This window comes from Phodopus roborovskii, unplaced genomic scaffold (genome assembly GCF_943737965.1).
Source record: "Phodopus roborovskii unplaced genomic scaffold, PHOROB, whole genome shotgun sequence".
Taxonomy (NCBI): domain Eukaryota; kingdom Metazoa; phylum Chordata; class Mammalia; order Rodentia; family Cricetidae; genus Phodopus; species Phodopus roborovskii.
The window spans coordinates 19,971,822-20,043,910 of NW_026125281.1; the positions used below are offsets into that span (position 1 = coordinate 19,971,822).

A 72,089-nucleotide genomic window follows, 5' to 3' on the forward strand; every position below is an offset into this window, starting at 1 on the left:
AGATACATGGTTTGCTTTGTTTTGTTTTTTGTTTTTCATGTGGGCTCTGGTAATGAAAGTCTCTCACTTTACTCAGTCCCAAATACTTTTTCTTAATCTCAGAAATTAGAAACAAACAAAAATGGATTATGTGTCAAAAGTCTTCATAATTATAGGACTTAATCCAATCAGAGACTTCGGCCTTAATCAAAATCTAGACTGAAGTGAAGGGGAATAATTGCAGGTATTTTACTAACTGCAGATAATGGTCGCTGCTGTGGACAACTCGGGAGCATGCTTCCAGGGATGCTCCAGGTCTCCTGAAGTAGTACAGAGCAAGATAGAGTGAGACGATGCTCTGCCACCCACTTTCCCCTATCATAAGAAAACGACTTCGCCTCCTGCCCTGAGAAATCTGAACAGCATTCCGCTTTAAAGACGGTTTCCTAAAACTGGAGAACAAACTTTTTTTTTTTCAACTCATTTTTTTTTATGGAGACACAAGGTTCATGCACTCTGATGGTGTGTAATATACTGCGTGCACACGTGTACAGTGTGTAGTGATCAAGTCAGGGTGAGAAGCGTTTCCGTGTCTCCCAACATGGCTCTTTTTTGTGTGTTGCTCATGGAGTGCTGTAACCAAACCCTGTTACAGACTCACGGAATTTTATAGCTCTTATCTAACCCTTGTCCCACCCCTCTAGCCTTTAGTTCTCTAACCACTATTCATCTAGGTTATTCTCTGAGGTCAACTCTTTGTTTCCAAAATATGGTGGGAAGATGTGGTATTTGTTTTTCTGTGTCTGCCTTATTTATCACTTAACATGATAAACGTCCCTGGACTATAAACCATGAGTAGAGTGAATCTTTATTTATTTTTTGGTTTTTACATATCGATCCCAGTTCCCTCGCCCTTCCTCCCTCCCTCCTTCCCTCTTTCCCTCTCCCCCCTCCCCACATGTATCCCGACCACTCTCCCCTCCACATGTAGAATGATGCCATCCAGTTGGGGTCATGTAGATATGACAGGTCATGTGAAGTAGGGACTAGGACTTCTCTCCTGTTAAGGTTAAGGCAGTATCCCTTCATGTGGGATGTGCCCACAAGGTCCTTTTGTGCACCAGGAATACATCCTGGTTCCACTGTCTGAGTTGAGGGAATCTTTATAATGACTTTAGTAAGGGTGGTCTTGGCTCTTCCTTCTCCTCCGAACCTTTTGGTATTCTTAGAGATGGAAATTAAAAAAAAAAATACTTAAAAGTCATCCTAAGATCAATTATAGTTGGTGTTAATATTAACCACAGAAACAACTAGGCTACTTATTCTAGAGTCACGTTCCTTTGCAGGAAGAAAATTTTAAGTCAATTTTGTACTTTAAAAAATTCTTGGGTGTTTTTTCAACCACTATTGCAGATGATCTTGGAAACATTAGCTAAATTAAAAGAATAAAACACAGGAACACGACTCCCTTTAGAATGAAATGTGTATCAGGTAAGGGAGCAGTGTACTGTGGACACATCTTGCTGAGAGAACATTGGATAGCTAACTGGTAACAGTCACAAATAAGCTGTATTTATTATGGCACAGCTTCCAGGACAATGCTCCGTTTAGTCTATACTGGTATCTGGGGAGATAAGCATAATCCAATGAGCTATCATATTAACATAAATTGTAGATGGCAGTTTACCTCACTATTTAACAACCTTCAGTCATTCCGTCTGAACAGAAAGGCTGTCTGAAGGTTTTCAATCAGCAGTGAACACCAGGATTGGCTGATGTTCTTGAAAGCATGTCCACACCTAGGAGCTACTCAGATATTAAAACTAAAGGGCGAGAAGGGCCAGGCGTGGCAAGTGCTTTTGTTTCCCGGATACCTTCAGTGTGGAAGAATCCTAGTCCTAACTCATCCTTTCCCTGCTCCCTGACTGTGCTTTCTTTTCTTGTTTAGTTTGTCCTATAGAAATTGACACTGAAATAGTTAATAGATGCTGTGGAATATTAGTTGAAGATGTGTTACACTTGTTTATGCTGTGCAATACTTGTTTAATGACGCAAAGATGTGTTGCATTCTTCTATGTTGCATTTGTTTAACCCTGTAAAGTTGTGTTACTCTGCCCAATAAAGAGTCCGAGTACCAATAGAGACAGGAGAGGGGTAGGTGGGGCTGCCAGACCAAGAGAATAGGGGACACCTAGAGAGAGGGGGAGAGATAAAAGGAAAAGGCGGACACCAGGGGGCAACCACACAGACACCAGCCATCCACAGAGTAATAAGGAAAGGAAGATATACGGAATAAAGAAAGGAAAAAAGCCCAGAGGCAAAACTTAAAGAGAAATGGGACAATTCAAGTTTTAAAAAGTTGGCTAGAAACAAGCCAAGGTAAGGCCAGGCATTCACAAGTAAGAGAGTACATCTCCGTGTATTTATTTGGGAGCTGGGTGGTGCCCCCCCACAAAGATTAAAACCAAAAAAAAAAAAAAAAACAAAAAAAAAAACTACAAATAGGTGGTATATTAATTGAAAAGACATGTGAAGTCAGAGGAAAGGAAGGCAGGCTTGGGTGTCCATGCCTGTAATCCTAGCTACACAGGAAGCTGAAGCAGGGCCATCTCAAGTATGAGGCCAGTCTGAGGAATTTAGTGAGCCTCTTGTCTCAAAAAGAGAAACTAAGCATCTCAGATGGTGGCGTGCTTGTCTAGGATGGGGGTTTCCCGTCTCAGTACCACATGGAGAAGAAAACAAAACCTTAGAGAAAGGAATTAAGCAAAGCACATCTCTTCGAAAAGCAGTCTCCTTTAACTTCAGGGTTTTTCTGTTATTTCTTCCATTGCCAAAGTTGTTCAGAGACCTCCATTTCCTCACCTCCAAGTCACACAACACACCCTTCAGGCTTCCATGCCTCCTGCTTCCGTGTACTGTCACCAAGATACAACAGTCTTCCTAAGGGTTAAGCTCAGTTAACACATTTAAGTGCTTAATTGTATTTCTCCTTTCTGAAGCAGTCAATGAGCCCTTTCTAGAAGCTTCCATCTCACACTGCCGTTGGCGTTCCTTCTCCCGCTGCATCACCAGGCTTAGAATGTTCTCATTTCCAGTTCTATTCGTGGACACTGGTAGCCTCACTTGGCACCAGACATACATTCTGTGTTGACTCCCAAGCCTCTATCATAAACCTTCTTAAGTTTCAGATTTATGTATTTAGCCTGTATTTGTTCATCGGCAGATGCTAGAAGCATTTCAGCCCCTCCCCTGTTGCTATCTGGCCTTCAACTGCTCTTATTTATGCACATCCACTGCAGCAAGAAGGAGCCACCCCAGTGCCTTCCCCATACTCCAATCTGCATCCTACATTTGCCAAATCATTTTGCTCATCTCCTTCCTGTATTTTTGTTGTGTCTTATTTCTGGTCTTCTCCCCTGATTAAGCTTTAGACTAATGGTTTTGGCATTCTTTAACTTCCTTAAACTATTGTGTACAATTTACAATTCAGACACTCCTGCTACTTCGGTACTATCTTATCCATAAATATAAAACCCCTCATGGCCCCTCATGGAGAGGGAGCTCACCTCCTATTACTCATCACCGTAACCCCAGGCTAAGCGCATCTCTAGCCAATATTCTGTTTTTACTGAGAAAAAAAAAAAGTGACTGGCTGAAATGTAAAGTCCGAGAATTTAAATTTTCTTTTCCGCACTCACAAACTATATGGTCATGACACAAAGGGTAGACTGGCATCATAAACAAGCATGGATGAACTCAGTAGCCCCTGCAAAGAGTGTGAAACTCAACAGCAGTAATAAATTCAAGGAAGTCGACATGATGCACTCACTCGCTTACGCAATTAAAAGCTACTGAAGGAGGCAGCAGTTAAATGGGAAATTAGTACTGACATGGAAACTCACTCATCTGTCACACACACACACACACACACACACACACACACACACAGACAGACACTCCTTCCCCTCTAGGACTGCCACCTTTGTCTCTCAGCTAAGGAATCCTGTGCTTTTACAACATGCAAAAACAATATAAAAGCCCCAACCTCACCAAAGCACTGACTTCTCTAAGCGCTTTCCTTAACGTTTTGTGCCAATGGGTTTTTATTTTTATGCTGTACCAACCATGCAGGGTTTGTTCTTTATGCTGTGCCTGTGTCATCCTGGAGCCATGCGGGAGTTTTAATGCTCATTGCTCTTGCTCATAAATGGCTGGGTCATTTTAGTCTTTTACAGCTATACCCTGGAAGGGTTTCTCTGCTCTGAAGAATGAGGTAGGTTTGGGTATTAACAGCTTACTGTGCTCTTAGTTTTCACTTTCCAGACAGCCTCTTTAACTTTCCCAAATACCATGATGCAGACTATTACAGAGGAACAGAAACATTTTGTTACCTCTTACAAGAAGGAGCATTCAGGACCTGGGATTTGAACACTTGACCTTAATCGGGTACACTCATCGGCAAAGTGCTTTACCTCTCAAGGCTTCAGGCAGAGAATCCGTGATGGGCACATCTGAACTCGAGGATAACTTCTGCCACACTATTTTACTTTCTCATGTGACTCGTCTTCCCTGATCTTCAATCCACCATGGAACACCAACCTCTCCTTCCAGCTGCCAGCTAAGGAAGCCATAGGAAACTGGAGAGTGCCCCTCTGCAGTTTCACGACTATGCTTCATCCTACGGGCAGATGTGGATGCTGCTATCACCCAAAGCAATGGGACTTCAGTGTAAGATGCCTTGTTCTGAGAGATGCAGCATCTTGCCTCTTTCCTAGACTCCCTCTAGCTCCTTGGCAGCCTATATGGGGGCTGCTAACTCTTCTATGTTGGCTGCATTGCTCCCCTGGGTGCTGTGCTCACTGTTTCCAGGTGCCATGGCAACAATGAAGAGATTAAGAAGCTGTCAGGAAGGACAGAGGAGAGATGGGAAGCTGACCTCTGGGAAGGTCCTTGGGAGGAACTTCTCTTCATCTGCTCTTCCACAATTTCCTCCTCTTTACACAGCAGGGGACACTCAGGTCCATCAGCTCCTTTGCTACTTGATGGGTGCCACAGAGGACGGAGCTTTCTGGTAGGAATAACAGTATGTTCCCAGGGTCTCTGGCTCTCATCTTTCCATCCACTGACACTAGCCAAGCCAGTACCGGAGAAACCCCTGCCTGGGTTTTTCCGACAAGATGCCCACCAAAAAGCAAAGCTTCATCTTCACCCAGCAGCCAAGGGCAGAGAAGGAAAAAAAATGTGGGTCTGAGAGTCAGTGCTCCTAGGCCCAGCCACATCCATCTAAGGAAAGGGTGCTCTCCTACAGCCATGGAGACATGGGCTCCACCTGATGCTGTGTAGCTGCATGTTCACAGCAGAAACATGACACTGCAAAACCAGACAGCTAACTTAAATAAACTGAAAAACTGAGTGGATAACTATTTGGTACCCGACCTCCCTTGCCAAGGTAAGCTTTGGACAAGATTGCCACAGATACACAATAGACCTTGCCCCAAGCATTCACATTGGCCATGAACTTATGCATGTTAAATGCTTAAAGTGTTCCACTCTATAAGAATTTCAAGGTGTTTATTTCTGGTTTCATCCATATGCAGCACACTTCTCCTATTCAATTTTCCTGCATATTTTGTGAGTTTCCAAGTTTCCTATCCAGCACATCACCTAGCAGAATTCGGATTCATTTTAAAACAGTAGTATTACCTAGTTATCACTAAATCCGGATAAGCATGTTTGTTTGAACCTGACAGGTTTAACACTACATGAAACACTATGCTTTGATGCTCGATATTTAACTCAACCCAGTAATACCCTATTAATATATACTTTCTCAAGCTTAGGAGTGCTAAGCCTATTCTAATATCAAAAAGGAAAGGGGCCATAGCCTGGTGGTATACGGCCTTGGATAACATGCCAGCAATCTCAGTGTGAGCATGTGATGTAGGTACGCATGCCACACTCCGTCTTAAGCCTCTGCAGTATCTGATTATTCCCTCGTGGCTTCTTTATAGTTATTGATTTTGTTTTGGTTTTGAGACAAGATCATGCCATGTAACCCAGGTGGTCCTTGAATTCACTTGCTCAATCCCCAGCTTTGAGGAGTGCTGGCATTATAGGTATACATCCCTTGTGGATTACTTATTGTATATTCTATAAGGCAGTTTTGACACAAAAGATGAAAAACAGCAATGGATCGCGTAAAAAGAAACCAGGGCAGGCATCATTCTGGATGCTAAGATGATCACTAATTGTAGCTATCGTATGCTTTCCAGGAAACTGTCAGGGGAAACTAGGTCCAAATCAACAGAAAGTTAAATCAGGACAGGTTTTTGATTTTATGAAAAAGCTTCAAGAAACTAATACTACTGTGTTAACAGATGACATTTGATGATACAAGAGCTGAAGAGCAAAGGCCAGCACAAGGACTCTGAATCGCCTGTGTATAGCATTGGTCCTACAATCCTAACACCCAACATGAGGTCATGAGATTGATCACCAGCATGATGTTGCTAGAAGCAGGGTGCTTCCCGCCCTCCCCTCCCCTCCACCATCCTCCCCCCTGAATTGCTCCCTCCCATGAACATGTCTTTACAACCATGGGAAAGAAAGAGAAGAGAGAAGAAAAATAAAATATTTCCTTTTATTTTCTTAGGCACACGAGTGATGTGGGATACCAATTTCCAAGACATTATACTGTTTCACTGTTGGAATTCTCTACTGTGAATCCCAAGCACCTTTGAGAACAGCTTGCAGCAATCCCTCTGATGTTCCGATGTACCAAGTTATAATTCAGTTGCAAAGTCAACAGTGTCTGTTCAATGTGTGAGTTTATTTGAACTCCTGAGTTTTAACTATCCCATGAGAGGAAGTCCTCTCCTCATTTAAATGGCTTTTCAGCATAAAGCAATGACCATTAAAATATATATCCTAAATATCTTGTTATAAGAGAAAGCAGAAAACTCTAATCCGAGAAGCCTGATAGTATTACATGGAGTATCCATTCAGAGCCTGGGAGTAGCCTTCGGCTGAAACAAAATCTCAGCACCAAGGCCATCAACCTAGTTACAATTGTTCTCCAGCTTCACAACAAACCTCCTTCTCTTCCTTTTCTGTGGATGGCACACATTTGCCACCCACTAAGGATTTATTTGCACCAATGTGGGGCACACACACACACCCAGTAGCTTTCAAGAACTGGAAAGATAGTCTCCCGGACAACAAATTTAAATTCTAGCAACTTCCCCAGGGAGAGACCAAACAGCCACCACAGGTAAACACATACGATGCTGGGGGGGGGGGGGAGTGTACAGCTCAACCATTTAGCTTGTTTACAGCGAGGGCAAATAAACACTGGCCTTAACAGCTTCGCAGGGAGAACACTGACAGTCACACGTGTGGGCACGGGGGAAAGCCATAGTGGAGCATTAGCAGTTGCTTATAGTGCATCAAGGGTGAGCATGGCTGACCAAATCAATCCAGTCGTTTCCAAACATAAACTCAAATGAACATGCTAGAGACTTGATGATACGACTTTCATCAAGAATATGGATTTCAAGAATTCACAAATCAGATGGTCAAATAAAAATGACACAAAAAGCACAGTAAGGACAGACATGGTTTTAAAGTAATGCAAATCTGTCAAAGTGGCAAACAGAACAAAACCTTCACCAGATATGAAACTAGGTGGGCCCCAAATGACATAACGCGACTCCAGAAGGTAGCTAACCAGTGTGAGAGCGCCTCAACACTTCATTTCCGTGAACACGCACACAAACATACAGATGGCTGGAGGTGACATACACCCAAGTTAAAGCACTGCCGGCCACCGCTGCTGCTAAGCCTAGGTTGCATGGTTAGAAACAAAGTGAACATGGCGTGGCTACGTTGCACAGATTACAGCAAATATGAATATCAATTGGACCCCAGCCACCAGATGCAACAATGGACTGCTCTTTGCTGGGACTCTGGGACAGTATAGCTAGATTAGTATTTTAGAAATGGTCAATCATACTATTATAAAAGATGATGATTTATTATATAAAATTATGATTGGCAGAATACATATTTATTACAAATATCGGGGGAAGTGTCAATATCTGGAAAACTCATTACAAACTACCAAAAGATACTCATTTGGTGAAGTTGTTCAAGTCACAAATGCATTTCAAAATAAATGAATCGTAAAACAAGTATGAAAGAAAACAGTGACCTTAAATATTAAGATTCATTTAACAAAAAATAACTAATGAGAAACACAAGAAAAATGTTGCCAAGTCATACCAAAAAGAATAAATCAAATATTTCCTTTATTCGGGTAGTTAAACTAAACTAAAATTTAAAACTAATTAGACAATGGGGGCTCAAAGTATAGATAGTTATTTTTCTACCAATAACAAAAAGATCTGGAGGCCAGTCGTGCGCTATAGACTAAGTACTTCTCATCACAGTTACTCTGGTCTTCTACTGCTATTCAAAGGCAAAGAAATTTACCATCAGTAAGCGGAGGAAAACAACCTGAACAGGGCAAAATTCTTATATATGAACATGATCAAATTCATCTCTAGGGTAAGACTAGAACAGTCTGTTTGCAAAGGATTACTATAGGTCAGCAGTAACCAGGGCAAAGGTTTTACTGCAAGGAGAAGGCAGGAGAAAGCCAGGAAGTCGGGAAAGCCAGAAAAAGGAAGTACTTAAAAGAAAATGTTACCGTATCTCTACAATCTCATTTGGAACAAATAAAATCAACTGACCATTAAGTTTGCAATTAAACTATTTTAAAAATAAAGCTGATTAACAAATGCACGCCATATGAATCATGTTGGACTATTATATTCTAGAGTCCTAAGTGCTACAAGAAAAAGAATTAAGACAATTTCACATTTCAGAATTCCTGAGTCTCGTCAGGGAAAAGGAATACCAATGCACACCCCCCCCAAAAAAAAATCAGTAACACAGCAGATAACACAAACATGGGCATTTTGTTAATATTATGTTTATAGTTTTAAAGCTGAAGACTATGGGAACAAATATATAAGTACTTTAATGGAACTATAAACATGATTTTAAAGCTTGTTTCTTTTTAACAAGGCCACCTGAATGACAACTTCAGAGACGGTAAGCCCACCATTTTGTAGGAATAAAATACTTATTCAAAGCCTAATTATTGTTATAAAAAGGGAAAATGGTTTAGTAAGAGTGCTATCAGACAGCCCTTTGATGAGGTCTAAAGGGTAAAACCAATATAATCAAATAAGAATGTGGGTTCCACTAAGTGAGTTCCCTTTCGCTTTGCATATTACACAGTGAAAATAAACAGGAATCTTAAGAGCACTTCAGTCCCACAATGTAGGATTTAAGCTTGTATGAAAAAGGAAGGTGTAAAAGGTCCACCATGACATAATGCTTGATAACATACATTCAACTGAAATACATATATTTTCTTACAAGCAAAGAAAATGAAGCCAAGTTGTCCTACAAACAAGGCAACAGCAACACAAAAACAGAAGAAAAACTAAAACTAAAAAAATACAGTTTACCCCTTCTGGGAAGACTGCCTAAGCAAAGAACATCCAACAACGATAACATTGAGAACTGCATCCTTTTCCTCATCTTTAAAGACAGATGCATAACTATTCATGGCTTTATAAATAAAGATACTAAACAGAAAAAAAAATATTTGGGTTATTTCTCTGTTCATAAGTCCCAGCAATAAAACAATTCAATAATACTAAAGTGCAGACCTATAGGCATTACAGGTATAACAAGGGGCAGCCAAAGCTGCGTCTACGTTTACATTTACAGACCCAGAAAATGATTCTTGCTTTTAGAAAATTGTGCAATTTAAAAACTAGTCAGTTTTGTTTGTGCCATAACACGACAGCACTTGCATCTGCCACTGGGTAAGTGACTGTAGGCCTACAGAGCACACGAGGCTGACAATCACAGTTTGTAAGAATCATACAATATTGATTCCACCTCCAGAAAACGTGAGGGTCCTCTTGCTGTAGAAGGAAGGGCCACTGGGATCTGGCTGACTGCCTTTACCCAGGGAGGCTTTCAGTTCCATCTCACATGCTACGACAGCTGCTTTCAATTCCACTTGAGCTCGATGGACGACATAAAACATGAGGCCTATGCTTATAACGATCTGCGAGTGAATAAAAACACAACACCAGTTACCAGCGTCACCTACAAGTAAAGGCCATGGACTCAATAAATATTCTGCAGAAGAATGCTGCACACTCAGGGTCCTGCAAAGTGGGCGGCAGGAAGTCACTCATTTAATGGCTACTTGCCATTAACTGAGCAGCCACTGTTCAATAATGTGGGCATTAGAAAAGTGGGTTTCTAAATACTGTAATTGTTTTGTTTTTTTTTTTTCTCCTAAAGACGTATATTTTCTGAAAAGTGAAAGCAGACTATAATGGCATGTAAAGAAATGGAGGCAACGTTAGGAGAATCTGTGCTGCAGGCTGTGTAAGATGCTAAATTTGTTTAAGGCACGCTGAATTTGGGGTACCTACTAGACACAGAAGCTACAGGAAGGGGCTGAGCAAAATGTGCAGGGCAGAAGACACATACTTTGCACTGGCTCTCTCCAGCGTGCATTCACTTTCTTCCTTAGTCTTATGAAGTATAAAAGGAAAAAAAAAAAGAAAATAAGAAAGAAAGAAAGAAAGGAAGAAAGAAAGAGTTTCTGGTTTATTTAAATAAAAGGAGGCCAGAGGAACAAGCCTTCTATGGAAACCCAAGTGTCTCTCCCACCATTGGCTGGAAAGAAGGCTGGAGTATGGGCAGAAGATCAAGGAGAAGAGATCTGTTACATAGGATGAGGGAGAGGACAATGAAGCTGTGGCGATGTGGGGGACAGCGGGGACACAGGGGAAAGCCTGAACCCATGAACTGCAATGTCGCCCACCTGCTCCGTGGTACCTTTGACCCATATCACATACAAAGCACATCAAACTTGGACCTATGTGGGACTGGAATTCTGGAAGTGAGAATAGGAACATACAATACAGACATGAGGAAGAGGGTTAGACGCCAACGTCTGCATGAGAACAGATACAGGTAATGCTGCCACTTTCCAATGAGCAGGCTCTCCTTGGCTGCTGGCTGTAAAACCCAGACAGCAAATTATTTGCAGCTCATTTCTAGCACAGAAAGAATCTGGCAAGTGTACTTACTCTATTAACCACACCCTGGGCTTCCCTTTCCCTCGCCAGAGTCACCTGCATGACTACTCTCTACCATTTTACGACACAGTGCATTAAATCCTTTGAGACAAAGCGCTGCAACTAACATCAACAGGCCAAACCAAAAAGTGCTTCCATTTTTTTCTATAAATGTCTGAGCTAAGAATTAGGTGCCTTTTCCTTTCTGTAATGTATTATAAGTTTAAATATGCCAGCTCAAACAAAGGGTTTATTAACAAATTACTGGAAAGGAGATGATTCCATAGTTTTAGGAAGTCCTAATGGTTGCACTTGAGTAATTCACAAAGGTGGTATAAAAAGACAAAGTTTGAATAGTGAAAACACTGTGAGCTAGTGAGCAATTTGACTCAAACACAGTATTTTTAAAAAGATACTTCAGATAGACTTCAAATTTCTAGAAAAGAAAAAATGATACATACTATCTTAAGAAACCTTAGGAATGCATTATATGCCAGAATCTTCATTGTACTTTGAAATGAAGACAAGGTGAATAACACAAAATATACACGCTAAATTTAACATTATGTAATTAGAATGTTTGTCCAAGTAAATAAAGCAAGCAAAACAAAATTTCTAAACTTAGATAAAATCTAACTCCATGAATGTAAACTATTGCAAAATTTTTGAAGGCAAAGCTTTCAAACAAAGTCATGATATAGCATTTGACTTGAGATGATTTAAAAAAATGCCTATGAAAAATCTTAATTTATGATTCTTCTTTCTCATTTTTAAGAGGATATTCAATGCATCTCACCAAATTAAAACTATTAAGACAGCATTAGCTCTAAAATGAAACAATTCTTCAACTGTGGTAAGGAAACATTAGACTTAAATTATCAATACAGAGGGGTAGAGCCAGACAACTCTTGGTCTTACACTCACCTGTAAACAAAAGACAAAATATCCACTAACACTTTGTTCTGCGATGACATCTTCCATTGTCCGCAGAGTGGTACCCAGGTAAGAGTTCAGAAGCTGAGTGGGAAGCAGTCCAACTGAAGATGCCGTGAGATAGTTGGGTAAGGAAAGATCAGCAATCTAGAAAGTAGATAAAGGTAACAATCTGTCATCAAGTACAAAGTCACAACATGGCCTCTGTAAGGCTTACCACTGATTTCTCTTCCAGGTAGAGCACACACTGAGTATGGACGAAGCATCCTAACTTATTAACAATTATCAAGGGAATACCCACACACTACTTAAAATGAAATTAATGTTTAAACAAAACTTTGCCTTCCTATTCTATTGCTATTAGAAGGAAAAATGTAGTAACCACTTTTTCTTACCTGTACATAAAATCCACATGCAGATCTAAGTCCCTCTCGTCTTATTAAATAAGCATCAACATTCTTAAGTGGCAATGGGGTTATTATACACGGAAGCAAAGGAACCCTGGAACAGTATACTGCAGGGTTGAGGACCCAAGGAAATATTGTCTATATCACTCTCATTGCAGAAACGGCAGCATTGTATATTTCTTTGTGTCTATAAGATTATTTTTGCTTTCTTGCTATTAAAAAAAATAAGTCTATGTAGGATATTTGCTTAACTAGACAACGATGTATCATATTTATGTTGCAGAATATTACTTTAACTATGTAAAGGTTTTACTTTTATTTATGCTTCATTTGTTCAACAATGTAAGGATGTGTTATATTTGTTTCACCTTGCCGGCCTAAGGTACCTGATTTCTCTAATAAAGAGCTGAGCAGCCAGTGGCTAGGCAGGAGATCAACAGGAGGGGCTGGCTAGCAGAAAGAGTAAGGAGGAGGGGAAAGCTAGGCAAAAGGAGGGAAGGAGAGAAGAGAGACACACCTGGGGCCAGATGACAGGCAGCCGTCAGCCAACCAGACATGAAAAGCAGGACAATAGAATATACAGAAAGAAAGAAGGGTAAAAGCCCCGAGGTAAAACATATATAAAGAGAAATAGGTATGATGGGGGATGTCCTTCTGTATGCTTTGAATATGTTCCTCTTATTGGTTGATGAATAAAGCTGTTTTGGACAGGCAGGATTTAGCCAGGAAGGATTTATCCAGGCAGGAAATTCAAATAGGGATAGAGAAAGGTAGGACACCTGGGCACTTTCCTATAAGCCAAAACCATGCGGAGATACACAGATTAATAAAAATGGGTTAATAATTAAGAGAAAGAGAGCTATCCAATAAGAAGCCTAAGCCATTGGCCAAATGGTTTATAATTAATATAAGCCTCTGTGTGTTTATTTGGAACTAAATGAATGAGGACCAGACCGGACAGAAACTTCCACCTACAAGATTAAACTAGGAGATGAGACCAAGCATTCAGAACTAATAAGTGTCTGTGTCATGATTTAGGAACTGGTTGGTGTCCTAAAAGAAAGCCTGCTACAGAAGTCCACAGTGAATGCATTTGTATATTAACAAGTGGAAGTAGATATACTCCCAAGAATCTAATTTTCAGTGTTCATGGCCTGGGTATTCCTTTCCTCAAATATGAAACAGACTCTAGAAGACAAAATGAGAAATCACTTCCATGATAAGATTATGAAGAGAGGGTTCCCCCCACCCCAACCACGATCTCCCACCCCAGCACACTAGCTGCTGTATTGCAGAAGCAGCTCTGGAGACCCCTGTGTAAAAAAGAACTGATTTCTATAGCCAGAGCTAGCAAAGGCACAAGAGGCCGAGAGCGAGCCTCAGGTGGGAACCCTAAGTGGGCTCTCAGCCAATCAAGCTTCAAGATGGCTACAGGCCTGGCTCACAGCTAACTGGATCACATGCTCCCAACTGGAGAGATTCCTCCTCCACTGACAACACTACTAAGTTCTGATGTGATCAGATAAACAGTAAGTTATATACATCTCAGTTATTCCAGGATAGATCACTAGGAAAGCAACTACTGAAACAGAAAAACCTTATACTACATGCCAATCAATCACAGTGATTTGCATACTGCATCTAACTCATTAACTTTAATAAATGTCAAACTTGTAGCTTGATAAGATAAAAACAAATCTTACCATAATACCATCTTCACTGTGTTTCATTTATACTGATACTCCTTTTTGACAATTTTTAATTTTCACTTAGTTTTATTTCTTCTTACTTGGCCCTTGTTCTCAGATTTTTTTTCTTATTCATAGTGTACTTTACATGGTGAGTACATGCTTTCATCTATTATTATTGGAAAATGTATTAATCATACATTTTCTTATGGTAGTGTCCCCAGACCCTACATTTTAAGACATGGTCTGTCTCGCTATGTCGTTCAGGTGGGCCTCAAATGCCTGGGTTCCAGCTACGCTCCCATCTCAGGCCTTCCCAAGAGGTGCACCACAGTGGCTGGTTCATGGTCATCTCATAAAAACATAAATATATAACCAAATACCATTGTGAGAAAACTCTTTCTTTTACTTTCATAAAGTCTTTTTATGATTCTTTTAATTTTTTATTTTTTTCTGATTAATTTTCCTTTTTAATATTCACCATTATGGGATTCTGGAATTTATTCCTATTAAAGGTAACGGCATGAATTTATTCCTTTCCATTCCTGGCAGCTACTTTAGCAAGCATTACACACTAGATAATCAATAGCTTCTCTATTTGCTTGTGGTTTTATTGTAAATTTCCCACTCCCTTTGAACCCTATTCATTACTCTTAAGAATTACACATACATTCTCATTGCCTATTATAAATTACCCTGTCATTGAAAGAATGAATTAAAATCCATAATGAATCTGGATACAGATGAAAGATCTACACATTCAGTATCCTTATCCAGATTTTTTTTTTCTATAAGTACTCAAATCTTGAATATGTTTTACTGAAGCTTGGCTAAATATTCCATATGCCATGCACTTATTAGCCAAATTCTAATCTTCTATACTATAAGAGTAACGTCACCATACCCCCATTTAAAAAGTCTTGTTTTATAAGAAAATTACCACTCTATTAAATTTTTGAAAATGACTTTTGAGATCTAGTATTTAGCTACCTACAGACAGCTGCTCTGTTAACTACCACACAATAATTGTGTAAATTATAATTTCATTACACCTGAAATAATCTGTAGTCACAAATAAACAGGAGATGCAGCATTGGGATGGAAAGAATATTACTGCAATGAGTTGCTAATTCATTTCATCTATCACTGGGCCAATAACTGTCCAGCAAGATGCCCTGAAACTTGCTCAAAGAGACACAGAATAAGACACAACAATTATCCTTAAAGAAATCACACAACTACCTCAGACACAGAGAGAAAAGGGGCCTTGAGAAGAACTAAATGCATAACACTAAAGGGTAGAGAGGAATCAAAATTGGTTATGGGAATCTAGGCCCAGGAGCAACTTTGTAGAAAAGGAGGCAAAGAGAATGGACACAAACACCTAAGCTTGGGCTTGGCAAGCAAGCCTGGGTTCCATGAGGAAGCAGGTGTTCTGGAAAAAGCATAAACACAGACAATGTGGGAGGGAAAGTACAGACGCATTAATGAAGTTGGCAGTACATTCTGGATTGTTTAGAGACACATGGGAGGGAATCTTGAGCACTAAAGACATAAGAGACACTAAGATGAAAGCTGTTCGCAGACTTGATAAAAAAAGGATCATGACACTCACATAAAAAGAACCAGGTAGTTTACTCACAGAAGAGAGTCCTTCTTTAGGATAAGTGTGTTAAAAAATATACAAATAAAAAACATGGTAAAAATGAGTGATAATAATCCTGTGTGATGGTTTACATGAAATTTATCAAAATTGTATTTAAAATAAATATTGAGGAGGCTGGAGAGGAGGCCAGCAGTTAAGAATGCTTCCTTGCTCTTCCAAGGGACCCAAGTTTGTTTCCTGCATTGGGGTAGTTCCCAAAAGCCTGTAACTTCAGTAACTCCAGTTCTGGGAATTCGATGCCCTCTCCTGGCCTCCAGGAGCACCCACGTACATGCTTAGCATACAGACACACACACATACATATATAAAAAATAAAAACTAGGGGAGGGTGTGAAGAGACAGTTCAGTGGTCTAGAGTATGTATTGCTCTTGCAGGGGACCTAGACTTGGTTTCCATCACCCACATTGGGCAGCTCAGGAATCCAAAGTTCTCTCTGGTCATCCACAGGTATCTGGACTCATGCAAATATCAGTGCGTGCGCGTGCGCGCGTGCGCACACACACACACACACACACACACACAGAGAGAGAGAGAGAGAAATATCTTAAAAAATACTGATGTTACATTCCAAAATGTTCTAATAGGAACTGTCAGTCCAATCTTAAATGTAATGGAATGTCATTGAACAGAACCCATAATTAATATTCAGACAACATCAAAAATATCCAAATGAGAATGAAAACGCATTCCAGGAATCTGAAGACGCTCGGGTACTGCGCAGCGTTAAGTCAAGTTCATCACAATGCGCAGAATGAAGCCCATGGTGGGTAAAGAGTGGCAGCACTTCCACGCATTGTTTCTACAGTTACCTAAGAGAAACAAACGGCAAACCAGATAATCACTCCTATCAGCTTTGCTAGAGTGAACATAACGCAAGCAGTTTCCGAGTTATTAATAACATAACTGAAGATAAGTTCCAAGCTATTTTAGTGTAGACTTTCCAACAAGCCCGAATTCTAGTCAGAAGCTGTATTTTGACAGAACCAGTCTCTGACAAGCTCCTCCCCCACCAAAGCCTTGGTCCACAGAAGTTTAAGTGTCTGCCACCTGCCTTACTTTTCAAGGATCAAACTCTACCAAGGGCACCATTCTCGAACAGGGTTTTACAGGCTCCAGTTTAAAGCACTAAAACTTCCATCATTTTTACAGAGAATAACCTGGCATAGGATTGCTCAAGAGCATAGAGGCAATGTGTTCAAAGACCTCAAATTTTACCCGTAACCCTGAAGGTCTGACAATGCATCGTCCATGCTTATTGTCAGTTACTATTAAGGTATTACATAAATTCTAACTATAGCATATTCAATCATGAATCTCTACAGAGACAAAAGAAATTGAAGCGAATACAGTTTCTGCTTTTCATGCACATGACACAGTCTGTGCTCTTTCTTCGAACATCCCCCAGATAGTTACTGTCAGTGTTTCAGAAAGCTTAAGTTTGCACTCAGGAAAAGCAAAGGTGTTTCAACTGGCTCAAGGGACTGGGGCTCACTTAGGAGAATGCTCACACAGTATGCATGAAGCAGATATCACCCATGTGGGTCTGCACCTGTAACCCCGGCAGGTGTGACCCCGGCAGGTGTGACCCCGGGCTCTGTGATCTCAGGAGCTCATGGCCATCGTCCACTATATAAAGGATTCAAGACAAATGTCTGATACAGGAGATCCTGTCTCAAAACAAACAAAACAAAACCCACCCCAAACAAACAAACAACCCCCCCAGGTATCATTGTCCCTTCTTCAGGTGCTTCTTCATAGCCTCCTTCGTTCCCAGTCTTGACGGCCCATGTTCACAACGTCAGAGTCAGTCTTACAGTAACATCTGCATTTGTGACTACAACTACAAGTAACTTCTAAATGTTTACCCACCACCTGTTCAGATTCCCCCACTTAGTAAGGACTGAAGCCTACAGAAAGCTCTTTAAAACGCAAATCTAAAGTCAGTTCTGGCCTGTGGCTCTCAAAACAGAGAAGTTCCTCAGTGTCACCTCCCTTTGGGTCTCAGGGCTCCCACCATGTGTCCATGCTCTTAGCTCGTCACACACTCTTTGCTCCTGGAAGGGTACCCAGGCTTCTCCTCACTCCCTGACTAGAGCAACTGTCATTCACTGCACAGTTAAAGATTGCTCTAGGAAATTCTGATACCCAAAGACAACATTTAAGAAGTGCTTCTGGAAAGTGTGATGTCAGTCCTTGTCCTCACACTGGACAGCAACATGAGGTCTCACAATTCATTTGACCCTGGCCCAGACTAAATTTTGTGAGGGAAGAAACCCACCTACTGTTTTCTTTGTGCTCCAAAACCATTATACAAAATATCTAATATATATTATCTGTAAATACATGCTGATTGGAGGCCAATTGTATCAACCTCAAAACTGACTTGTTTACAAATATGGAAACAATAAAGGTTGATATTTACAAACAGCCTGAGATTAAAAACAAAACAACAACAACAGCAAACAACAAAACTCTACTAGTAATGAGCTATCGAGAAAGCCATGCCCTAGCATACTGAAAACATTTACCACCAACAGAATTTATACCATATGCCCAGTCTCCACTGGAATGTCCAAGCCTTAGGACTTCAAGCTTTGACTAGAACAGTGACAGCACACAGTAGTCCACTGCTGGGTGGATCCTGAACGGAAACTAACACAGTAACCTCTGGGTCAAAAATGAGATACTCTGGTTAGGTGACAACCTTGATATTCCTGAGAAAAATCTTGTTAGAAAAAGGACTCTGGGGGACCCCACCCTATCAGATAGAGGGTTTCAGAACAAAGGGGATCTACTGACAGAAATGGCTTGGTCATCTGATACAAAATCCACCTTCACATATACAAACCTGGTCAACTCCACATTTCAAACAGTCTCCAAATTACATACTCTTTGTAACAAATACATTTTGTAAAGAGGAAAAAAACAAAAACCAGTTAAAAGAGCTTTCAGGTTTCTCACTTTGCTATTCCTCTTTAGTCCAGGCAGGGACACTCACACTGCTACGAGCTACAGATAAAGATGTGTAAACTTAAGCCTATACATGACAGAGACACCAGAGAAGCAGATTAGACGACTGCTGAGCATCAAAAGAGAAAAGAGCTTCAAGGAAATCATGAACAGCCAGTTGTCTTCAGTGAAACAGGAAGGTCTGAGGATGTGAGCTAAGATACTATCTATATGCCAATGTGCTCATCCTATCCAGCCCTTCGGAGTTAGACACCAACTTCCCCAAAGTGGACTATCTACTCTATTTCTGTCTGTAATACATGTGCAGCAAATCAGTGTATTTTCAAAGATAAACAAATGATGATGTAAATAAAATACTATCTAAGGACACGTATCACAATCTATTATCTTTATGCTAGTTTGTGACTGTATTCATAGAACAGACCAAGAATGTGAAGTAACCAAGACATTTTTATAAAACGTGATCCCACTACATTCTTCAGAAAAAAAAAAAAAAAAAAAAAAAGAAAATGTTACCCCACTGCTGAAAACACCCGCCTTGAAAAGAGCAAAATCTGAGACCATCTGAAGGAAGACAACTGGAGGCCAGATTCATCGTGACCACACGGTAGGCGACACAGAACAAGAAGTCCCCAGAGTCCGAAGTTATTTATTACATTTATGGCTTTGGACAGACTTGCCAAAACAGTTTTAATAAATTAACTGTAACAAATGAAAATTTAGCTGGGAATAAAAACACTAAAAGAAACTCTTCTCTATTGATGTTTACTAAGGATCAGGACAAACAAATAGGCCGAATAGATGTTTATTCAGGGAGAAATAACTCACAACATAGACAGATGAACACCAGCGGGTTCCTGGTCCCAAGGATGCCTCCCAATGTTCTCCTGTCCCTGTGCTGCAAGCAAGAGCTTTCCGTTCCCAGAGCCCCCTCCTCAGACTTAGTTCCCCCAGGTCACATCTGCCCCTGTCTCCGCCCCAATGGTCAGTGCCACAGGTGGGGACAAAGTGAATATCTCAGTACAATCCCCCTTTTAGTCTAAAGAAAAGATTTAGGTTTGATACAAAACTATACGCAAAACAGTGAGCATAACAAGTATGCTCTAAGAAAAGGGAAATTGAGAACATACAAACTTAAGACCTAACTATCTAGTCCTAGGGTGAAGTCGAAATGGGGTTTACAATAGAGTTGTCCTAAGCTGGAGAGCTTAAGTCTAGTACCTAATATATCTAACTAGGAAGAGAGAATAATAGTTGTGATAGTTTAATCTTTAACCTCATCAAAGACCCGAGAAGGAAAATAGCAATACTAGTGTAGACACGAAGTGTGGACAGGCAACTTTCAAATGGTGCAGCGAGGACAGAAACAGCAGGCTACCTGGACAGTCTCCCAAGGTCTCACAGAAACATTGGTGCAGCCAGTTTTGGCTAAGGCCTAGAGTACCTGACAGACCACAACAACAGTAGGGAGGTAGAAAGGCTGTCTTACCCTGACTTGGCAGGGTTCAGCAGTCTTCTATGTTTGTCTCCTGCAAGCACATAGGACTGCATGTCCAAATCAGTGGTCGAGGTAGGGGTAGTTCTTTGCCCAAGAGGCCATAGCTGAAGCAAGGATGGACTCCAGAAGGAGCAACAACAGTGTCCAACATTTTTCAGGAGAGTGCATGGTGCTGTCAGGAGCAACAGTGTCTCATGTCAACGGAGTACTAATATTAAAACGTTTAAATACCATGTTCTGCAGGTCTATGAAGTCTTTGAAGATTAAGCATCTATGTCCGACTAATCTCATAGGTATAGGAAACATGGGTGAAGTATCAAGGGTAGTTATGTCTGCTTTAAATTATAATAGCATCTTTGGCTGTCAGTATTCCAGTCAGTATAGGCTCCCTAGTCTCTCACTCAGAATAAATCAAATAAACAAGCAAAGACCTTCTTTGACTGCTTCTAGCCTTCTAAGAGTCCATACAAACAACCACAGTGATGAAAGCTGGGTAGTGTCCAGTCCTTTAAGGTATCCCATGGAGACACAGTCCGTTTCCTTATTTTTATTGTTTCCACTTTACACACAACACATACTTCTACTTAAACTGTTTCGCCGAAAGGATGAGACATATCTGAGAACTCACAGGCCTCTTTCCAATGGCACCAGGAGTGGTGGAGGCCTACAAAGCAGCAATGGCTAAATTTTTCCTGTGAAGTATGAAGCAGTAAATGTTTTAGACTGTGCAGGCACAGGGTCTATCTCAACAACTGCACTTTGCTGCCTTTTCTAAAATAAAGCAGGCCAACCTACAAATAACACACATATGATGCGCAGATGCCCAAATCTGAGTTTTATAGAGTGTTCATGCACATGAAATACTATGCACCACCTGCACTGTGGTAGTTTGCTGACCCTTGGTTTGATAGCTGACTCCGCTCTGCAGAGCCCTGAACGACATCTGACAGGCAGTAGGTCCACGATGCTTGATACATAGGGCCCATAAGGGCAGCAGACCTCGGAGGAAGCCAGTGCTTCTTCACGGACACTGAAACAGGCACTAGCTGGGGCAAGTTACGTCACCACTCTGTGCTTCAATGGTCTCAGCCCTAAGATGAAGATTAATGTGAGTATGAAAAAAAGTAATGTGTACAGAAGAGAATGGTGCCCAGTATTTCATATAGACAATGGAGAAATTGCTAAAAGTTTACAAATAAGCTTCATGTCCTAATTTTGGGATGTGGAGAACAGAAAGAAATAGCAAATATTAGCAAACTGTAATGCATCACAGCTTTGTAGCAGATATTATTAAACATGATTTACAGCACAATGTCTCAAAAGAGTAACCATGACTTCTCAGGATGACTAAGTGAATGTTAGAGCCAAGTCTGATTTAAGATTGTGACATTTGTCCTTTATGAAGCACTACCTCTTAAGGTCAACGTGTCTCCTACAACTACCGTGATGGAAACTAAGGGACATGGCGCATGCCAGTCTGCTCTGGATGTGAGAAGTGGTGCACAGCATACAAGGCAATTGTGCACACTACAATTCATGCTCCTTTTAATATTTACGGTGGAAGAAAATAAATTCCCATGTCCATTTGTTTGAGAGAAGGAATCTACAGGAGTTTTTGACTTTGTATTCTTTGTCTTTGACTAAGGCAGAAATGATTTTTTTATAGGAACCCCAATGGCATGGTTTTACATCAGGCCCCTTTGGTTTGGAAATACTATGATGAATTTCATTACTCATACAACGGTCGTGGACACTTGGGGGATCAAGAGCACCTGTTAGTGGAAATATCCTTGAAATGCAGGTCTCCGGGGCCTCACAGAGTGGATTATTGCGAGGACAGTTCACTGTTTATTAACTGAAGGGTGAGAAGTCAGGACAGATTTCTCAAAGCATTTCTTCTAGATTTCCCTCCTTAAGAATGTTATCTCCTATACCTATTAGCAACAGTCCCTCTTTACTGATCCGAGTTCCTTTCAACTGGAAATTGAGGAAAGCGAAACCGGGGGTTTCTAGTAGAGGTAGGACTTCATTCCCTAAATGTACGCAGTGTCTACTTCTAAGGGTGCCAAGGATGAAATAAATGCAGACATCAACTGGTGCATGGCAACTTACTAACTATAAATGGTAAAGAGAGGAATTAGTTCAAGGGTAGGTCGGAAGCATCCTCAGAGAAAAGAAAACTGACTGAGGCATTCACAGATGGAGATAACCAGGTCACATTTGCACTACAGTTATCTTTTACATAAAGATAGGAGAAGCAGGAAGCAAGAATACCTGGTTGAGGCAGAGGTTTTGGAATCAGAGAAGAGGATGAACTGAGGTGTCAGGAGGCAAACCCCACAGGACTTAGACAATGACACCTGAGCGTGTGTAAGGTGTGCCACGTACCAGAGACATTGAGACATCACTAGGTGTCCCACCCCTCTCCTGCCGCCACATCCGTCACTCCTATGAGGTTAGCTATGACCACGCAACTTGTTTAGGCCAGGGAAATGAGCTCCACCGCAATGGACACTTGGACGCCCAGAATTAATTTACTATTCTCAGCCAAGTGCACGGCAATACAACTTGTATTTGGACCTAGTCATTTTTCAAAGTCCTGATACAGCTTTCATAAGGCTAGTTAAAATGTATGCTCATAGCTCACACTGTAAAGGGCTGAGTACCTGGGAATCTCAATGTGAATTCTAGTTTAGAATCAGACTGGGCAAACTCAGTCATCCAGTCCCTTTAAAAGTCAAGCCAAAACTGGGTACAGGGACTCATGCAAGGTGACAGGCAACTTGCTCATGTCTATGACCATGTGACTTGTACAGTCTAGGAAAAAATACAACTACAAGGGACACTTTAAAGTACAAAATGCAGTTTTGTATTCACAGTGACCAAGTGCAAGGTAATGGCTTTGCCAGACCAAACCCCCAAATCACAACAACATAAGGCTGTGGGTCCCTGTCCCCAAAATGAAGTTTGATCTACACCTGTATACAGCACAAGTGAACCTTTGCTTTTAGCCTACTGAGTAATGGTGGTTGTCACTGCAGCCTAATTGAGCTACCATGAACAATCTAGTAAAAGCGTACAGTCATCTCAGATGTGTGTCCAGTCAGGAGCTGTACTTAGCAACAGGCAAGCTGTTAAGTGCAGTGAGACCTGCAGATGTAAGATTCACCAAAGGTTGTGAGGAGGGAGATGTTTCACCTGTTCCCAAGAAAAAATGATGGGAAAAAAAAAAAAGTAAATACAGACTTGAAGAATTGAATTTATATTTCTTTTAGCTTAAGCTAGGATTCTGAATGTCAAATGTTGTGTGTCACTTGCTAATCTCTTTCTAGCACATAAGAATTAAAGAAATATGGTAAATAACTAAAAGCAAAGCCTGGTTTCGTATCCCATATACTCAACTTTTATGACTGGCTTCTGCCTCAAAAATATAACTACCTTGACCACCAACAAAAGTATGAGTCAGGTAAAATAACGCCTCCAAAGCATGGCGTAATAGGTATGCAAGACTCTGTAGCATGTTACAAACGAGGAAGCATGGAGTTCACACAGCGGGAACCAAGCGAAGACTATTTTCAAAACCTGTGATTTGCATGACCTTTATACCTAACTTCCTCTTTGAGCTAAATATTTTATTCATGGTCATCGAGTAAATAAGAGAATAGCTTCAGCTGGAGTGGGGAGGGGTACTTCCTAAGGTTTGATTCATATGGAGAAAAGTAGAAAACAGAGGAAGCATGCCGGGTAGAAATGATGGGTATGAGGCCAAGGGGGTGGAGACGGAATGAAGTTCTAGAAGGCAAAAGGGAAAATGGGGATAAAGCCAACATCACCCTATCCTTTGTATTGCTAAGCAAACACCACCAAAGGCTTCTCCTGCTAGAAACCAGCTTAGAGGATGCAGATTGGCAGACGTTATGTAGTGGCTTCCTGACCCGTCCTGCTTGTTTGTGCTTGAGAATTTTATAGCAGCAGACATCGCAACAGCTGATTGCATTTAAACTGAAGCTCTGTCTCAGGTAGTGACTCTACAAGCTCCAAGATAAGCGAGGCTTTGTTTCCTTCTTTCTTCCTTCCTTTCCTCTTTCCTTCCTTCCTTTCTTTCTAAACCGATAATACCCTCTTCAATAGAAACGTGTCTTCTGTTTCTCCTGATCCAGTAATGCCAAAACTACATATTGAGTAATCTTAAACTATTTCCAATATAAAGTACTTCTTACAAATTTAATATGTAAGAGACATTAGGACAGGAAAAAGTAAAATGTCATCCTCAATATCCATGACTTTATTAGGGACTAAATGTTCCATAGGAAAAACAGAGGCTGAGGCTCTATCTAGGTCATAGTTCAAAGTTTGACTCCACCACTTACTGCCAGGTGACCAGACAGTAGGAGCAGAGAGAGCAAACAGCGGACAAAAATTCAACTTGTGTTTGCAAGGCAGACTCTGCTGCATACATTTATCTTATGGAATCCCAGCCGTCTACCAAACACAGTCCAATACTTGCCTCATTTGCAAACAGAGATGAAGGTGCAGAAAGAATACACAACGCAGCCCAAGTCAGCAGACACGACAGCAGTACTACAGAATACCAGCCCAGTGTTCTCATCTGTTGCAGGCAACAATTGTTGGATGTGTACAGAAACTTCCACCAGCTGAGGAACGGCAGATACCGGAAAGAGCCTAGACTAGCAGTTAGCATGTTCTGTGTGGATAAGGAAGATGCAGGATGTGCTGGAGATAGGACAAACTATCGGAACAAAACTATACAGGATCCTGAGCCCCAGTCACTTTTCAAAGTCTTGGCACCACTGATGTACTCTAAGGCTGATGAAAATTTAGGTTCCTATTTCACAATGTGGAATGGTAGAAGCTGAAAGGCGGAGGCCAAATCACTGCTGGATCTCAGCACTTCCTGCAGTTCCCTATTAGGTGAAGGGCTGAATACCTGGGAATCTCAGGTGTGAACTCAGCTCAGAATCCCCAAACAAACGAACAAACGTGGGAAACTCAGGCATTATGTCCCTTTATGTCAAAGCAAGTCAAAACTGGAGATGGGGATTCCCACTTCTACTCCAGGTATCCTCAACTAAGGGGGTGGAGGCAGGAGACTCACTGCCAGTCTGAGGCCAGCCTGAGCTAGAGTTATACTCAGGACAAAACAAAGTCAGATAGGTTTAATCATATGTTCTAAGCGGCAAAGTTTCCCATCAAGTGGTCCCTACCTCACCAGCAGTGTTTCTACCTTACACCAGGTGTACGGCAGCTACAGGGACCTACACAAAATAAGCAGAACGTATCAGAACGTATCAACACAAGACCATGAGTCTTTACATGGAGGAAGAAAAGTGGATGCTCATTTTGTTTTATTAGACTTCAAAATAGAAATCTAAAGAAAGATAAACAGGATTCTTAGCTTTTGCACAGTATTACAGCAAATTACTTTCAAGAATTACAAATCTAGGAAACTCCAAGAACTGGAGTGTACTGCTGTCTCCTCTACTGCTAAAACAAAAGCGGCCCTCAGCCCCAAGTAACCAGATGCGTGAATCAAAACCCGGATGCATCAATGAAGGGCAGAGAGTAAGCTAGGGAGGTCGAGTGATAAAGCCTCACTGCTTGGTAGCTGCCAAGGCTGTTTCTGACACGCAAAAGCAACAGAACACTTACCTTTGCGCGATCCCCCGACCCAAGTTTAAAGGATACTTCATTTACCAAACTCATACACAAACACACGCGCCCAGAGAAACAGTTCTTTATCGGGTCTTTCAAGGGGCTGTGTTATATGCAATTGTAAGATTACTTTCTCAGGGTACCAAAACAAAACATGACAATGACTCCTCTGCTGGGTAATATGTGATGGGGCGCCTCCCAGGGTGGTCACAAGGCCGCCGCTGGAAGGCAGATGTCGGGAAGATGGGCAGGCCCGAGGGACCCCACTTACCGAAAACACTGCATTCTGAAGCCCAAAAGGTATGGGAGTCAGCCGGGCCAGCGCCACCACCTTCAGGCCGCTTCCCCCCTCCACGACGCGGATAACGGCGCTCAGCTTGTCGCTGCTCTGGATCCTGGCGGCCACCCAGGCGGTGAGCAGCCGCTTGCAGACCACATGAGCGATGAAGGTGCCGATGAGGACGCCCACTACCATGAGCCCCATGCCTAGCACGAAGCCATACAGGTAGCCGGCCGCCACGTTGAGCACGATGTAGCCCCAGCCACAGGGGAAGGAGACCACGATGAAGCCCACGACGAAGAGCAGGACACCGAGCAGCGAGTCGAGGCTCTCCACCCAGAGCAGGAGGTGCTGCAGGTAGCGGCGGGCCAGGGCCAGGGAAGCGAAGCACAGGGCGGCCAGCACGCACACCAGCGCGAGGCTCCGGCACCAACAGGTGCTGCCGAGGCAGCAGCACCGCCAGTTTCTCACCTCGGCCACCCCGACCACCACGCAGCCGCTCCCCGGGCCGCCCGCCAACGCCCCGGCAGGCGCCGGCAAGTCCGAGGCCGCGGGCGGACCGTGGCGCTCCAGATAGGCGCCGAGCAGGGCGCCCGAGGCCGCCGCCGCCGCCGCCGCCGCGCTGGCCCCGCCCCCGCGGGGAAGGCGGTCCTCGGGGCAGTCCCCGCCCGCCGTCCGCTCCGGTGCCCAGCGGCCCGGCTGCTCCGCGCCGCCCAGCCGATCGGAGTGCTGCAAGGCCCGGGGCAGCGTGTGGAGCAGGCTCCCGCCGGGACTCCGCATGCCTGGGCCTCAGCCGGCCAGCGTCTCCGCTCCCGCCGCGTCCGCCCGCCAGCCGCCTTCCATGGCACCGCGCACGCCCGGCCTCAGCTGCCTGCGGTCCCCGCTCGCGGCGAGGGAACGGCCGGGGAAGGGCGGCGAGTGGCGGAGGCGAAGCGGTCCCGCCGGGAGTCGGGCGACTCTGGACCCCCCGCCCGCAGGGCCCGCCCCTTTGGGTCCGAGGGGCGGGGCGCGCGCAGAGGGGCGGAGCCGTAGCTGGACGGTCGGCCACGCCTCCGTGACGCCTGTCCCGGGCCGCGATGAGGGAGTGGCGCGGTGTCCGGGTCTCTGGGGCGACGGAGGCCTCGGCTGCCCGGGCGAATGACTCGGGCCGAGGGAGGCCGCGGGAAGCGGAAAGGGGACCCCGGGCTGCGCGCTCCCCGCGCCCACGAGCGCGCGCGTGCCTGCGTGTCAAAGACCCTTGGCCGCAGCTGCTGGCACCTCTGGCCTGCCCAGTGCCTTCTTAGCGGTTTCCGAAGTGGCCCCTCCTGCGAGCTGGCAGCGCTGAGGCTCACGACCGAGGCTGTCTGGCTGCTTTAGGGGAGGAGTCAGTTCAGTTCAGTTCAGAGGGTAGACGTGCCTTCCCAGATAGCAAGGTCTCCCAATGTGTTCTAGGCAACTTGACCGTTTGGGAGCCCAGGGAATTGATTGTGGAGTGCTACTCTCCAGAGAATGCCTCTCTCAGTCCCCAGTCCTTTACTGAGTGCCTAGCACTGTGCGGGGGACAGTGGAAAAGACCCCCGGAAGACCTTTGTTAAGGGTTCCTTTCCACTGCCTATAGACTGATGGCTGATGCAATGCTAGAACAAGGTAAGGAAGGAGTCAAGGATGCAGAGGATCCTGTCTGGAGTTCTTATTTGAGGTGGTATGTAGATAGGGATCCACAGATTAAAGGAAAATATTACAACTGAAAAAAAAAAAAAAAACACTAAGGTTGATTCATGAGAGTTGAGCTGCCCAAAATGCCATCCAAATGTGGCATTCCAGTAGATGGTTGAAAATGTGAATACGGAATTGACAAGAGTTATCACTCCTAGAAATGCTGACATTGGTATAGAGGCAGCAATCAAAATCATGGTTATGGGTAAGTGACTATCCCATTTTCTTCTCGGTAGGCTGGCTTGTCTGTCCAGACCTTATGTTTGGGTCAATCTTGACATATTTTTGCCAGTGACTTGGGACTAGCTTCTAGATGCTGATAAAAACCTTCCAAAATCCTTTCAGTCTGTGCCATGCCAATTACAGTTTTCTAGACTGAGCTCTGTGAGTCTTCATCTTGGGAAGGAAGATGAAGAATAAATATCCCAATTCGTGATGCAAATGTAGAGTGAGGAGAAAAAACCACTGACACGTGAGAGTTTTATTTCAAGGGCTAGTCTTTTTCACTTCTGAGTGGTGTCAATGAGAACAGGTCTAAGAAACGAAACCACGAAACATTGTTATGCTTCTTAGACCCTTGTGAAGAGACTCTGGAAGACCGCCTCAATATTATTTAATAATAATAGTAATGATAGTAACTGTCATCATTATTATTAAGAACCCCTATTTCCTGCTCTCATCCCTGCCTTACTCCCATACCAACTCCATAAGTAAGTGTTGAGTTCGTCTCCAGTTCACATTGTGGACAACTGTAATACAGACACGAGTTCTGAGCCAGCTCATGGTCTACCAGCCGGCCTGGATGGGCCAAACTTGGATCATGAGTCCTTCCCTGCCTACACAGTGCTGAGCCTATCCGAGATATTATCTGCCTCCAGGACCCATAGTGCTTTGGCCATCACAGTGTAAACTGCAATGGAGCATTTCCACTCTTCCCCCACTGGGATTTATTTTTCGTAGAATTGTGAAAATTATATGTTACAACTGGAAATGAAGCATGCGTTAGTCCACACAAGATCAGCCTAACTCCAATATGGAAATATAGCAAATCTTTCCCTGACCTACAAAGGTGTTTATGACGTCACCTGCTGCCACTCCTACCTTCCTACCTCATCACCCCTTGCCCTTTCACACACTAGCACCTGGCCTCCTCTCTACTCTCTTGTGCGGGCAAGTTTCCTACTTCAGATTGTTCACATTCTATTCCTCTTGGGTGAACAATCTTCCCTTGTCTCTTAGTAAGCCCAGTCCCTCCCCCGCCTTTTTTCCCCCCTACTAATATTAAGCTCTACCGGCTTCTACTCAGAGATGACATCTGTGATGACTTTTATTTGAAGGACAAGTCTGCCTCCCAAAGAGTCGGGTACTTCCTACTTTCCTCCTAGCACAACCCCTACCTGGCACTGTCTTGTGTGCTGAATTGTTCACATCAGTCTTCCCCAAGTGAAGGCACTGTGAACGTTGCCATTGTTACTGTCTTGTGATTCCCAATAACCCAGCTTTTAAGAATACAAGAGAGAATCTGTATCTTTAATAAGTTAATTTATTTTGTTTGTTTATTGTCATTAAGTTAACATCCAAGGAATGTGTTTCATTATGGAATTTTAATAATGTGTTTTTATTTGCCACCTTCTATTGTCTTCTGCCCCATAACCTACTCTTAATAGTCCCCTTCCCTGTGACGCCTTAATAATTCTCCCTTGCATTCATGTAACAATTCATATATTCTATAAGCATCTCTCTTTCACCCCTCCCTGATTCCCTCATACTTCTCACTCTCAAGTTTCAACACACACACACACACACACACACACACACACACACACACACACACACGTTTTGCATAGTCAGTACATGCAGTATTAGTCTTTAAGTCTGGCTTATTTTGCTTTATACAATGTGCTCCATCTTTCCTCTTTCTACAGTGTCATAGCTTCAGCTTTCGTTAGAACTGAATAAAATTCCCTTATGTATATCTATTACATATGTGTCCCATTTCCTTTACCCATTAATTTGCTGGTAGGTGTCCAGGGTGGTTCCATTTCTTAGCAACCATTAATGTGAATATGTAAGTACAGTAAGGACCTTTAAGTGTGTACACCCAGGATTTTTTTGTTTGTTTGTTTCTAGTATAAAGATTATTTGGTTGGTTGTGTTTTTTGTTTGGGTTTTTTTTGTTGTTGTTGTTGTTATTTGCCATTGATTTTTCTTTATTTTTGAAGAACCCTCCATTCTGATTTCCAAATTGGCTGGCAGCTCTCTAGTAGCTCACCCACCAGCAGTGAGTAAGGATTCCATAAGGGTCCCTCTTCCTACATCCTCACCAGCAATTGTTCTCCATTTCCTTGATGAGCACCATTCTACTGCAGTGAGAGAACTCTCAGAATGATTCTAATATACATTTCACGAATGGCAAAGGAAGTTAATGGCCACTTGCGCTTCTTCCTTGGACAACTGTCCATTCAAATCATTAATTCATTTGTTGATCAGAAGATTTGCGAATGTTTAATTTTTCAGTTCTTTATATGTTCTAGAGAGTAACCTTTGTTAATGAAATTTAGCAATGAAGTTTTCCCCCTATTCTGTAGGACTCTGTAGGATTTCTTTTCTGTGTGGATACTTTTTACCTTTTGCATAACTCCACTGTCAGTCCCTAGAGTTACTTCCTTTTCAGAGAGTTCTTGCCTATGGTATATCCAGATGTTCTCTATTTTAAACTGATTTTTCTTCTGGGTAAGAAATGTGGATATAACTTCACATTCAGTTCTCTTGACACCATTTATTGAAGAAGTTGTCATTTTTCCAGTGTATGTTCTTGACGCTTTTATTAACAACTAGGTGGCTATAGCTGTGTATGTGTGTGCTTGCCTATAGGCCGTCTATCCTGGGTTTTTTTTTTGTTTGTTTGTTTGTTTGTTTTTATTTGATTCTGTATTTGGTGTGTTTTAATTGCCGCATGGCTGCATCATAATTTGCTGTATTACTAGTTAGTTAAATATTGTGACACTCTCACTGCCAAATGGAACACATCTCCACACCACAATAGCAACTGTCTAAGACGTTCTTTATGAAAACCTGTACCTGTGTAAAACATGGATTGATGGTTCAATAAAGAAACAAATTTCAAGGCAACCAAAATATGAAGCAAAAGTGGCATTATTAAGACTAGAAAGGTTCTCCCAGATAGAAAGAGTAAGCACATCCAATAGGACAAGTATGGCTTCTCTAAGAAAAAGTCACAATTAGGTTTTAATACAATGGATATATGTTCCAGGATATTTGATTGCACTGTGAAACCCAAGACTGTGCTAATAAAATCAGCATTGGATCAGGTGGAAGAGCTAACAACTGAAAGACCCCAAGAGTTCGGAGCCTGTCAGGGGGAAGGCCCTTGCCCCCAAGAGACGAGACCAGACCCCTGGATGCAAGCACAAGAGGCTGTTTATTGCTTACACAGGTACCTGTGGATGCTTCAGTCTTTGGGGGACTGAGCATGCCGAGGTTAAAACTCAGGCAGTTTATATAGGGTTGGGGTGGCAAGAAGCAGGCTTACAGAAGCAGAAGCACCGTTACAGGGATTTCATTGGTCCATTCAATTAAGGCAATTGGGGTTAACCAAGGACAGAGTTGCTTATTCGGGTTGGGCACAAGGAATACAAAGAATTCAGTTATGACTATCTCAGCACTCTGGTGGTCTCGATAGAATGCTCCCAGGACCTTCTGTTCCCAGATATTGTCCTGCTGACCTTGCTTTGGTTCAAGCTGCAGACCACAGATATCTGGTTGGCGTTGGATAAGAGCAGCACCTGGTTCCCTCCTGTACTTTTCCAATAACTTGACCTTGGCAAATTGGCAAGAGCAGTTCAAACAGGCAATAAGCATAGTGGGGGTCTTTCACAACTAGATGACAGGAATTAGCCATAGAGAGTATGGAGGAGCCAGGAAGATGGATAGAGAGACATACCGGAAGGAGTTGAGAGGGACTTAAGAGTTTCATGGGCTTTTGGGCTTGGGATGGCTGAAGAGACACTCTTCATAATGAATAAAAAGATGAACTTATTTATTCATTTACTCATCCATAAGAATAGAGTCCTATTTTTGTTCTGACTCCCCTCCTCTACCTGGCCACACAGAGACAACTTCTGATCTGCCATTTATGAAGAAGTGACATAGTAACTATTTTACATGCAGCAAGGATAAGTGGACGGTGCGCTTGTATGCCCCCCCCCCTCTGCTGATCCTCCCCAAGGCAGCCAGTCCTAGTTTGAAGTCAGTTTCCATACAGGTCTGAGTAGTGATCAGCACCAGCACAGGATAGAATACGAGTAGTGAAAGGCAATCCGGATAAACATGTCTTCCTAACAAGTTTTCTCTGTGATTTTTGGCATTGGCTGTGTGCCTACCTGGACAGAACTCCTATTTCCCAAGTCTCCAGGTTTCCCCAAACTCTGGTCATGGTTTTCTGTTGTTTTACTATTTCCATATGATACTTCTGGCTTGGCTTGTTGTATTTGTCATGAGTCTCCAGAAGAACAGAACCAGTAAAATATACAGTTATGGAAATATCATCTTAGTGTATGTAATTATGTAATCAGAGGCTAACTAATCCTTGCCTATCCCGGGGAAGACTGGAGAGTAAAGGACAGTGCTAGGTGCTCAGTCCAGGGATGCCTCCAAACAAGGTGGAATAAATGATACAGATCCAATCCAAGGGTTCTCGAATCTCATGTCCTCATGGCAAAGCAGCATCAAGGATAAACCAAGTCAAAACAACATCAAAAATTCACCAAGAGCAGACTATGAACCAGCATGAGTCCCTCCTTCTTTCTACCAGAGTGGTACTTTCTAAATTCAGTATGAATTTTCTTCATTTCTACCCCTAACTTGCCAGTGTTCTACCCTTGAATTAATTGGATCAAGAGACCACTTCCTGAAAATAACACCAGTAGCATAGACACATCTCAGGACAATTAATAAATGGGACCTCCTGAAACTGAGAAGCTTCTATAAGGCAAAGGACGCAGTCAATAAGACGAAGCTGCAGTCCACAGAATGAGAAAAGATATTCACCAACCCCACATCTGACAGAGGGCTGATCTCAAAATATACAAAGAACTCAAGAAGCTAGTCACCAAAACACCAAATAATCCAATTAAAAAGTGGGGTACAGAACTAAGTAGAGAATTATCAATACAGGAATCTAAAATGGCAGAAAGATACTTAAGGAAAGCGCTCAGCATCCTTAGCCATCAGGGAAATGCAAATCAAAACAACTCTGAGATACCATCTTACTCCTGCCAGAATGGCTAAAATTAAAAATACTAAAGACAGTTTATGCTGGAGAGGGTATGGAGAAAGGGAAACACTCCTCCACTGCTGGTAGGAGTGCAAACTCATACAGCCGCATTGGAAATCAGTAAGGTGGTTCTTCAGGAAAGTGGGAATCAGTCTACCACAAGATCCAGCAATTCCACTCCTAAGCATATACCCAAAGGATGCCCTTTCATACAGCAAGGGCATCTGTTCAACTATGTTCATAGCAGCATTGTTTGTAGTAGCCAGAACCTGGTAGCAACCTAGATCCCCTTCAACGGAAGAATGGATGGAGAAAAAAAATGTGGTACATTTGCACAATGGAGTACTACTCAGCAGAAAAATACAATGGAATCTTAAAATTTACAAGCAAATGGATGGAACTAGAAGAAATCATACTGAGTGAGGTAACCCAGTCATAAAAAGACAAACATGGAATGTACTCATTCATATATGGATTTTAGACATAGAGCAAAGGATCACCAGCCTATAATTCACACTGCCAGAGAAGCTAGGAAACAAGGAGGACCCTAAGAGAGACATAGATGGTCCCCCAGAGAAGAAGAAATGGACAAGATCTTCTGAACAAAATGGGAGCATGGTGGGAGGGGGGAGGGAGTTAGGAGAAAGAAAAGTGGAGAAGAGGAGGGGAGAGGAGGACATGAGGGAGCAGGAAGATTGAGTCAGGGGAATAATAGAGGAGAGCAAGAAAAGCGATATCATAATAGAGGGAGCCATTATTTATAGGTTTAAAGAGAAATATGGCACTAGGAAAATATCCAGAGATCTACCATGATGACCCCAACTAACAATCTAAGCAATAGTGGAGAGGCTACCTTAAACACCCTTCCCTGATAATGAGATTGATGGCTAACTTGTATGCCAACCTAGAGCCTTCATCCAATAGCTGATGGAAACAGAAGCAGACACCCTCAGCTAAACACTGAGCAGAGCATCTAGAGTCCAGTTGCAGAGAGGGAGGAGTGATGAGCAAATGGGTCAAGACCAGGTTGGAGAAACCCACAGAAACAGCTGACCTGAACAAAGGGGAGCTGATTGATCCCAGACTGATAGCTAGCATAAAACCAGCATAAGACCAACCCAGACCCCCTGAATGTGGATGCACTGAACAATCTATGGGGCCTCTGGTAGTGGGTCAGTATTTATCCCTAGTATACAAATGGATTTTTGGAGACCATTCTACATGGAGGGATAGGCTCTTGGCCCAGACACAAGGAGGAGGGCCTAGGCCCTGCTCCAAATGATATTACAGACTTTGAAAATCCCCCATGGAAGGCCTCACACTTCCTGGGGAACAGGAAGAGGATGGGATAAGGGATTGGTGGAGGGAAGAGGAGGGCGTTGGGAGAGGGAACTGGGACTGACATGTAAAACAAGCTTGCTTCTAATTTAAATTAAAAAAAGAAAAAGGAAAAAAATGCCAGTCGTCTCTGTAAACACCTTTATAGACATACCCAAAAATGTGCTTTACTAATTTTCTAGAGGTCATCCATCCCGTCACGCTGGCAAAATAAAGCTGTAAAGCTATACTGTCGGTTCTGTTCCAGGCTGAAAGCCTGAGTGGCACAGAGGAGGACAGTCTGCACTTGTTTTTCATGTAACCTATCCAAGGCCACATGGGCAAAGTGGTAGAGTCAGGTTTCACAGTATAAATGAATTCAAGGGTTAAGAGGAATCAAGAGAACGTTTGTATACCAGAAACACAGGGAAAAGAGTTGACAAAGAAGGAAGGGAAGGTCACCATTGCCCAAGGTAGCAAAAGACCAAGGTGAGAAAAGGACCGGTGAGCAGCTCTTAAAAGTCTGAGTGTAAGCGGCAGGTATGAAGAAATAAAGTTCGATAACTTTTCATAGTCTTTAGAGAAGGAAAGAAAGGGAAGGAAGCTAGACTTGGATGCAGAGCAAGAATTAGATGGATGGATATTAAGCTACTCCAGTGTCTATAAATTTAGGTTATGGCTCAGAAGAGAGGACGTGAGGGCTGAGTCAGTTGAGATGGAAGAGGGTAGGCATGAGATATGGGGGGAGATTACAGGAGACGAGGCCTCTCCCGTGAGAGTCACTGGAGAGCTGTTTCTCCTATTTCCATCCTGTATAACAGAGATGGACTCTGTCATTTGAGGGTTCATTTGACTGTGCTTGGGAGATTGCAGATAGTTTTGTCTCTGATGGGCTGGGGCAGTTTTCATAAATTTTCTTGAACATTAAGGAGGGCTGATTTATGCTCCCAGCCTTTTCCCGTGTCAGCCATACCACAGGCAAAGCTGTCCAAGTTCCTTGTAATGTAGATGGAAGAACACTGTTAACTAATTTTGTTTAAATGCCAAATGGAAGGTGCTATTGAAAACAAATTGAATGGCAAGTTACTCTCTACACTCCAGAGTATCTATAACTATGGTTTCCTATATGATGTATGTTCTATATACTTGCATAAACATAAGTAAATCCATAATAATTTTGATAAGTGTATATTGAAACTTTTGATATCAGTTCACTGTGGTTTGGTGTTCCTCAGCAAATCATCTCTCAAGTGGAATTCAGTGTCCCTTTGCTTTGGCATGATGCTCTGAGGTTTATTTGCCTTCCTCTGCTGCCCTTTAAAATATTGGATTTGAGATTTTAGGATTCTGAACTCAAATTAGGACTTGGTTTATTGAATTCTTTTGCTCACTTTTTTTTTTATCAAGTAAACATATATACCAGACAAGACAGCAGCCAGGTGAATATAAAGCTCTCCATCAATTGGTAGCTTTGTGGACTGGAGACATGGCTTATTTGACAGAAGCCTAGCATACACAAAGCACTGCCTTGATGCCTAGCAGCTCATAAACCAGAGCTGGCAAGGCATGTATGTAATCCAAGCAGTTGGGAGATTAGAGGCAGAAGTTCAAGGTCTTTCTTGGCTATACAGCAAGCATAAAACCAGCATGGGATACATGAGACACCAGAGACACCACACACACACACACATACACACACACACACACACACACACACACACACACACACCACAAAGAAAGGTGGACTTGGGGTGACAGTGTTATTCTTCAGTGGCTCTAGTGAGGAAAAGAAAATAGTTTGGAAGGATTTTATAGGAGACAAGTACCTTTCTTTTCAGGCTTACTGAAGCTATATTAATTTAAATAAGTACAAACATACCTGGATCCTGCATAAAATTGCCTTTTTTGCGTTACCCACTAATTCTTTCTAAATGATGGATTTTCAGCTCATTTGTTCAACAGGAGTATATTGAGGATATATGCTGTGGCAGATTCCTCTAAGAGCAGAAGGGTGGATTAAAGGCACTTCTACCATTGGGGAATGCAATCCAGTTATAAGAAAGAGAACAATAACTACATTGCAAAGCCTGTGTGGCAGGAGCATCAGAGTACCACTTAAGGGCTTAGGATGCAGGCATATGGAGGATTGCTGATAGGGTGCCTGTTTCAAATGGAGTTCTTACTTCTGTTCTTTGGACATTCTTAACCAGGCACTTCAAACTGAAGCCTTTCTTCAGCACTTGAGCTGTTTGGGAAAGCAGCCAACCTCAACTGCTCCTCCTCCTGTAGCCAAAAGTTCTGCAGTTTCATCCAGTGTTGATCTGGCACGATCATTTGCATGTCTGCCCATACTTGACTAAGCACATACCTTTCCAAGCGTCTCCGACCTCTCTCACCTCACCTATTACACCTCCCTACATATTTGTTTGACCCTGAAGAAGGAGAATGTGATGGAGGGAGCAGATTCACATCTACCAAGTAAATGTTTACCTAATTGTTATTCACAGTGTGAGAATGAAAACATTCAGGTTTGACTCTATGTACGTAACTTCTAGTCTAGAGTGGTCATATGACTTGATGTTTGTGGATGCTATACTCTAAGCTCTGAGGGAAAGGAATTCCAGGATTCCAAAGCTGTTGATCACTTATAATTAGTGGAAATGGCAATCTTCTATTTTATTTCTGTTATTGTACAAGATCATGTTTACACACGGTGCTATCTAGCTATCACATTAATGCTACTTATCACATTAAGAAGAAAAATTAACAGATAATGCTTTTAAATTCTTGTTTAAAGATAAACAAAAAGGAAAACTCAGAATATCCTATTACCAATGAGACTTTGTTTCCTAGTATAGAAAAGACTGGTGTATAAAACTTCCATAAGACAACTAGATTCCTTCTTAAATAAAAATCTCTTTACTTTCAATTAGGATTTATTATTATTATTATTATTATTATTATTATTATTATTATTACTATATGTGCATGGTGTGTGTGCCAGCACATGCATGCTATGGCAGTGTGGAAATTGGTGAACTATCTGGAATTCATTTTCTCCTTCCACTTTTACATGGGTTCCAGGAATGGAATCAGTCCATCGGTCTTGGAGGCAAGTGCCTTACCTCACTGAGTCATCTCAGCAGAACACACCTACAGAAAGAGAATTATACGTTTTCTAACGTTTTAAAAAGATATAATCTACTGTTTTGGTTTTCAAGACAGGGTTTCTCTGTGAAAACAGTCTTAGCTGTCCTAGAACTCATTCTGTAGATCAGGCTGGTCTCAAACTCACAGAGATCTGCCTGTCTCTGCCTCCCAAGTGCACTACCACTGCCTGGCTAAAAACTCTTCTATAAAGTAACAGATAAAATCTAAGAGTAAAAAGTTTAAGAATTGGAACTTGAATTTAGGTTTACTTTAAACTTATCAGTTTATTAGATGTGAACTTGGGACTTAATACTGTTGCCCTTTAGGTGTAATGACTAACAGTCAAACGATGCCCTCAGTTGAAGAAGAGGAATTTTCGCTGGAAGATGATTTATCTCAGTGGGAAAAAAAGGTGGGAAGAGAGAGAAAATAAGCAAAAATAACGAAGTACCTAGTAAAATCCCAGAGCACGCCTCAGGCGTTCATCTCCCATTGTGCTATATACTACGTAAGGATTTAAGACTGCCTATGGGATCTGATCACACCATTGAAGAGTAGAGTAAAATTTCAGGCATAGAAAGTACCAGGCCATGTATGCACAAAAGGGCAAGACAGGCTTGAGATGTGATGGGATGTTTTGAGAGTATATGTGGAGTACTTCTGCAAGCTTAGAGGACAGGAGCAGCCCCAATGCACATTTGCCTTGCCATAGTTTTCAAACTTGAGCGTATCATAGTTCCAGGTGCTTCTAAAAGCACACTTCACTGAACCTCATCCCCAGGAGCCTTGAGTTTGCAGGTCTGTGGCTGGGGGAAAGTGGGGAAGAATTTGCATTTCTCACAAACTCCCAAGGGGTGCAGGTGCAGCTGCTACTTGAAGTACATTTTAAGAAATGCTCCTCAGGTTTTGGATTTTATCCTACAGTAGTAGGATAATGCACATTTTGCAATTTGAGAAATGAATAAATAGATTTTAATTTAGATAATTTACTGGACAGTAATGAGAAGCACCAGGGAAGGAAATCGCCTAGTGGATTATTCCACATGTTCAAAAGGAAGAATAAATGGATCTGAGCCATTTTAGGACAAATAAAACTAGACTTGTCTTTGCTCAATGGACTGAGATTCAGGATGTGTAAGTCAAATGAATCCCTTTCTCCCACATTTGTTTTTCTCCATGATGTTTCATCACTGTAGTATTAAGCCTGACTAAGACAGTACAGAAAAAGAGCAACTTTTAAGGTAGTGAATATCAAACGAAACACTCAATTTTAAAAATCAAGAGTATGTCTTTTAGACTGTGAAGATGAGCAGTGCTGCAAACAAAATGTGCAATTGCTCCTTCTCCTGCCTAAGCTGCATTTAATCTTCAAAAGCTATTAAAGGAGAGCTCAAGCTTTAGGAAGCTATCATCTACTGTTATTTCTCCTCTAATCTAATCTTCCTTCTGCATACTGGCAGCATTTGGGGCTGTGTTTACCTAGCTAGAGATTCTACTGCCCAGGTTCACTCAGAGCTAAGGAAGATTGGCAAATGTGTTCTCACCAATATACTGATGCTGTTGAAGCGATGTGTGCAACTCCAATCCACTGTGTTGAAAAAGAAAACCACATTTTCTTTGCCAACTTTCTCATTATGAAGCCAGGATACTGATGTGGCAGAGTTTTCTTGATATCTAGTTCTTTGGGTGTTTTATATATGTTTGCTAGTAGCCCTCTATCAGCTGTGTGGTGACTAAAAATCTTTTTCCATTCTGTGTACTGAGATTTTGTCTGAATGATGGTGACCTTTGCAGAATCATTTCCTTACTTATGAGGCTCCCAACCTCTGTGGTTATTAGGATTGTAGCACACATATCAAAAGCTTCAAAGCTAACATCTGCATATAAAGCACGCTCTGTTTGTCTGGGTTACCTCACTTGGGATGGTTGTTTCTAGCTCTATCCATTTATCTGCAAACTTTATAATTTTAGTTTTATTAACAGCTTATTCGTATTCCACATGTAAATGTATCACGTTTTCATCATCCATTTCTCAACTGAGGGACATTTAGGCTGTTTCCAATTCCTGGCTATTATGACTAGAGTGGTAATGAACATGGATGAGCAAGTATCTCTCTAGTAGGTACATGGTACATGGCCAAGTAATATAGCTGAATCTTGAGTTAGCTCTATCCCCAGATTTTCAGTTTCATGAGGTCCCACTTATTAATTGTTGATGTTAGTGCCCATGCTAATGATGTTCTCTTCAGAATGTTGTCTCCTGTGTCAGTGCATTCAGGCTAGTCCCCACTTTCTCGTCTATCAGGTTCCATGTATCTAGTTTTGTTGTTGAGGCCTTTGATCCACTTGCACTTGAATTCTATTCAGGATGGTAGTATGAATCTATTTCCATTCCTCTACATGCAGGCCCATCCAGTTTGACCAGCACTACTTGTTGAAGATCTTGTTGAAGATGCTGTCTTTCCCTAGTGTATATTTTCAGGTTTTTTTTTTTTTTTGTCAAAAATTAGGTATTCATCAGCATGGGGACTAGGTCTAGGTCTTTAAGTTGATTCTGTTGATAAACACATTTGCTTGTATGTCAACACTATGATGTTTTTACTACTATAGCTCTGAAGTTTGTCTTGAAGGCTGGGATGGTGACAACTTTTTCTAGCAGTTCTACTTATTATTCAGAATTGTTTTGGGTATCTTGGGTTTTTTGTGATTGCATATAAAGCTGAAGATTGGTTTTTCAATTTCTGTGAAATTTTGATGGAGATTGCATTGAATCTGTAGGTTGTTTGGTAGGATGGCCGTTCCCATCATATTAATCCTACTGATCCACGAGCATGGGAGAGCTTTCCATGTCTGTCTTCTTCAACTTCTTATAGTTTTTGTTATCTAACTACTTCAATTGCTTGATAAAATTATCCCATGATATTTTCCTTTTTTGAGGCTACTGTGAGACAAACTATTTCCCTAATTGCTTCCTCAGTATGTCATTTGTAGGGAGGAGGGCTATTGCATTTTGCATGTTAGTTCTGTCTCTTGCTACCTTGCTGAAGGGTTTTTTTGTTGTTGTTGTTGTTTTGTTTTGTTTATATCAGATGTAGAAGTCTTATGGTTGAGTTTTGGAAATATTTTATGTATAAAACCATATCATTTGTAAATAAAGATACTTTGACTTCTCATCTTCCAATTTGTATCCCTTGTTCCCCATCAGTTTTCTTGATGCTCTAGCTAGGTTAGACTTCAAGTACTCTATTGAAAGGATATAGCAAAAGTGCACAACCTTGTATTGTTCCTGATTTAGCGGGGTTTCTTTGAATTTCTATTTAAACTGTTGTTGGCCATGGGATTGCAGTAAACTGCCTTTCTTATGTTGAAGTAGGTCCCTTGTGTCCCTAACTTCTCTGTCACTTTTACCATGAAGGAGATTGGATTGGGTTTGCTTGGTTTTTGGTTTCTTTTTGTAACAGCCCTAGCTATCCTGAAACTCACTTTTTAGACCATGCTGGCCTCTGACTCACAGAGATCTGCCTGCCTCTGCCTCCCAAGTGCTGGGATTAAAGGCGTGTGCCACCACCACTACCCAGCAGGGTATTGGATCTTTATCAAAGGCCTTTGCTGTTTGTAATGATCATATGGTGTTTGTCTTATGGTTTATTTATCTGTGGTAGATTACATTTGACTTACATATGTTGGACCATACCTGCATTTCTGGGATAAAGCCAACTTGATCATGGTGGATGATCTTTTTTGATGTGATCTTGAATTCAGTTAGCAAGTATCAATTGACAATTTTTAGTTCATAAGGAATATTGGTCTCCAATTTTATTTTCTGTTTGGTCTTTTTGTGGTTTGGGTATCAGAGTAATAACAACCCCATAAAAAGATTTAGGAAATGCCTTCTTAGCTTCTACTTTGAACAATAATTGGAGGAGTTGGCATTACTTCTTTGAAGGTCTGGTGTAGAATTATGCACTGAATGCATCTGGCCCTGGGCTGTTTTTAGCTACATGATTTTTAATAACAGCTTCTGGGGTTATGGGTCTATTTATATTGCTTATTTAATCTTGATTTAACCTTGGCAGGTGGTGCCTATCCTTGATGGTACGGCTTTTTTTTTTTTTTTTTTTTTTTTTTTTTTTTTTTTGATACACCAGAAAACTAAATATTGTTTTCTAATTCAGTCTATTAGTCTGTGCCTTTTTATTGGGGAATTGGCACCATTACTAATTGTTGATTCCTATTGTTTTGTTTCTGTGTTATGTGTATTTCCCCCATCTTTTGATTTACTTTTTTTCAGTTATTTATTTCTTATGTTCTCTGGGGTGGTTAACATCTTAAGTTCTAGTGTCTCTGCTAGGGCTGGATTTGTAGACAGATACTGGTCATATTATGTAGTATCTTTCTTTCTTACTCTGTTGACAGTAATTCATAGTTTTCCTGTATACAGTAGTCTGACTTGGCATGTGTGGTCTCTCTGAATTTGTACAACATCCATCTAGGACCTGCCTTTCAGAGTCTCCAATGAAAATTCAGGCTGTATTTTAATGGGCCTACCTTTATAGTGACTTGGTATTTCTTTTACAGACTTCAATCTCCTTTCTTTTTTTCTGTACATTTGGTGTTTTGATTATTATGTGTTACAGAGAATTTCTTTTCTGGTCTATATGCCTCTTGTATCATGATAGGCATCTCCTTCTTTAGGTTGGGTAAATTTTTTTTTTTAATGTTTTCTGTGTTTTGACTTTGACTTCTGTGTCTTGACTGATTTTCTTTTCATTCCTCTCTAGTTCTATTATTTATACATTTATTTGTTTGTTGTTTGCTTTTTCAATGTCCAAGATTTCCTAGATGTTTTGTGCCTATATGTTTTATTAACATCTAACATTTTCTCTGACTGAGTTACCCACTGTTTTCTACTTTATCTTCAAGGCCTGAGGTTCACTCTTTTATGTCTCAATACTCTATTGGCAAGACTTACCTCTGAGGTTTTTGTTTGACTCCTTAAAGCTTTCACTTCCCGTTTTATTTCAGGTTGGGGTTTTCTTTGGGAATTCTATTTCTTTAATTCTACTTTCTTGATATGACCTGTTTTCATTATTTTATTCTACTTTTTGTTTGTGTTTTCATAGACTTCATTAAGGAATGTATTCATGTCCTCTCCAAGGACTTTGGACATAGACATAGCTATTTTGAAGTCCTTTTCTTATGCTTCAGCTCAATTACTTTTCTTGGGGCCCTTTGCTGGCTTCTTGAAGAGGCATACTGGCATGTTTGTGTTTTTGTGATGGGATGTAAGAAGCTGGAGTTATGAAGTTTGGATTGTTTCTTGGAGTAGATACCTGACTTCATCTTTGTTGGCTGGCAATTCTGTTCTTTGATTGCTGTTGCCCACTGTGGATTGTAGACAAGAATGGGGGTGTGGGTCTTTGCCTTTCAACCCAGTGTGACCACTAGGGGGGTTGGGTGTCCCTAGTAGAATGTGTTCCTTTGGATTGGGGGCTGACACAAAGGAAGTCAGATGGGCTAGTAGGGAAGGCTGAGAAGGGTCCCTGGGAAAGTGTTGGGCAACCCTAAGTCTGAACCAAGAGGTTTGTTCTCAGGAAATGGAGGTGGATTGGAGGGAAGAATTCTTACAGACTGCAGCCTGTGTGCAGCAGGACTAAGTGCAAGTCTGGAGAGAACAGAATTCTTGTCTTATTTTAAATGGAAATTCCTGTTTCTATGTTCGACTTATCTTCTGACTTTAAGTTTTTGAGATTCAATTTTGTAAAAATCTGGCTGATTGCTATTTCTGTTGTCAAATTATCAAGTAATGTTTGTTCTTACAAGGCTGCCTTGCAAATTTACAGAGGAGCAGATCCCCAGATAAACCCAGGTCCTGTTTGGCCAGTGTAGACATTTCAACTGTGAAAGGGCTTTATCTGTCATAGGTCACCCAACTTGTACCTTGTGCCTGTCTGCTGGGATCATACCAGTGGTTTGCCTATTTGACAGACTTTGGGCCGATGTTAAAGAACAAAGAAAATTGGGAATTAAAACAAAATGTGTTAGCATTGCACAGATACAGAAAACTGTGTCATAGAGAGTAAAAGGAAACGGTCGTAACACCAGACTTGAGGGTGGCCACCTGCTTTTGGTCCCTGCAGAGCTGCTTGCCTTCCTTCTAGCCTGTCCCTCTATAGATGGGGCTGAAGAAACTCCCTGCTGTATCAGCCCCATTCATGGTGCACAAGGCAAGTTGAGCTGGGGTAGTTTTCAAGGAGTCACTAAGCAAGCAAACATAGCAGTCAGAAGATGGGAGAGAAGTTCAGCCTAGAGGTGGAATTAATGACTTATTAACCCACTGGGAGTAGATGAGATTTGCTGCAGAGCAAGAACACAAGCGGAGCGTGCAGCTTAGTGTACTTGCCTACTATACAAGGCATGGGGTCCTCAGTGTAATCCCTGCTACCAGGAGAGCAAACGGGAGTGCAGCATCTTTTCCAGCTCTCTAGAAGCAGCGCTCCTGTGAACAAATGCAAGACTCTCTCCTCCCCATCACTATGGAAAAATTTAACCTCAACATCTTCATTGCCGCATACCCCCTTCTGTATTTCTCTCTTCCTTTTCTCCATCCCCCCTCCACTCTGTCCCAAGGTGCTTCTGTCAGCACTTGTCTGCATAATACTCCATGACTCGCCTGCATCTCTGATTCTGAACATAAAATATATAAACTTACCTTGCACATGCCCTCAGGCCATACACCACCAACAAATACTGACTGGAACCCATCTTAGATGTAAGACTGTTGCACATTAAGACAGGGTTTTACCTGTACATACAGAGTTTTTGTAGTTTTAGAGAAACAGTGCTTTAGTTATGGAAAAAAATAATATTTTTATACTACTATCCCTTGGCATATATTATGTATCTTTGCATTGTATCATGTTTAGAATATTTTATTTAAAGTTTGCTGATTGAGTTGCTGAATTGGGCATCAGAAAAAAGTATTAAATTATTGTTGTTTAGAATGAAGATAATTTCTGAAGTGTTCCCAAACATGACTGTGATATTTTGCAAAGCAAATTTATGCAAGACGATATTCTTACACTGATGATGACAACACAAAAAACATTGATCAACTCTGAGAAATGTTGAAAAAGATCAATTTCCTGCAGTATCGAATATTCTGACAAGATTAAATTGTTTATGAAAAATAAAAAGAACATTTTTATCAGCATGCAAGTATATTTTATTGCTAACAATTATTAAATTATACATATATCAAAGAGTTGCTTTAAAATAAAGTTCTCTGTGGTTTTTAATGAGTAAATGTTTGATTTATGCACGTTGTTTATGTATGTTTATCCCCATGGTTCTATAAATGTTTCTTAGATAAAAGGAGTCACCATGAAAGAAATGTAAGAAACCCTGGTCCAAAATTAAAAACCAAAAATATTCATGTGCAGCGTGATGGTTTGCCAGTGGTAGACTACCCAGGCAACAGTGGGTTAGGGTTAGGGTTATAATCCCAAGATTATAATGAAGCAGACACATTCTATGTTGAGCAACTGACGATTCATGTGTCTGTGGCGATGCTTGAGTCAACACAGCTGCTGCATGGGCAGTTACATAAGTAGACACACACAATTATATACAGTACACAACACTTGGTGATAATAAGTAACAATGTTCCCCGCGGGTGTACTTACTGTACTGTACTGTTGAATAATCAGCTTAGCATGTGTTCCTTCTGCTAGGAAGAGTTTTCTGTGAATCAGTATGAAGCAGCCTCATCTCCAGTTTTCTGTTTTGCCAAGTCCTTGCACAGCATGAGTCCTGGAACCCTGACTCAAGGTGAGTGAAGAAAGCACAGACAGACACACAGAACAGTTTTAATGTGTACTGACCTCTCTGATGGAGAAGCTGCAGCACCCTAGGAGCTCTGTGTGTTTCTTTTAGACAGTTGAACATGGAGGTGAGGTTATTACAGGTAACAAGGAAGCCGGGTTATTGAATACAGCTGATCAAGGACTTAGCCAGTCTCGCCTAGAGCAGGATCTGCATGGAGCAGTCTTTAGGCTGTAAACATCTGAGAGGGAAAAAAGCAATGGTGAACATTATCTTTTCATACTGTCGACAGTTCACACCGGGCCCTGATGGAGGTTTAGTCATCCCTTTGAGCCTCAACTGGCTAAGGTTGCCATCCCCATGGGGCTGAGGCCCTGGGGTCCCTGACATGGCTGTGTTCATGTCAACAATACACATCCACTCAAGACTTCACTCACTCCTTACAGTGTGTCTCCTGAGCATGTCAAGAGGTCACACTGAGTGTTATACCATACCTGTACATCACTTTGTTTTGTGCAAGGACACTATGTTGGAGACAGACTGACTTGTCTAATACTGCAGTGTAACCCAGATGTTAAGCAACATGAGGCTGTACTCAACTTTAATTTATGCATGCAAAACCTCTAATGAATAATAATAAAAAAACATCTGGTGAACATGGGAACTCTATGAAGGGAAGAGCCACTGCTGGTCTACCCACCTTACAGGTTGGTTCAGACCGTCAAACAAAGCTATATAGGTGGAGATCCATGAGACTCAGAAAATCAGAATTTATATGATACTCTCACTAGAAATAATACTTTTAAGTATGTGCAATGGGAAGCCTTTATGTTTATTAAAATCTGGCATATTGCCATTCACAGCACAATTTGAGTGACTCATGGCAAAATATAATGCTCCTGTGGTGGTTTGAAAGACAATGCCCCCAAAGGGAGTGGCACTGTTAGGAGGTGTGGCCTTGTTAGAGGAAGTGTGTCGCTGTGGGGGTGGGCTTTGAGGTCTTTTTCTCAAGATTCACTCAGTGCAACACTCAGTCAACTTCCTGCTGCCTTCTGGACAAGATGTAGCCAGCACCACGTCTGCCTGCACACTGCCATGCTCCCTATCATGGAGCTGAACCTCTGAAACTGTAAGCCATTGCCTCAATTAAATGCTTTCTTTGTAAGAATTGCCATGGTCATGGTGTTTCTTCACAGCAATAAGTATAGTGAAGACCAGGACTTTCCTTGATGCCTCTATTAGTGAAATAGATTCACTAATAGGATCAGCGTTGTTGCTTGAAACACGTGTGTGTGTGTGTGTGTGTGTGTGTGTGTGTGTGTGTGTGTGTGTGTGTAGGTCAGGACAACCTTGGGTGTTGTTTCTCAGTGGCTACCTTTGTCCTTGAGACAAGGTCCCTCACCAAGTAGGCCAGGCTGACTGGTCAGCCCTAGATACTTGTCTGCCTCTGTTCCTTCAGGGCTAGGATTCCAAATGAAAGCCACCATGTCCAGCTTTTTCACATGTCCCCAGGGCCCCAAACTCAGAACCGTGTGCTTGCAAAGCACACACTCTACCAACAGAATCACACCCTCAACCCTTCCTTAATTCTTTAGTTCTAAGTTTTCATGCTTCTTTTCCATAAATTTGTAAAGACTAAAATACTAGTTTTTTCTCTTTTTCTTTGTTATTCTCTTATACAATACCTTACCAGCCTCAGCCTCCCCTCTGCCCCAGGGCTCCTCCGTTTCCCTTCAGATAAGAGCTGCCCACCCATGGGATATCAACTGAGCACAGCATAGCAAGATGCAGTGAGACTAGGCATAGACTCCAACCCAGTAGGAGGAAAAGTGTCCAAAAAAGCAGGCAAAGGAGTCAGAGACAGCCTCTGCTCCTACTGCAAGGAGTCTCACAAAACAACCCAAGCTAAAGAACTATAGTATGCATGCAGAGGGCCGAGGGCTCTGTGGTTGCTGCTTCAGTCTCTGTGAGCTCCTATGAGCCTTGCTGTGGCTGTGTTCTCCTGGTGTTCTAGACCCCTGTGGCTCCTAAAATCCTTCCTCCCTGTCTTCTGCAGGGCTTCCCTGAGCTCTGCCCACAGTTTGGCTGTGGGTCTCTGCATCTGTTCCCAACAGTTGTTGGATGAAGCCCCTCTGGATGATTGAGTAGGCATTGATCCATGAGTACAGCAGACTATCATTAGGAATCATTTCATTGGATTTTTGTTTTTGTCATGTTTGGTTCTTCCTTGGGTCTCTGAGACACCCAGCTTCTGGGTTCTGGCCATCCAGGCAGTGCTGGGCATGGGTTCTCTATTGTGTCATGGGCCTCAAGTTAGATGAATCATTGTTTGGCCCCTCCCACAAACTCTGAGCTACCATTGCTCCAGTTCATCTTGCAGGCAGGGATAGGTTTGGGCCATTGGGTTTGTGGCTGGCTTGGTGTCCCAGACCTACCACTGGGAGTCTTGCCTGGATATAGAAGACCACATCAGATTTAATCAAAAATATTATTGAAGAGCGTTTCCCCCATGAGTATTAATATCTCTTTACTTTCCAAAAGTGTCTATTTCCTCCCTTAATGCCTCTAACAAAGCAACTGAGCAGGGAAGGAAATAACAACAGTAAAAACTGTATTAGCTGCGAATTGGCTTCTAGCCACAGCGCAGAGCTCTAGTTAAAATGGCTGATCATATGAAAGGCCGTTTTTAAGGTTGAGTCTATTGGCCTCAGGCTAAAGGGCTATCTTTTAGGATCCCTCTGTCATCCTTTATTTAATTTTCCTCTGTGACTTCAACAAGACTCTTGACTAATGAAACGTCTGCAATGGGAACCCTCTTCAGTTTGCCTGTGCTTGAATGAAGAGGCTAAGGTTGTGCTCCAAACTGAGCAAGGGGGTGGGAAGGGACGAACCTCCGCATTTGGCCCCAAACTCTGCCCCCATGCCATCCTACCAGTTGGTTGCTGGGAAACAGGGAAGCAAGCAAGCCTGTGGTGACCTGTGCTTTGACCCAGATAAAGCTTTGACCCTAGCAAAGGTAACCCAATTAACCCCTGAGATAGTGTGACCACGTGATTCCAGAAACAGATATGAAGGCAGTATATCTTTCCATAATGACAGAATTTATTGACTAACAACAAATTTATAAGTTTAGAGCTTTGCTCTAAAATCTGCATACCTTGGGACCTTGTCCAAAGCAAATACAAATTCTTTATTTTCAACTCTATTTACTAATACCACACTCCACTTAGCACACAGTATATAGCTAGCTATATACAGCTATCTATACATGGGTTACCGAATGAATGCAAGTAGGCTGAGAAAGAGTTTGTATAGCTAAGGCGCTGAGCCAAACCTCCTCTGGGAGGGGCCTGCTGTTATTACTGGAGGAGATGTTGGAGTCAGGTTTGAGAGCAAAGATGCAGGATTCAGCTGTGTCGTAAATAGGCTGGGATCAGTTCAGAGCAAGACATGGGACAGGTACAGGCAAGTGAACAGGTAGACAGATCGGCAGTTGTGGGCTATATCAGAAGCAGCGGACCCAGCCTGAGCCCAGGCTACTCACCCCTTGCTGTACCAGCTACCTTTCAGATGATAGGTTGGTGAGGGGCTATGCCATGGCTGTTATTAGGTGTTCATCATTTTGGCATCCACGAAAGGGCACTACCTTCCCTTGGTCTGGGTATCTGATAAGTTCTTGGCTCTGGTGTCTCTGATTTTAAATCATGTGCCCCTACAACATCAATTCTCACCAATTGATGTATAAGAAGCCTTCGTATTCTCAGGAGTAAGTCAGTTATCATTGCGTGCTGGACAGATGGTGAACTCTGGAGCTGTAGTCATCCTTCTCTCTGAAAATGAAGTCAAAACTGCTTTGAAAATGGAGCTTATTAAGGCAAGGCACAGCCTGATAAAACGCTGCTTTGCGAAATGTGAACTAACAGAATTGGGCATCGCCTGGCCTTGACTGTGACGCTAAGAGAACACCCAACCACCCTCCCTAGAATGGGGGTGTGTGTGAATGTGGGGATCCACGTCTAAAAGAGCAGCAAAAACACTTCAAATATTCCAGTGCATTCCTGAAGGAAAACGGTATCTGATTTCTTAATAAGTCAGTGGGAAGGAAGCTTTGTTGAGACCTCAGAGTCCTTGAAAAGCAATAAGTCCTTTGATTTCTCGGGACCAGTGCAAAGTTGGCTCGCACACACATTCTTCACGGCAGGACCCTGGCACTAAAGCAGATGCCTCATGAGCTCAGCTGACTCACAGAGTCTCCAAGACTCCTCTCTGTCCTTGGCACAGAGCCCGAATGAAAGTAAAGCAGACCTCTTGACTTCTCCGTAGGCCTGGCTTTTAGGTTTGTGCCTTTAGAATCCCACTGCTTTCATACTGACTGGAATGGAGACGGATCAAGTTTTAAATGGTTTCCATCAAAAGATATGATTAGCAAAACCTCTGTTCTCCTTTAGGCTTAGAATTGACACATGTTACAGTCTTGGAACATTTGACATAAGTTTGTTGTGGACATGGGGAACATTTCAGTACAGAAACCATGATGAGATAAGGTACAGCCAAATCAAGATTCTTGTGAGGCAGTTTCATAGTGCCAAAATCAGCCTTGTTCGCTGTCTGGGTCCCAAGGCCAATGGCTCATCAGCTTAGCTTATTCTTTGTGGCCTTCCTCCTCACTTCAGATTGTCCTCTTAGACATAGATAGCTTTTTGTCACTCTTGAGCAGCTGCCTCTTCCTAGATTGTCAGCTCTGCAAGACCCCAAGCATACCTATGTTTTAGGACTTAACTCGGTAGATTTTTCTTCTTGACTTTTCATCTACCCCAGACTGGAACCTTTGTTCAAAACACCAGTGGGGGAGGCGGTCTTTTAGAGCTTTCAGTTCTCCTAAGGCATAGCGGTTAGGCAGAATTCACCCTAGAAATATTCAGTTTTACTTGCTAGTCTGAGTAGCAGGAATGCTACTGGAAAAATGGAAAGATGATAAAAATTGTGTTAAAATATAACTTAAGTGTCTCTTTTAAAAAGTTGTTTCTTTTCATGTTGTTTAATTAATTATATCAAATAAATAGGTTTGTTAGAAGTCAAAGCAACCCAAATTTGGATTTGTTTTGAGAGAAGTTTATTAATGTAAATAAAGAATTAAACCAGCTTTTCCAATAAGCATCTAACCAGAATTTATTTCCATGGTAGGGCACACTTGCTTGGAGGAGGGGAAATGAGAAATTCAGAGCCAAATGCGTGCATGTTACAAAGAATTAGACACAGAAGGAGAAAACTGAGGTGTGAGTGAAATTGTTACACCATTTTATTCATATGGGCCACAGTGTGACTTTCACAGTGCTAATTAGATGATTAAGATCGTAACACTGATGCAGGAAGCCTTATGAGCTTCCACTTATTGGTTATCCATGAGGCTTGAACTTTCCACACTAGAGACGCAGAGATGACTATTTCCTTCATGGAACACAGAGTCGATTAGAAAAGAGAGATGCTGTGGTCCTTGATGACAAACCATGTTTGAAAAGGAGTTCAATAACTTGCTCCCAGTCCCACCATCAAATGTGAACATGGCATCTCAGACCCCTTTTCAGAGACTGGTGTTGGTGACTGACATGATTTTAATGTGGTTGCCTATGTACTGGGGACTTGGTCCCTAGAGCATGGGAATTGGGGAGGGATCAACAGGGGAAGAATGCATCATGACTCCCATTATAATTAATCACATTGTCACAGGAGTGTGTGCATCCTGACCAGAGCAGGCTGTTCTAAAGACCAGTGGCCCTATCTTGACTCTTCCTGTGTTTTCTTATCCTCTGCCAGTTGTGACATAGGGTGGCACACACCTTTAGTCCCAACACTCAGGAGGCAGAGGCAGGCAGATCTCTGTGAGTTCGAGACCAGCCTGGTCTACAAAAGCTAGTTCCAGGACAGCCTCAAAAGCCACAGAGAAACCCCGCCACAAACAAACAAACAAAAAAACGAAACCTTAGACTTTTCAGCTTCAAGAACTGGATGAATAAGTCTCAATTGTTTTATAAATTGGTCTCAAATATTTTGTTATAACAGCATACAATATAGAACAAGACAATTGTATTTATGATAAAATATGCATTCTATTGCAAAACTGCACAATAAAACAAATTGATTTGCTTGTATTTAATTTAAAAGTCAATGCATAGATTCTCCCAGTGTTAACATTTCATAGTTTTTATGTTAAAGTAAATGTAGAAGGATGGGAAGCCAAGCTGTGAATTTGAAATACAGTTTAGAATATAGAATATAATTCAGTTGTAATTTCCTTGATGTGGCCCCTGACATTTTTAGAGTCTGGGGTCTGGAGAATTGCAGGAAGTACACAAGGAACAGAACAGTACTTCTGAAGATAATTGTAGCACTAAATACTACGTAGGTGCCTCTGTTTGTGTGAATGATCACATGCTATTTTGGATCCAAATTTCTGGATACTTCGAAAGCTTCATATCACTGTCAGATAGTTGGTCTCTCAACTGAGTAAAGAGTCTGTGCAAAGACCACTCCTGGAGATACCACTTCTTATGGCTTCAATTTGGCAGATAATCAGAGGTGAATACCCTGAGATAGACATCCAGAAGAAAAATCACGAAGTGTCTTTTATGTCATATGAAGGAAATCAGATTTTGTAGTGGACACAATGTTCTCTGTACAGTTTATACTCCTTAACCTAGTAGAGACTTGGACATAGATGCCAATGTCTAATTAATTATTTTTATGGTTTGGATATGAAATATACCCCCAGCTCAAGTCTTGGTTTCCAATACAGTGTTCTTTAAAGATAGACCCTCTGGTAGGTATTTGGATCATAGAGTGCCAACTTCATCAACAGACTTATCCATTGATGAATTTAAAATTTAATTGGCTAGTAAAAATTAATACAGACTTTAGGAGTAAGGTTAAGGCTGAGGAAGTAGTCACCAGGTGTTGTGTGTGCCTGGAAGGTTATATTTTGCTGGCCACTTCTTCAAATATACTATGTGCTTCCTGGACAGAACAAATGGGCCAAACGTTCCAGGTGGATTCTGTCAGTGACAGGTGAAGATAGGGAAGGGCCGAGAGTTAGAACTATGGGTGTCTGGCCACACACGGCATGATCCTCCCCAGAGGCCCTCAGCAATTTCAGAGCAGAGCAGGATGTTTTTGAAAAGACTGGCTTTTGATATGATGCTATTCCTGGAAGAGCCAGAAACAAACAGCCAAACAAAGATATTAGGGAGTGGTCGCTGAATGACTTCTCATTGATGCCTAGTAGTCACTGCCTCCAGTTTGTTCAGTGCAGAACAACCATTCTGTCAGTGGCATGAGAAATACTCACCCCTATCAGAGATGAGGGATAACGGAGAAGGGAGCATGCATGAGCTACAGATGGAAGCAATTGATTGAATACAACTTAACGTATAGAATTGAATGAGTGGTTTGAAAAGGTAGATAAAATAAAAGATGGTTTCTAATGACTGGGCATATTAATGTCCTCTTTAAGGTAGAAGACGATAGTTTAGTTATCAGTAGACCTTAAGGGGTACATCTATATGAATATATATACTGAATGTATATCTAGGCAAATATCATGTTCAAATAAACATTTATGTTAGACTGTAATTTGGGAGTCATCATGTATTGGTAATTTAAATGCTTCCTCAAGGAGTGAAGACATTTCTTAAGGACATAAACCAGAGAGGGTTGTCATAGAAACCCCAATCAAAGGAGATTTAAAATATATAGAGAGTAGGGATGAATATTCATCATTGTTGAGGGGTGGGAAAAAAAAGAGTTGCTGAATAATCACCCAATTTTTGAATTAGTAAGGGCACTTTCCATTAATGGAGATGACAGAAGTCAGTTTCAGTGGGCTAAAGAACAGAGCATGAAGACATGAATCCCTATGTCTCCTTTTCGGGTCTGGATTCCCAACAAAGATTATGCTGTAGGGAGTCAGGGTCAAAGGAAGTGGGAGTCTCTTTAAGATGGAAAGAGAGAGCCATGCTTATCTGTGGCAATCAAGACAGGAAAACCTCCCAGAAAAGGAAATAAGGAAAATGAAAGAGACTGAAATTAGTGCGAGAATCAGGCTTTAGAGACTTGCTGGCAACTGCTGCCTGGTTGCAGTCAAACATTTGATCTCCTCATTTTTGCTGTTGTGAAAGAGGATTGCCAGGCAGTCTCCGCAGCTTCACTCACAACACCTCAGGAGAAACAGGACAAATGGTTGCTTTGTAAATTAGATTAGAACATCTGAACAGAGCTGGCCAGGTCTCAGCTATCCTCCTTTTGGGGACATCCTGCCAGCACAGGGCAAGCATTCTCTTTCTCCAAGGGCGAGCCCTGTCCACCCACACAGAAAGGTTTGCTTTGGTCCAATGCTGCTGTGAATTTGATTGTGTCTGTCCTGTTCTGAAACTTGGTATTATTATGCTGTTGAGGCAAACACACACAGCGTCTATCCTAGCTTATATTAGTGATAGAGATGATGTTTCCATTTCTCCCTGTCATTCCTTTGTTTCTCTTCTAGATCCATACAGGATGAGAGAGGGAAATGCCATTGTCAATTAATTATTCAAATACAGAACTGATTCCATAAGCATAGAAAATGAGTAATGAGTCCCCCGGATCTCTACAGACATTGATGCACATGAAAAAGATTATTCATCAGCCCCAATTGAGCCAAGAAAATGACCACAAGGGATGGAGTGAAAATTCCACCTCACTGGCTTCAAAGTAAGTTGCTTTCTCTGTCTCCTGTGTGTGAGATCATAGCTATGGCTGTGGGCTAACTTGGCTATGCAGAGGAGACCAGAGCTCCAGGGCTTCCAGAGCAGAAATATGGATGGAATCTGAATTGTTGAAAGTCCTGATAGAGAAATCAGGGCCCCTTGGCCACCTGTGTGCACATGACAGAGAACTCTTTATTTTACCTAAACCATTGTGCACTTGGGGCTTCTTATTACAGAAATATAGTCTCTATCTGAGAAGCCAAAATCAAATGGACTCGGCCTTAGATGCTCACTATTATAAACCTAACAGGTAGATGGAATTTCACTAACTAAACTTTTCAGCTTAAACACTAGACTTACAGGGTATAGGCAATATATAATTTTTTAGAGAAACAAATGGTGCCATTTGTAATACAAAAATATGGCGACCACAGGCATATTTATTAATTCATTCCAAAGGGGTGAGAGAGGCTTGGGAATGTTAAATAAGTACAGGCTTGCCATATTCTATTATGTGAGCCACACCGTTATCACACACATCAATGAAACTTAACTGAGCAGGTTTTTCAGGCCCTTTGGGAGGAAAGAGCATAATGAACCTACAGTCACAGGGCACTTGGTATATCTGGGCTAAGGAGGGCAGGGTACCTGGTGCACAGTGGGCTAAAGAGCAAGCATGGCAAATTGACTTGGAGAGATGGCAGCGGGTGGGTGACTTGAATCCTTGTGAGTTTTATTCCAGACATGATGGGCAGCCATCACAAATAGGAATAACATGAACAAAGTTGACTTTTTACAGTGTTGTCCCACGCCAAAGTGGAAATCAGGAGACAAGAAGGCAGGGTCACTTAAGATCCATGGCAAAGCAAGCAAACCTCACAGCACTTTTGAACAAGTTGGAGATTTTGAAAACAAGCCCCCTAGTCATCAGCAAAAATAAACATATTAGCTGAAACTAAAGGAACACATTAAAACATCAAAGATTTTTTTTTTTCAATCTGGAACTCGTTAGCCAGAGTATTTCTTCATTCTCAAGCTCTAATACTGCCCCTGGCTGTTCCAGGCATGCCTTTGTTGTTAGAGAGTGGACTTCTTGTTTCAACTCAACCACCCAGAGCAGGAGCAATCAAGATATCTGCTTGCTTTACGGGAGTTAGTTGGCAAAACAAATACCTAGGTTTTCATCAGTCACTCTAAGTACTGGCCAGCAATTTTTGGATTAGTGCTTTCAAAGTTGCTGCACACCACAGCCATTATTCCAAGTTGTAGGGACAGAGACCTGGGCATCTGCTTGGTCTTCACAAGACTTCTGGCGGTGAGGATATAGCCAGCTCCCAGGTGGGAGAGCAATGTGCTGGAAGAAAAGAGATAACAAAATTGACAAGTGATTAGCAAGGAAATAAAGTATGAGGAAACCAGAGTAGATGCCATTCAAGAGTATTCCAAAATGGGTAGTTAATAATTTCCCCCCAATGGATTTAGTCTCCTCTATTTACCCTTTATATATCTCCTGTGAGTTGGTTGTTCCTTTGGTATGTGACCCCTCCCTGCTTGCAGCTGTGTGTGTGTGTGTGTGTGTGTGTGTGTGTGTGTGTGTGTGTGTGTGTGTGTACACGTGCGCTTGGGGGGAGACCACCAAGGAAGTTGGAGATCCTTCCAGTAATTTGAAAAGAATTGCCATCCTACCTTCACCATGCCAAACCAAAAACTTTAAAATGAAGAGCTGTCTTATATTTATGTTTTGACAGTCTCCCAAATAGGAAGGTGCAAATATTAATTAAATTATAATCCGTGTGTGTGTGTGTGTGTGTGTGTGTGTGTGTGTGTGTGTGTGTATACATGCATTCATTTTTGGAAGCAAAGTTAGTCACCAGTTAGAAATGAGGGCAGTCAAGGAGTGTCAGGGTTGTAGAAGAGTATGTTGCAGATGTGTTTCTTTATAGAACTGTGGAGACAACTTATCAAACATGAAAGAATTAGTGAAGGCCTCAAGTGTCCAGATGACGCCAGCAAATACAAGAACACAGTGATACAATCTGTGCTGTTTTTTTTTTTTTTTTTTTTTTTTTTTTTTTTTTTTTTATAAACAGCATCCCGCAGTCTTGCTTAATAAGGGAAGAGAAAGAAGATGTTTGTTTGTTATGGTTTCACCCTGAGAAGTTCCTCACAGGCTGTTTTGAAGCCTTTGTTCCCACTAGTGACATTGCTTTAAGGTTGAAGCTGGATGATGAAAGCGGGTGAGTAGGGTTGGGACTCAGAATGTTGTAGCTCTTTCTGTCTCTTACCGTCTCTGCCACCAGCACTCCCCGCCTCAGATGGAGCCATCCCTGCAATCACAGCTTCCCAAAATAATGAATGGATGCATTGTGGCCTCCCTAGACATGGGGAAAGAATGACCGTGGCATATGTGTGTTCAGAGTTATAGACTAAGCAGCTTAGACAAGGCAGCAGGAAGATGAGATCAGAGAATTACAGGTATCAGTTGGCTTCCTCACTGAGATCATGGCCCCAAAGAGCAGGCCGAGCAAGAGCAACAGGAAGGGTGTTAGGAAGGAAGAGCTGCCCTCACATACCTGCTCATCTCTTCAAGAAGCACTGGCGAAGATTTGATCTGCCTGAAGGCTCTTATCTGTCTGGTTTGTTTAAACATCAGAACATGTCTCCAGTCCTTCACACTAACAAAAACCTGCCACTTAGCAGTTACTGTTTGTACGAGCATTGCCTCATTCGATTTCCCAATAGATGAGATTTTTCCATACCACAGAATCACACATAATCTTGGTGACAGACTGGATAGTTATAACCGGTAACATAATTACAGCCTCTTACTTCCCTAATTAGTACATGAATTATAGTTAGTAAGTGTTTTATTAATCTTTTCTTCTGTTCTAGACTAGAACTATTGACTATTACCATGAAAATTGTGATCTTAAAAATTATTGTGCTGAATTTCAACCACTGTAGCAAAGGGCCTTAGATAAATCAACTTGTCAAGAAGAAAGGTTGGTTTTGGCTCAGGTTTCAAGGTTTTCCATTCATAGTGACTTAGTCTATTCCTTAGGTCTAGGGTCATGGTAGGAAATGTCTATCTTTGAATAAAACTGTTCATCCACGGTACCAAGAAGTAGAGAAAGGAAGGGTCCAGTATACCTTCAATAATTTAACTTATTTCTATTAGGCCCTGCCTCAGTTCCTGTTTTATTGTTCCAAAGAGTCACCATGACCAAGGCAAAGATGACAGGACCAGGCTGAACAGCAAACTCCATCTACAAAATGACACCCACACTTGGAGCAAGAATTTCCATGTAAAACCTGACAAAAGCTTAAAAAGGGATTTTAAAAACAAAAGAACAAAGTCAAGCAAGGCTTCTTGATAGCAGCATTTTTTTGGGGTGGACTCTGCTTGCTAAAGACAAACAGGTACAGCTCCTTTAAGAGAGGCTTCCTGACTCGGCATTAATGGCAAAGATCCCACAGCTATTTTAAGAGGTCCTACTACCTAACAATTAAATGGTGTTTATGAGCAGCCAGGGGCATGCCTCATGAAGATTAAAGACTCATGTGGTCAGAAAACAGTAGAGATATACAGTAAAGACCAATTCAGATGAAGGAAAACCTCAAATGTTTTAGTGTGTTAAAAATTATATGTAATCTTGGGAGAGAAAAGAAAAAAGGTATAAAAAAGAAATAGAGTAGCTGGGTGTGGTGGCACATACCTTGAATCCCAGCACTTGGGAGGTAGAGGCAGGCGGATCTCTCTGAATTCAAGGCCAGCCTGATCTTCAGAATGAGTTCAAAAGAAAGAAAGAAATATAGAAAAAAAAAACCCACATAAAGATGGAAAATACACAGAGAGTCTGGATACTGTGTGTTTGTGTTGTCTTTGAATTGTTTGATTGCCGAGGAAAGAGCAATAACTGCTAAAAGACATTTTATATAAATGCTGCTAGATTCATCCAACATATATTTTAAAAGTGCTTTGACTTCAAATTTTAAGTCTAAGGACATGATTTTGTTTCCACAGAAGAGGAAAAGCTGTGGATTCCTTCCAGACTAATAAGGCTTGATCAAGCAGGACACCCTGAAGCGGTGGCCCAGGTGATCCAACATTCAAAACAGCTGAGACTAGGAAGCTTCAGACTACTACAGCCAGAATTTGGCCAGGTTTCTGGGTTTTCTCAGGATCCTCACGGTAATGACAGCACCCCCAAACATCAGGAAACTGTTTGCAGAGAATGATAGCCTGATTTCCAAATATTGCTTATGTTTGTTTTCATTTAAACAGGGTTGGTTTTAATCCCCTTCTAAAAAAAAGAAAAAAAGAAGGGGGACTATGATAGAGAAATGAATACTTTGTATTGGAATGGATTTTGATTTATTGATACAAATTTAAGGTCAGTTTTGTTATAGGTATATTTCTATTTTTGTTTATATGTTGCATTTATATACCTTATTTAAAAATGTAACATATAATTAAATATAGATTATATATAATCACCTAAAACTTAGTTATGTTAGTTAGCTTTTCTAGCTATACAGAGATATATTTGAGATAGATAGATATTCTTCAAAAAGGTTCAAAGACCTTCAGAACATGCCATTAAAAATAGTTTATTAGGGTTTTTCATGGAAGTGAGACACAACTGCTTCTGGCAACACCAATTTTGTCAGAGAAGAAGATGGCATCGAAGAAACTTGTTATGGAGTTTGCCTTCAACATGGCAGAAGTGACCATTTGGGCAAGAAACTGTTCTTGCCTGTAATGTTTGGCTGTATACTGTATAAGCTGGACATGCAGTATCCACAGGAAAGTGACTACTGAGCTTTCCAAAAAAGATGGGATAGTTCTTTAGGGTTTTTGATTCATGAAAGAGTCTGCCAGACTTTCTGCAGGACACAGAGAAAAATGATTGACAAACTGCCAATACAGGCCAGACATTTTCAAATTGCCTTCTTTGCTGAGAAGTCTGTCAGATACTCTAGGCCTGTAGGCTGAAGACAGATGTCCTATCATTACAGAAGAACTTTGGGTTACTGTCCAGACAGCAAAATGTCTCTGTTAATTCTAGAGTTTATATACTATCCTTCTGAGGTCTTTGATGGAGTTGAAGACAGATAGTCATGGGTTATGGTTTTCCTTAGTTAGGATAAAAGATAAGTTATGTATAAAAACTTTAGATTCACAAAAATAAAATAGATGATAGAATATTTTTTGTCAATTTTTCCAAATGTTAGTGAACTAAATAGAGTTCTATAGAAGAGTTTATTGAGGGCTTACAGCTTCAGAGAATTAGTACATGATCATCATGGGGGGGCAGGGATCATGGCATCAGGAAGGTAGGCATGGCACCAGAGCAGTAGCTGAGAGCTTCATCTGGTCAACAAGTGGCAGAGAGAACTAACTGGGCCTGGCATGGGCACACACCTCAATCAACAAGGCCATATCTGCTATTCCTTCCAAAAGAGTTCCACTAACTGGGAACCAAGCATTCAAACATGATTCTATGGAGGCCAGTCTCCTTCAAGTCACCACAGGGCCTACTGTCTAGAGGTGGTATTCTACCACCACCTAAGAGCACTGTCGGAGAATGACTAATTCTCCTAGTATATGGCCTTTGGTGGCATTTAAGATACAAATCTCATTAATATACACAGCATCCTTCACAGATAACCTTAAACATAGGAATGAGACATGAGTCACAATGATTGTCTTCCCAACAACCTTTTATTACACACATATGACATGTCAGCACAGAACCCCAACTCTTACACACTATAAATTGTGAGTTTGTGTTACTATCATCAAATGATACAGCAAGAATAACATTAAATTAGAAGTTTATGTTACAAAGATATTTAAATAAAACTCAAAATAATGTCCTAGGTTTTGTAAAAAGGAGAAGCCAACAGAAAACTGCATATTAGTTAGTTCATGAAAGTATTCATTAAGACTTGATATTTTTTTAGAACACTTTTGTCCTATTAGCAAATTTACATTACTGGGATTCTTCATATACCCAGATGTTTACAGCCTACGATGGTCAATGTCCCTCACCAGGGGAGTGCATCTGTTACAGTTCACTGACTCGCATGGACAGACAATACCCACTATTCATAGTCTACTGTTATACTTACCCAAGTGTTGTGTGTTACGTGGGCATGTGTGTCATGGCACATATCTGTCATTAAGTGTAATTACTGTCCCCCAAATCGTCTATCTTCCCCTTGCTCCAACTCTGATCTTTTACCCATCCCCTAGTTTTGCCTTATCTAGAATGTCACAGTCAAAATAATTCCTACAGTATGGGGCCTCTTCACTTCAGGTTGAATTTTCTCACTTAGTTACATATGTTTACGTTTTCTTCATGTTCTTTTCATAGGTTGATACTTCATACCATTTTGGCACTCAAAATATTCCACTATCTGTCTGGTAGCTGGGAAACCAGCATAGGACTAACCCAGATCCCCTGAACATGGCTGTCAGTTAGGAGGTCTGGGCAGTCTATGGGGCCTCTGGTATTGATCCTTAGTGTATGAATGGTCTTTGGGAGCCCATTCCACATAGAGGGATACCCCCTCAGCCTAGACACATGGGAGGGCCTGGGCCCTGTTCCAAATGAAGTGACAGACTTTGAAGGTCCCCCATGGAAGCTCCCCCCTGGGGAGCAGGAGTGGGATAGGAGGTTGGTGGGGAGCAGGGGAGGAGAGGAGGGAGAGGAAACTGGGATTGACATGTAAAACAAGATTGTTACTCACTTAATTAAAGAAATATAGAAGGAAAAAAATGTAATACAACATATTGATATCTTCTAGAGTACTCTATTGATTGAAGAAGAAAATGATACTTTCAAGCCTTCTTCAAGATAGAACTTTTAAATAGTATCTCACATTGTCTTAATCATAAAGAAATAAATTAAGTTTAATTTATTTTATAAATCTTAAAATATATTTGCATTCTCAACAATAATAAAAAATCCATTATCTGCATCTATCACCATTTATCCATTCCCCTGTTTTAAATCTTGACAATTGTGAATAAAGTTGCTATATACAGCAGAGTGTGAGTTTTTGTATGAACAGGTTTCAGCATCTTTGGGTAAATACTAAGGAATGCAGTTACTGGATCATATGGCAATAATAATCTCCAAGCAATTTAGGCATCATTAACGCCTACTACAGTGTGTCATAAAAACTCCAGGAGAAAGAGATGAGCATTCACCTCTACTGACCACACCCTGCTTCATAGTGTTGTAACTATGCACCAGTGGAAAACGTGAGAATATATACCCAGTGTTTCTTGCCTATGGAAACTAGGATGCCAGGTGGGGCTATGGGATCTCCTCTATGAATAATTAAGGGAAGACAGAAAAGAGGTGCTTCTTGAGTTACTTTCATGCCTAAGTTTTGGGTCACCACTATTAGGTGAAATCTAAACGTCCTCCTCTCTGGACAAATCTAGGAGATGCTGAGTTTTGTTTCATACAAATGGTACCATGTGGAGGACAGATGAATTTCATGGTAGCATGGTGGCTTAGCACAAACTGTACAGAGGGAAAATTGTTTCAAACAGAAACAAACAGAAACAGAAAAGGCAAGAATGGGTAAATTGGTTTGCTAAATTTAAGATGGGAATTCATGTGGAGATATAAATAGGAACATCCTTATATTGGCTGCTTTGAATGGATATTGGTGAAAGCAGAAAAAAAAATTACAACTCTGTGAAGATAGAAAACAATTCCAGTTTTGTTTTTCTACCTGATTTTGTTGAAAGGGAGGAACAGGGTCTCACTCAAATTAAAGTCAAATTTTAGGAAACCTCTGATGTTTGGGCAGAATGATCTCAACAAATGTGTTTGTGTTTTTATTAGAATATCAAATAATGGTCTTTTGTCACCCAAATAAAGTGGATAAGCTAGAAGGCACTGCACTTAAGAGATTTAAGAGTTACTCTGGTCCTCTCTAGAGAGGGTTGTCTAATAATTTACATCTCTTCATCCTTTGCCAACTTGCTCTTGAGCACGGTGTAAGGTGTCTACAGTCCCACTCTGTGTTTGTCCATAACATCACCAGCTCCCCCTGTGTGATTTCTGGGACTTCTACTTTAGATAATATTGTGCTGTGCTGGAACAAAGGATCACTCCATCGTTTACGAAAACTAGCTTCCCACTGCAGAACATAAACACAAATGAGACCAACCAAAGCAATGAAAGAACACCTCATCATTCCAAATCTTTAAAGAGGAAGGTATTTCGATGGTGTGACTGTCTGTTCACTGTAAGCTCTCACTTTGTGCTCAGAGTCCACCCCTTTCTAGAAAGGACAAAGGATCAGCAGAAGCCTGAAAGGGGGACAATAGGAGCGTGACAAGGACAATCTTTGAAATAGTATCCAAAATGCCATTTGTGCTCATAATGTCTTTATTTAAAAAGACAGAGAGGAAGGAAGGAAGGAAGGAAGGAAGGAAGGAAGGAAGGAAGGAAGAAACAGGTATCCTTGATTTTGCTATCCCCCCCTCCAAAAGGAGATAGGGAGATAGAGGGACATAGTGAGTCAAAGAAATCAACTTAGCTTAAAATTAATGCTCAATAATTTATAAATTGTAGCTCCCAAAGCATGGCGATAGGATTTTATAATATAGAACTTTTCTCTGTCTCTATAAATATGTTACATGAGAGATTTTAAGATGTTATTGATGAAGAATACAAATGTGTGAAAATGAAAATTCTAGTAAACCCAGTTAAAGAGGAAAAAAACCCTCAAGGGCTTCCTTGTAAAATAACTAAATTTTTATTTTATTTCTGTTAAATGCTGGTGACTAAGTTCTCACTTCCAAATATAAAAACAATAAAGAAGAAATATCGTGGGAGAACATGGCTTCAGCCTCTATTGGGGACCAGCTTCTGTTTAAGTGAGGACAGTGAACCTTAATCCAGCAGGGAATAAATGGGCCAAAAGACAGAGGTAATTCTGCAGGCAAATTTCATAGGAGGTGTCTACTGAAGCAAAGACAACTCCTTCTCCCTTAACCCTTCATACTGTAGTTCTCTGTTTTCAAAAGGAAGCCTAGAAGAGGCTGGGGTCGGCAGGGGACAATTCCCAATGTTATGGGAACTGGTCCTGGGTCAACATGTTTAAACTGAGAAGTTTGATGTGGTTTTTGTTTCTCTAAGTTGATAAACTTAGAGTTTTAACACACTTAGCTGTTGTTTATACTACTTACTGTTTCAATGAGCAAGTGAGGAATATGCCTTTCTCTTCTAAGATTCCTATCGTATGTATACCTTTGCCTTTATAAATTTGTGTCTGTTGATTGTATTTTGCTAATTACACTACCCACTATATAATAATGGGTTCCCAACATTCCTACAGTTATGGTTTTTAAAAGACTTCATAATATTTTTATTTGTATGCTATGCTATAATTGATTAAAACCACTATGTAATAGACATTCAAATTCTTTTTTTTTTCCCTCTTGTTTGGTGGGAAAGACAGTCAGAATAGAATTAATTATATAATCCTTTAATCCTATGTAATTATTTCATTTAAGCTTATTCTGCATTGGTTTTGAATGGAGAGGCCAGAGGTAGTTGGTTTGCATCGACTTCCCACATTTAATTAACTGAAATGACAGTTGATAACAACCTTTCTTTTCAATTTGAACAAGAACGTTCTCGTTAGGTAACCACTTAAAAAAAGAGCTAAATTTGATCACCGGTGTGGTTTTGTCTGCTGTTCTGCCCCTCAAACAAATCTTTAATTTTAACTAATATCAGGACTCTATTCTATTCCCTCCTTTTGAGAGTGTCGATTTTAGGTGTTATGACGGCTTGCTTTGTGTAATACATAGCAAAGTGTATGAAATATTAATTTTTACAATTGGCATGGTCATAAATAGACCCTAACTAACCTAGAGGACTTCTTAGTGCAAAGGGGAGGGGCTACCAAATCCCTGCCTCCCTCTACCACAGACTTCCCTAGCAAAAGCATTACGGGGGAAGAGGAACAAGCCAGAATCCCTAGTCTTCTTCTTCCTCTTCTCCTCCTCCTTCTTTCTTCTTCTTGCTCAGTGTAGAACATCATGAAATGTGGACATTCTTTGTTAGGACACAGCAGCTATGCTGCGGGACAATGTTGGCCATCATATGGGACTTCTTAAACACGAGCACTTCAATACACACTTCATGTCTAAAAGGCAGTATTCTATCTGAACACTCAACTTGTCAAGGCAGTTTCTTCACACATGAATCCTCTAGTTGCTTAGAATCCTTTTGGGCATTAGAACCCCTTGTCCTGTCATGATAGCTTTCCCAGACTTAGGCTCCTTCTGTCAGAGTGGACCTGCTTCTGAGAAGCTCATACCTCTACTGTATAAGAACTGTCAGCATATTTCCCATTGGATTCATTACCTTCAAGATACAGAAGGAGAGTAGAGCCCAATTATGGTGCCCTTCCTTTGAAGGATGTACTTGAAGGAACAACATAGAAATTAGAGTAATAGTATGTCTAGTTCATGCCAACCAGTGTGATATTATCTCTCCTTGACAATAAACAGTTGGCATAAGCCAGTGAATAGGCTACAGTACTTTGCACAGATTCTTATTTTTAAATCTTCATAATAAATTAGGGGGTTACTATCTTCATGTCTATGTGACTCACGGGAAAAGTGAGGATAGGAAATTAAGTAACTTACTAGGACCAGTCACACATTTGACAAAGGGCAGAACTAGGATCCAGATCCAAGCCCATAATTTTGATCATTTTCACACTCATGTTTGTTCCTAATTTGGGGCATATAATAAAGATTTTAATAAATGGATGAATGGACAATGAATGAAGTGAAAGAATGAAACATTTCATGGGAGTCAAAACCATGAAAAAGGTCAGGTCTTGCATAAGTTGAAATTGACTAGATTATTTGGGATAAATCTACTGTAGAAACAGAAACACATTTTAAGTACACTTTTTAGTTTTAAATTGAGATTTTAAAAAACTGATTAAAAGGTTGTGAGAGGAAAGGCTTATGCATGTGAATATAAAATTTATAAATATACTGATGGAAATAAGGAAATGAGAAGTCCTAAGCACATGTTTGAACAGAAAGTGCAGAGGCAGACGGACAGGGATTGTGTACCTATTGCTTGAAGAGGCTCATAAGTGTGGTGCAAAAAGTAATAAGGAGTCCGTGGGCAGGGATAGCATTTTTAAAAAACAATAATGAAAGGTTTGTTGAACGTTTTTTATTTTTTTTTAATTTAGTTACAGTTTTTTGCACTGATCAGGATGTAGAGAGGACCGATATCAGGAAGTGAAAATCAAGGAGGTTTCATTAGCCCACAATCTGGGGGAGTGATCAACCACAAAGCAGAGTAGGAGGAAACCACGAAGAGACTATTCCAGGGAAAGAAGGCGGCCTTCTCGTTTAAAAGATGTGTAGGATATGAAAAGAACGGAAGCATAATTAGCTTCTCTTCCTGGCTTTTAGAATTCCCCCTTTTCCTTTTATTTTCCATCTTTTTTATTGCTAGATAAGAATTAGTTATTAATTCTTCTCAAGTAAGTATGAGACAAAGGACATTTTAAATGTGAATATTGTGGAATCTGAGATATTCATGTAACCTAGGAGGAAAAACAGAACATTCAATGTCACAGTTTCTAAACATTAAAAATGTCATTTAGTATATTGGAACACATAAGAGTAAAGGACTCTCTAATTTTGTCTTGCCAAGATTACCAGTGGCACATGCTTATTTTCACAGCGCTCAGAGCAGGTGGCCATGATAGACTGGGGAGTGATTTTAAAATAAAGAGCTTGTAGGGGAGACCAAGAGAAACTTTAAAAATTTTCATTGAATTCAAGAACTGGATGCCTAGCATTTAAGAAATAATTTTTAAAAATCAGAATCCTGCCCTGAATTTTACTTCATGTACAAACATCACTAGATATCCTGATTCCAGAAAATAATGACGCAGTCTGACATTAATTTAAAACTTATAAATAGTGAACTGTTTGCTTAATAATGTTTCTTTACATTTAGGTGACACACCTAAGCTGTGCATTTAGGAAATTGGTTTGGGATGATAAGGTAGTCCAAGATTTTTGGTGTCTTTTATACCAAAGAAAAATAAAGTTGTAATTTGAAGTGGAAGAATGGCATGATTCTCCTTTCGGGAATGCAATTCTCCTGTGGTTTTTTCTCAGCCAGCTATGGCCTTGTATTTACCTTCTCCTTCACACAGTGAGAGCTCTGAAGCAGAAAGAGCCAATCTAGACTGACTTCAGACACACAGCACACAGGAAACTCCATGAGAACTGTCTCAATGTCTCTCTTGCTTTGAGATTCCACTCCTGTGGACGCTATCAAATAACTCTCCTCTTCCAGAAAGCTTCCCTCAGCTGTCTCAAGAAAATTCCTGCCCTCCTCTTCCATAACTTCCTTATATGAAACTCCAAATTTGGCTATATCCCACAATTAGCTAGACAAAATCAAAGCGGCAAATCCGCAGCCATCCACGATCCCTAAAGTGTGAGATGGCAGAGGTCCTATTTGTTATGTATTAGAATATGTAAATAATAAGTAACTAAGGGAAAATGTTCTTTTCTTCCCTTAGGCATAAGGGACAGAGTGAAGTATCTCCCTCTGTTGTCCTTGCCTACTCTGTAATCACTATTCCCTTCCTGCCCATATTCATTTCACTCTTTGTCCTTCATGGCTGCACATAAGGTCACATACCAGGCTACTTGCAACATTGATTTATGTGGAAAATATTAGTCTACAAGCTGTCTGATTGCCCAGGAAGCTAACAGGTGCTATGGAAAATGAGACCTTAGGTTTCTAGGACATAGTTCCAAGAACAAGTTTAACTAGGGGTCAGTGTTTTACAGGTTGGACTCATTATTGAAATGTTTATTCAGCTGATAGTCAGGAGACACTTCAGCCCAGTGGGCTGCTTTGGAACGAGCCTTTGTGTACAGGGATCACAGAAGGAAAGAAAAGGAAGTCATTTAGTTTCATGGTGGTGCCATTATCTGATACACCAAATACCACTAAAATATTGTGTGCGGTGCATAAACGCAGGACGGAGTGTGTGAGGAAGACTGAACCCTTTGGAGTGCTTCCTCCTTGATTTCACAGCAGAATGACTGTATCTTTAGACTCTGAATATCAGAGGTATAACAGAAATGACATGAAGTCAAGTCACATACAAAACAGTTCAATCAAGATTAGTAGCCATGTTCCAGTGTGAAGTTGTTTGTTAATGGCTTTCATGCAAATAAGTAAACCAGGGGAACAATATAATTTCAATCACTTAAAAGTTAAAATGCATTATTTTTCACAACAAAAAACTGTGACTTAGTTAACATTGTTATTTTTGGAAAAGAACTTTCTTGCCCGACTGTTTAAGATTTGATTCTGGGAAGAAAACCAATTCCCACAAGGCTTTAGACACAGAACAAGAATCTATTTGCTGTGTTTAAGACTCTTTCATGCCTGGCATGCAACAGGCTTATAACAAATACTTGTTCAAAAAGTAATGTAGAGCTAATAGAAGGTGTGACCCCTGATCTGAAGGACTCTGCAGATTCATGATGATGATGGTGGTGGTGGTAAGTGGCTACCATTTATCCAATTCCTGCTTTATATTAGAGACTGAACTGTAATTTATAGCACTTACACAACTTTTACATTTCACTTCATCTTAGAGAACATAATTACTAAAAGCTTTTTACAGAGGAAAATTGAGTCAATGAATTCAAATGTAACTCCATCCAGAGTAGTGTGGCGTCAAGGACTTGATTTTATACTGCCCTCATGATAAGCGTGTTTTATATGACAAAGAATAAAGTTGAGAACAGTGGGTTGGGTTGAGAGGAATATGTAAATTTTCTCTTAAAGACAGAGTTAAAGGTAAAAATAAGTGAGTAAGTAAAGCTAGAGAGAATGTGGGAATAGTTTGACAAATAGTTTCTCTAGAAAATCAGTGCCACGGATTCTGGAAAGGGAAGAATGAACTACAGCGATTAGAAGATGCTTCATGGATAAAGAAATCTAAGACTGGACACTGAAATATGAACAAGGTGTGAAGATGAAAGATGGACACGAGCTGGAAAGCAGGGACATGTACCTTGTCCAGGAAATACTGAGGACATTCTGCGGCTGCTGGTCCAGGGGACAGCACTTGTCTGTGACAATCTTTGCTGATACTATCCCTTTAACAGTAAAGTGCTAAGTTAAAAAGTTTAAAACTATCCCATGACAACCACACATTCTTAAACTAGCATTTAACTGAAAATGATCCTTTTGTGTTCCATCTTAAAATCTCTTTTTACCGTGAACATTTTGGTTATCTTCTTACTAGTCTTATTTCTGTGGATAAATTAAATAACTTGAGTTCATTTTTCTGTATATTTGGTATGGACTTTATCAGTGTTAGGACTGATTCCATATCCCAGTGTCAGAGGGACCTGCTTCAGGCTCTGGTTGAGGGCCTGCACAGGTGTGTCAGAGGCCACAGCTTCCCAGCTATCTGTGGCTTGCACTGTGTTTTAATGAAGGCTCCATTATAGGGGTCCCACAAGTGAATTCTAGGACTTGCTCCAAATTTAATAATTTCATTTGTTACATAATTCAATCTCCATTTGTATGATTTGTTTGCAGAGGGTTTTAAAATACAACATCAGCTATGTTCCATTGACTTTCTTCGATTACTTTGTTCATGGGGGTATTTGGATCCCTGCCTGTTTTGTACAAAATAGCAAGCAGGTCCACTTTGGCTTGTCTTCCCTCCAGATAAGTTTAATAATCCGTTTTGGTGTCCCCAGCTCCTACCTCTACCCTTGCATGCACATTCTCACGATTGCATTTTATAAAAACAATAAATTGTTTTGACACATGCATGAAGGTTGGATCTGGGTGGGGAGAACAGCTGTCTAGGGGTGGGGTCCACAAATCTGTGTTCTAGGAAAACTTGCCAGGGTTGGGAGACAGTAATGAGGCTCTCTGTAGTCCAGACATGGAGCAGCTTAGAATGAAAGCAGTCACAGTGACAGAGAACAGGCATCTTCTAAACCATAGTTCTTCACCTGTGGGTCGCAGCCCTTTGGTGGCTGCATATCTGATATTGTGCATGACAGATATTTACATTATGATTAATAACAGTAGCAAAATTGCAGTTACAATGTAGCAATGGTATAATCTTACAGCAGAGGGTCATCACAACGTGAGGGTCACAGCATTAGCAAGGTTGAGAACCACTACTCTAGAGCAAGAACAGGGCTGACAGGATTTGCTTAGGACTTGTTTCTTTTCAACTTGAGTTTGGAGACCTGAGAGGAGCAGCCACTCCAGAGTACAAATATAAAACTGAAGGTCTTTCCTTCCTAAAGAAAACACTTGTAGAAATGTCAGTTGATGCAATGTCAGGATTTACAGTCCAAAGGATCTACAAACATAATAATTTGGCAGAGGAGAGCATCTGGACAACAGGTATACCAAGTTAGAGCAGATGCTCCAAAGTGGCTCTGCAGCCAGCTCTGCCTCTCACAGGCTGTGAAGGTGACCTTGAACAGACGACCCGAGTTCACCCGAGTCTCATTAAATGCTCACAGATGTGCACCGATGCAGTGACAGCCGACAGAGGGAAGGTGCCTTGGAAGCAGGTGGATGCTTCTCCAATGGTGGGGGTGTGCATGAGAATAGAAAACAGTAGAATAAATCCCCAGGTAGCTAATGCCTTTAAAAGACAGTAGAAAGAAGGGTAGCATGGGAACTGGAAATAGTACCACTCTAGACTCACTATTCCGTACTCAGTTCAATTCCTCCCCACTCTGAGCCATAGCCCAGCACAGAATTTATTCTGTAAATGGTATCCCTGGATAGAGTGCTGAGATGCTCTGATTGAAGTGAGGGTGGTGGCCGGAGGATCAATCAAGAGTCTGGGCATTTGTCTCCTCCCTTGGCCTCTGCACACTCACCTCGACCTGTAGACATCCATCTTTCTGGAAGCTCTGGGTAGAAGTCCCTTGGATAGGCCACATAACGGGGCCACATTCACTCTGCCTAGTGACACCTAGTGTTATTTGAGACTACTGTGACCTGTAAGAAATCTGAGTACTGACCAGGGTAAATTTGGTGGTGTCAGTTTGGGTTGGGGGATATTATTTTAAGGTGTGTTACTTTTGTTTATATTGCATTTGTTCAACTTGTGAAGCTGTGCTACTGTGCCTGTCTCAAACACCTGATTGGTCTAACAAAGAGCAGAGTGGCAACTAGCGAGGCAGGAGAGAGAAACAGGTGGGGCTGGCCAGCAGAGAGGATAAATATGAGCAGAAATCTGGGAACAAGAGAGAAAGAAGGAGACTTCAGGGCCAGCCACCCAGCTACACAGCCAAATGCTGAGTAAGAAGTAAAGAAAAAGTATACAGGAGTAGGGAAAGATAAAAGCCCTGAGGCCAAGGATAGCTGGGATAATTTTAGTTAAGAAAAGCTGGAAAGAACAAGCCAAGCTAGGGCTGGGCATTCACAACTAAGAATAAGCCTCTGTGTGTGATTTATTTGGGAGCTGGGTGGAGGGCCTCCCAAAAGTCAAAAAAGACTAAAGAGCCAAAAGACTAAAACTTCACACACACTTTCAGCTTGAAGGTGCTGCAGCCAGAAACTGCTTCCTGTCTCCCCATCAGTGAAGGAATGAGCTTTACCTGGTGTAGATTTCATCATGAATATTATGGCCCATCATGGATATCCATCTAATTAAATGTATTTATTATTCCAGAACACTAGACAGCTGACAGTGTCCTAGAGCGCAATGCTCAGAGAACAGGAAAATGGTGGGAGTTCGTCTTTTAATGGCACGTTAAAAATATTCTCCTACCTAGTACCCAGAAAACAAATTCAGATTTTGTCTACTACGTATTTTAACTACCTGCCAGCAGGATTTCTGTATCTATTTTGAATATCACTGTTGGTTGCTGTTTACCCTCGGTGACTGTTACTCTTCTCAATTCTACTTTATACACAACGTTTCCCTCTGCTGGAAAAGATAACAATGCAACTAATTAGTTTGCCTTTTAAGATCCATTCTGGCTTTTATAGTCTGGTTTTTGGAGAACTGAAATTGGACCACAAATTGCTTTAATGAAGGACATTCGATTCTGCTAGGCTGTAGCTACATTCTGTAATTTTCTGAGATCTAGCCATCATTTTGCAGAACTGACAGAGAAGTTCAAAGCTTTTCCTAGAAAAGTGAATCCATAAGACAGAGAGTGTAGCTCAGGGGTTGAGCATTTGACTGCAGAAAAGTGAATCCATTTATAACTTACAACATTTGGGGAGTAATTTGCTTAAATTACCCAGTTGTGCTTCTTAAATATTTGTGTAGATAGCAGCCACTCAGCCCGCCAATTAAAAATTCCCAGGATCCACCCTCTAATAGTCTGCTTCTCATAGATATGGATTAGGGACCATGGTTCTGCCTATAAAAGAACTACTTGGATGACTCTGATGCAGGCTGTCCTTAGATTACACTCAAAGAGATGCTGTGGCAGAGGGTAGAGATTTTTGAGGACATTTAGTAGGAGAAGCCAAGGGAAGTTTCCAGTTCTCCCAGCACCCATGTGTTTACAGAAACGGAGAGATGAACAGTGCTGGATACCAGGCTTTCAGATTCAGATGGAGGCAAAACTCACTTGAATCTGGGAATAAGGAATGAAAAGCCCTCACAGTTTTCCAGCTTTGCTGCCCTGTATGTTTGGGTTCTCCCACAGTCGCTCCTGATAATGGCATCTTGTCTGCCTTCAGAGGAT

General features: G+C 41.3%; 1 protein-coding gene across 1 annotated transcript; it reads right to left on the minus strand.

Annotated features, from left to right (window-relative positions):
• Positions 1 to 7,990: 7,990 nt before the first annotated feature.
• Positions 7,991 to 27,184, minus strand: Tmem64 (transmembrane protein 64). The gene is made up of 3 exons (XM_051197961.1): positions 26,261 to 27,184; positions 12,078 to 12,233; positions 7,991 to 10,126 (listed from the first exon to the last, which is right to left on the minus strand). Exons 1-3 carry the CDS (start codon positions 27,047 to 27,049, stop codon positions 9,935 to 9,937), a joined length of 1,137 nt encoding a protein of 378 aa, XP_051053918.1. The 5' UTR covers positions 27,050 to 27,184; the 3' UTR covers positions 7,991 to 9,934.
• Between the last annotated feature and the right edge of the window lie 44,905 nt (positions 27,185 to 72,089).

Coding starts and splice junctions, on each gene's coding strand:
- Tmem64 (XM_051197961.1), bottom strand. CDS start 27,049: ATGCGGAGTCCCGGCGGGAGCCTGCTCCACACGCTGCCCCGGGCCTTG. Junction 12,234..26,260: donor TTCAGAATGCAGTGTTTTCG/GTAAGTGGGGTC, acceptor TCTACTTTCTAG/ATTGCTGATCTTTCCTTACC. Junction 10,127..12,077: donor ATTTTGTCTTTTGTTTACAG/GTGAGTGTAAGA, acceptor ATTCACTCGCAG/ATCGTTATAAGCATAGGCCT.